The sequence below is a fragment of the Hibiscus syriacus genome, unplaced genomic scaffold (assembly GCF_006381635.1).
Source record: "Hibiscus syriacus cultivar Baekdansim isolate YM2019G1 unplaced genomic scaffold, ASM638163v2 tig00110940_pilon, whole genome shotgun sequence".
NCBI lineage: Eukaryota > Viridiplantae > Streptophyta > Magnoliopsida > Malvales > Malvaceae > Hibiscus > Hibiscus syriacus.
This window is the reverse complement of record NW_024062923.1, coordinates 3,049,347-3,110,425: the sequence shown is the minus strand read 5'-3', so window position 1 is coordinate 3,110,425 and position 61,079 is coordinate 3,049,347. Positions and strand designations below refer to the sequence as shown.

The window sequence follows — 61,079 nt, the reverse complement described above, 5'->3', positions numbered from 1 at the left end:
AGTCAAAAAATAGATGATATCATGTTTCATTATGAAATATATTTTATTCACATGTGTTTTGAATTTTAATTTAGATAACAGATTGGAGATCTAATTTTAAATATTTATTTATAAAAGAAAAACAAATTAGGAGAATAAATATGCAGACCTATATTATATGTAAAACTAAAAAATATATGAATAATTTGTGCATCCACTTAAATTCTGTTAAAAATTATAATTAAAAATTAAGTACTAAATATCCAGGAATATTAATATTAGATGTAGTAACCAAGAAGACAGAGAGGAGGTTGAAATGATACGGTGGCTCATCCCGTGGTGGCACCCATAAGTCACAATGACATATTCCTTCACATATTTTTGCGAACGCCACCCACTTGGTCGTTTAATTAAATCCCCTCTATATAAAAATAAGGCTCTAAAATTTTAATTTTCTTTTTTTAATATTTAAACTTTTTATTTATTTCTTCTCCTTAATACATTAAATTAAATTAAATATATTTCTAAAAATTAACGAGTATACAATTATTCCCAATGAAACTCTATACATCTGCCCCTGTATGTCTCACATTATTCTTCGAAAAGTTAATTTAAAATTTTGATTCTAATAATAATTATGTTAACAAATTCGATGATGCAGTTTTTGAGCTAATAAATTTAGATAAATATATTTTATAAAAATGAGATAAACCGGAAATACTAACGATTAGACACAATAAAAATGATATAATTGTTTATTTAAGTTTTCTCTTTTTCTTTACTATCCTTCGTTTCTTTCTTTTTTTTATTTATCATTGTGATCGATAGTAATATTATTCTAGGTATTGATCGTCATCCACCGATATTCATGGCTTTTCTTTTATTTTATTAAATTGTATCTTATTTTTGTTTGTGGATAGTATTTTTTCGTCGTTCGACTCTGGTTTACAGTTAGTCTGTAATCTTTTAATAGTTTGATCTATTTTTGTGGCTCGTTTGTCAATGCGGTCATATATGTTCAAATCTATCTTTTGCTCGAGTTTATTTGGTTAAAATTTTCAACTTTTTCCTTGTACGATCCTCATGTGATCTTAAGTGTCTAGTTTCTTTATTGTTGATTATAAGAAAATGTCCTTATTATGTGTTTAGTTTACAGTTGTTGTCGTAACTCTTTATTGTAATTTTTTTATTTTTAATAAAACTAATGATTTATGTAAAAAAAATGATATAAACATAATAAACACATTTGTATGAATATGTGAGATATTAACAATAATATGTATATATATATTGACAATCTATAAATTATTACGTACATTTCAATTGAGTTTTAGGTATGTCCTGGTCTTGGACTGGGGAACCACTCTTGACCTAATTTTTTTTTATAAAAATAATACTTTTATTAGAATTAACACTAATATTAGATGTTATTAATGCTAGTTAAAATAAAACTTCCAATCTCAAATTGATGATTAAATATTTGTCTAACAACAAATATTTAATTTTAATCGGAATAAACTTTTGTATGTATCAAATTGTATAATTAATTTTAACTGTTCAAACAATCTAAATTAAAATAAGAATTAAAAACACAGATAAAACTTAGATATAATAAACTCTAATCAAAATAGTCAAAGAGATGAGACTTTAAACTTATTGAGTGACCTTACTAGTAATCTTGAATATTGAGCTTCCTATAGAATTCAATTTCAAGCAATTATTTACGTAGGGTATGTATACATTATCAATAATTAAGAAATATTATAAATAACTAATACGAGACTTTAACCTTTACTGATTTTATTAAAAGTTTATTGACATTATATTAATTTTTTTTAAATATATAAAAATATATAAAAATATATAATTAATTCTAAAAGCTAAACCAATTTAAATTAGAACAATAACTAGAAATTCTAAAATTATATAATTAATTCTAAATTTTTTAACGATTTACATAATTTTTTTAAATAACACTTAATATAGTAACCATATTATTTATAACATCCTTAATACCGGGTTAGTGACTAAATTGGAAAGTTTCAGATTTTGGTGATTAAAATATAATGAATGAATAATATAAAGATTTATATGTAAATGATTGTGTAGGATTGAATTGAAAGGAAGAAGGAATGGAAGGGCAAAAGAGTCATTTGCAAGGAAAATTAATTAAAGAAGGGCTAAGGATATATATGAGTACAAGTGGGATGAAAAGAAGAGAACACCAAAGCCTTCCAGAGTTATCTTCTTCTTCTTTCTTCCTTGTACGTGTGAACCAAAGCAAAGGTAAGATTTCTGATTATTGAGTTTCTTGTTAAATTTAATATTAGGTTTTGATTATTAGATGATAACTAAGCTTAAGGAAAGCTTAAGTTATCTTAACATCAAAAGATGATTGAGTTAGGAGAGATTTAAGATTTGAAGTTCTTAAATGAAATATTGGAATAGAGTTCATAACTAGAATTAAAACTTAAATTTGACTTGTCATCAATCTAGTTAAGATATACGAAGTGTTAAAAACGGAATTCAAACATGTTGATTTATTAATGTAATTCTTGAATTACATATGAAGGATAGGATTTGAAGGTTTAAGATGAAATAAATGAGTATAAATTGGTTTAAGGATGTGTACTAGAGTTAAGAGTGAAAGAGGGGATTAAACATGAAGGATTTAATCCAAAATGAATGGATTTTCGGGTTCAAAAAGAGGTTCTGGGCAGAGTGCATCGATGCACATTCATAGTGCATCGATGCATCAAGGTTAAAACCCAGAAATTGTATGAATGTGCATCGATGTATAAGTAGTGCATCGATGCATCCCATTAATAGTAAAACATCGAATGCAATTGGTGCATCGATGCATAAGGAGTGCATCGATGCATCCCAGCAATAATACTACATCGAATACCTTTTATGCACCGATGCATCAGTATTGCATCGATGCATACCTTCATTAAAAGATGAAATTGACTTTTCTCTTAGTCTAATGAGTGAATCATTAGAGTATATTAGTTATAATACTGATATAAATCCATGTGCGATTATGTAGATACTAAAAGTAAGCTTATTCCGGAACGATCAAAGGATTAGAATCTAATCAAAGCAAAGCTAAGGTAAGTGCATACTATATGTATATTATAATGGAATAAGACTTGTGATAAGTCTAATCCCTATGTTGATTTTTATAATACAGTAGTTGTGAACATGCATACATGATAATTATTGTGATACATGCATAAGATATATATATGTTCATGTGATATGCTATGTGATATGATATGTGATATGACCTGTGATATGAGAACATGATATGAAATGACATGAGCTACATGATCACAAGAGAAATGACATGAGCTACATGATCACAAGAGAAATGACATGAGTACATGAACATATGAAATATAAGAATAATGCCCATAGTATACGATATAAGAATTATAGGTGTAATTGGCATGCCAAGAGTCGAGGGTATAATAGTCCTTCAGGACGTAGTCCTTCGGGATGTAGTCATTCGGGACGTAGTCCTTCGGGATGTAGGAGTCCTACGGGACGAATACTGAACTAAGGTTCGGTGCCCCATGAGGGAATAAATACGAGCTGTGGTGACAGCATTAGTGCACAACCTCAATGCACTCACATACCTCTAATCTCAATAAGATACATGGGCTATGCAATTTAAATACCGATTTACAGTGAAAGTGATACAAGAAGGTAAGTTTTGTATGTGCATTATATGTTATCGTGCGATAGGTACTTGCATATTGAAATGTCATGATCCAATTGTAAGTATGAACATTCATAAGTTTATTGTTGCACATTCATTTATTGCCTCACTAAGTCTATGACTTAGCGTGTAAAGTGATTTACACGTAGGTACCAAGAATCAGGAAAAGTGGAAATAGAAGTAGCACGGACAGCAATACTACTAAGAGATCAGATCAGAAGTAAATGACAAAGTATGTACTTGGTTATGTATAGAATGTTGGCATGTAATAAGTGTTAATTACGAATACTCTGATCGATTTTGTATTTTATGGTTTTATGTAAATTGATGTGTTTCGTTTTAATGAAAGTTTTAAAAATTCCTGGGATTTTCTATAAGAGTCAAGGTTTTGAAAAGTCAATGTGACACCTCAGACTTGTATTCGGGTCGGATATGAGTTAAGGGTGTTACATTTAATGGTATCAGAGCTACGGTTTAGTCGATTCTCGGCATAAACCGAATTCTAGAGTGTCTTATAAGGAATACATGCCAACAAGTCAAAGCTGAACATCAAGTTCCGTCAGGATTCTTACAACCAATTTCAATTCCTCAATGGAAATGGGAAAACATAACGATGGATTTTGTGACGGGTTTGCCTTTAACTCTGAACAAAAAGGATTCAATCTGGATAATCGTGGATAGATTGACTAAATCAGCCCATTTTATTCCGGTACGAACTGATTTCTCCATGGATAAGTATGCGGAACTGTATATTAGAGAGATTATACGTTTGCATGGTGTACCTATTTCCATAATTTCTGATCGAGATCCTAGATTCACATCACGATTTTGGAAGTCATTACATGAAGCACTGGGAACTCGGTTAAACTTCAGTACAACGTTTCATCCTCAAACTGATGGTCAATCCTAGCGAACTATTCAAATTCTGGAGGATATGCTAAGAGCTTGTGTCATTGAATTCAAAGGATCGTGAGAAAGGTATTTACCACTTGCTGAATTTGCGTACAACAATAGTTATCAGTCAAGCATCAAAATGGCTCCCTATGAAGCTCTTTACGGAAGAAGATGTCGTACGCCCTTGAACTGGTATGAACTTAAGGATCGAGAAGTTATTGGTCCTGAGTTGATTCAGAATACATAAGAGAAAGTTCAAGTTATTCAAAATAATCTGAAAGCTGCAGCTGATAGACAGAAATCGTATACTGATTTAAAAAGGAAAGAAATTGAATTTCAAGTCGGAGATAAAGTGTTCTTGAAAGTGTCTCCGTGGAAGAAAGTATTGAGGTTTGGACGTAAAGGAAAGTTGAGTCCTCGGTTCATTGGACCTTATGAGATTACTAAGAGGGTAGGATCAGTAACATATCAATTATTTTTTCCACCTAAAATGGAAAAGATACACAATGTTTTTCATGTCTCAATGCTTAGGAAATATAGATCTGATCCATCTCACATTGTGACTCCTGAAGAAATTGAAGTCCGACCAGATTTAACTTATGAGGAAGAACCTGTTCAAATATTAGCTCACGAAGTTAAACAACTAAGGAACAAGACTATTCCATTGGTTAAGGTCTTGTGGAGGAATCACAAAGTAGAAGAAGCAACATGGGAACGTGAAGAGGACATGAGGATTAAGTACCCCTATCTCTTTGCATAATGAAAATTCGAGGATGAATTTTCTTAAGGGGGGAGAGTTGTAACATCCTCAATACCGGGTTAGTGACTAAATTGGAAAGTTTCAGATTTGGGTGATTAAAATAGAATGAATGAATAGTATAAAGATTTATATGTAAATGATTGTGTAGGATTGAATTGAAAGGAAGAAGGAATGGAAGGGAAAAAGAGTCATTTGCAAGGAAAATTAATTAAAGAAGGGATAAGGATATATATGAGTACAAGTGGGATGAAAAGAAGAGAACACCAAAGCCTTCCAGAGTTATCTTCTTCTTCTTTCTTCCTTGTACGTGTGAACCAAAGCAAAGGTAAGATTTCTGATTATTGAGTTTCTTGTTAAATTTAATATTAGGTTTTGATTATTAGATGATAGCTAAGCTTAAGGAAAGCTTAAGTTATCTTAACATCAAAAGATGATTGAGTTAGAAGAGATTTAAGATTTGAAGTTCTTAAATGAAATATTGGAATAGAGTTCATAACTATAATTGAAACTTAAATTTGACTTGTCATCAATCTAGTTAAGATATACGAAGTGTTAAAAACGGAATTCAAACATGTTGATTTATTAATGTAATTCTTGAATTACATATGAAGGATAGGATTTGAAGGTTTAAGATGAAATAAATGAGTATAAATTGGTTTAAGGATGTGTACTAGAGTTAAGAGTGAAAGAGGGGATTAAACATGAAGGATTTAATCCAAAATGAATGGATTTTCGGGTTCAAAAAGAGGTTCTGGGCAGAGTGCATCGATGCACATTCATAGTGCATCGATGCATCAAGGTTAAAACCCATAAATTGTATGAATGTGCATCGATGTATAAGTAGTGCATCGATGCATCCCATTAATAGTAAAACATCGAATGCAATTGGTGCATCGATGCATAAGGAGTGCATCGATGCATCCCAGCAATAATACTACATCGAATACCTTTTATGCACCGATGCATCAGTAGTGCATTGATGCATACCTTCATTAAAAGATGAAATTAACTTTTCTCTTAGTCTAATGAGTGAATCATTAGAGTATATTAGTTATAATACTGATATAAATCCATGTGCGATTATGTAGATACTAAAAGTAAGCTTATTCCGGAACGATCAAATGATTAGAATCGAATCAAAGCAAAGCTAAGATAAGTGCATACTATATGTATATTATAATGGAATAAGACTTGTGATAAGTCTAATCCCTATGTTAATTTTTATAATACAGTAGTTGTGAACATGCATACATGATAATTATTGTGATACATGCATAAGATATATATATGTTCATGTGATATGCTATGTGATATGATATGTGATATGACATGTGATATGAGAACATGATATGAAATGACATGAGCTACATGATCACAAGAGAAATGACATGAGCTACATGATCACAAGAGAAATGACATGAGTACATGGACATATGAAATATAAGAATAATGCTCATAGTATACGATATGAGAATTATAGGTGTAATTGGCATGCCAAGAGTCGAGGGTATAATATTCCTTCGGGATGTAGTTCTTCGGGACGTAGTCCTTCGGGATGTAGGAGTCCTACGGGACGAATACTGAACTAAGGTTCGGTGCCCCATGAGGGAATAGATACGAGCTGTGGTGACAGCATTAGTGCACAACCTCAATGCACTCACATACCTCTAATCTCAATAAGATACATGGGCTATGCAATTGAAATACCGATTTACAGTGAAAGTGATACAAGAAGGTAAGTTTTGTATGTGCATTATATGTTATCGTGCGATAGGTACTTGCATATTGAAATGTCATGATCCAATTGTAAGTATGAACATTCATAAGTTTATTGTTGCATATTCATTTATTGCCTCACTAAGTCTATGACTTAGCGTGTAAGTGATTTACACGTAGGTACCAAGAATCAGGAAAGTGGAAATATAAGTAGCACGGACATCAATACTACTAAGAGATCAGATCAGAAGTAATTGACAAAGTATGTACTTGGTTATGTATAAAATGTTGGCATGTAATAAGTGTTAATTACGAATACTCTGATCGATTTTGTATTTTATGGTTTTATGTAAATTGATGTGTTTCGTTTTAATGAAAGTTTTAAAAATTCCCGGGATTTTCTATAAGAATCAAGGTTTTGAAAAGTCAATGTGACACCTCAGACTTGTATTCGGGTCGGATATGAGTTAAGGGTGTTACATTATTAATATGTTAAAATCAAATAGTATAACATAAATAATTTTATGATTTTTATATAAATATTTTAATTTAATATCAAAATTTTAATTTATTAAAAAGAAAATATATCATTATGACAATTTAATAAAATATATTTTCAAGTAATCTTATATCGGTTGAATCAAATACTATAATCTTATATTCCTATCAAATAAACGAACCAATATAACTTAAGAAGAAAATAATATTATCCTCAAAAAATTATATTTTAAAAACAATATACATCGTTACATTATTTTTCACTAAAATAGTTATTGTATGGTGAAATAAAAAAATTATATAATGCATATTTGAAATATTTTTGTCATTCTTTGAGGTATTAGTTCAAGTACAGTAAACATATATTATTAAAAGATTAAAATTTTTTAAACAGATATTATTTTATATTAATTCATATATTAATTCATATATTATAAAGAAAAAGTCAAAAATTGGAGTGGTCTAAGCCTAAATATTCGGATTTGGGTAGTATATATATAAAAAACAGATTTGTCATATCATCACCCTTCTAAATTTGAAAGAGTCAGATGTAAGCGCTATTTACAGGGTGCATAGAGCGAGGGGATAGTGACTTGAACAATATTTGATTCGTATTCGTTAAAGTTTTTTATTGTTTAATTCGATTTGTTATTTGTTAAGCTCGTTAAAATTGTGCTCGACTCGTGTTCGTTAAAAAAATTATTACTCAACTCGAATCGTTGCTCGTTAAGCTCGACTTATTGCTCGTAGAGCTTACTAAAATCTTTACCTTATTTTTTAACTAAAAATAAAATTTACTAATACTATACGAGGGTGTTTTTATCGAAAAATCACCGGTGACTGATATATTTATCGATCTAACACCCGTAACAGTAAAACACACCCCTTAAACCACGTTATATGTTGATTTGGCGCCACATGAGGTAAGGAGCGCCCCCTGCACCGTGTTATATGCTGACATGGGATACACGTGGGTATAGCGCGGCCCCTGGAGCGCGCCTTACGCCATATAGAGGTATAGCACGGGGTAGGGGTCGCGCCTTACCTTTAATTCTGAATTATATATAGCGCGGGATAGGGGTTGCGCCATACCTTTATATAATTATATAAGGAGCGGTGCAGGTACAACGCCTTGTGTAGCGACTTCGGCTATAAATACCCTTATCCCCTGTTAAGTTCATCACATCTCCTCATATCTCTCCTCTCAACTTATAAATTAATACAACAATTCCGTCAACGAGTCAATAATTATGGCAATCTTCTCATATTTGATTTAGAAGTTCGTGTGATTTTTCGTTATAAGGTAATTTTGTTATAATTTTTTTATTATACTTATTGTTTATTATGATTATTTGAAAACATATTATACTAATTATTTTCAATTAATTTTTGTGTTTGTAAAATTAGAAAGAGGGAGCATACGTCGAAATAGTTTTGCGGTGCAGGTAATAATATAAAATTATATTATTTAAATTATTTACGTTGATGTGTAAAAATTTTATTGTGTTATATTTTCGTTCATATATTTTTTATTTAATCAGGTTTGTTTCAGTTATTGTTTTTGCAGATATAATATTATCGCACTTTTAAACTCAAAGAATGACGCGACTTTTAGCTATTGTTTATTATGATAGTGAAATTCGTGAAGATGAAACCGACGTTTTTTTCGTATCAAATGAACGTATTAAAATATCATTTAAGATAAACATAACTCTTGAGGACCTGATAACGAAGATTTCGAGGAAGATTCATGTTGGAAGTAGTAGAAGAATGTCGTCGTTGCAGTATATATTTCCTAATAAAAGGATCTAATACACGGTCCTTCTCCTAAAATTAAATAATTACAAAAATTAATTCTTAATTTAATAATCATGCATTAAAAAAATCAACAAATTATTACTAATAATTTAAATTAAATTAAAACGTTAAAATGTTATCGTATTAGCAAAGTGTCGAGATATATAATTTGCATCCAAGCGAAGTAGACCGTTTTTCATTTTATATCTGTAAAAAAATTAAATAAGTAAAATATTAAATAAATTAAATACAAAATATTAAAAATATAATAAAATATACCTTAGAAGAGATTATAAGAGTATTTGAGAGAAGTTAAGAGAAATTGAGAGAATTTGGTGTGATGAAAGTGATTGAGGATGGGGATATTTATAGGGAAGATTGTGGTGTGAAGCGTCGAGGGTATGGGAGTAATTATATGTATAGCGCGGGGCAGGGTGCGCGCCTTCCTAACGCGTGTCAGATTTACAGGTAAGGCGCGGCCCCTGTCCCGCGCCTTATGTGTAATTACACACCTATCTCGCGCTTTACACACGTGTATCCATGTCAACATAAGGCGCGCTTCAGGGGCGCACCTTACCCCACGTGGCGCCAAATCAGTATATAGCGCTGTACAGAGGGCGCGCTTTACTGCTAAGGGTGTTAGATCGGGAAATATAGTATGACCGGTGTTAGATCGATAAATATATTAGTCACCGATAATTTTTCGGGAAAAATGTCTTATACGAGGATATTAGGGTTGGGTTTGTTTTATTAAAATAATATTATTAATTAATAATATTTATTATTTATTAAAAAATAATAGATTAGTTAACTTATTATTATTTTTTTATTTTTTTTATTTTTTTATTAATAAATTATTAATTAGATTCATTTTTTGAATAAAATAAGTTTAAAGTAATTACTAAAAATATATTTTAAAAAATTAACGAGTTGCTCGTGAACTTATCGAGTTGAGTTAGACTTTACTAAGTTCAACTCGTTAAGATATCGAGTCCAGTTCGAATTTAAGTTGAGTCAATTCGAATAGAACATTTATGGACCAGTTCAAGCACCCTATGTATATTACTTGAGAGTGAGGGATTGGGAGAATCAGAGAATTTATTTACCCATATTAATATCAATAGAATGCGTTTGAAATTGAAAAAGGAATCCCAATCTCACCCTTTTAAGAAGCCACGCAATTCAAGAAACAATCACCGCTTTCATTCCAATTTTCTTCTCTTTTCTTTTTAAACCCAACAGCCATTTATAGATAAATCCTCTGGGTTCGATGGAGATCACTGCAACATCTTCTTCTTCTTCTTCTTTGCCTGCAACTGCAATCCCACAGCAATCCCAGTGGCTTCAAATTACTCTATCAGGTCAGCAAAAATCATGCATATTGTCTCTCTCTCTCCCCCATTTCTCTATGGTAGAATGATAACAACTGCTAGTTATAGATATGTGCATAAGCTTTGATCAAACAGAGATATAATTAAAACACCCAAAAGTATATTTTTTCTTTTTTAAAATCTTCAAATCAAATAGAATATACATCCGTAAAACAAAAATTTGGTCGATTGGAAAAACAAAGAATGTCATCCTGCCTGAGCTGTTGCCATGCCAGTAGTACTTCACTCCCACTCGCAAATTATTGTCTGTTAGCCGAAAGTTTCATGATTGTCTCACGAATGTTTACTGGAGAGTCCATCACGGATGCTCAAATTTCATTATGATTTTTTTATTGTGATTCATATCTGTTCTACTTTTCATGTTCAGGGTTCATAACCGTCCTTTTAATAATGTGATCTCCAAGATCGAACTTGAGTCGCCCTTGGGAGTGCAATGTGCCTTGCCAAGTGTTGTTCTAAATTTCATAATATAGTATTGGGTGGGGTTACATTCAAATCCTCTATGCATAGGTGACTTGCTTTCCTTATTTGATCACCTTTACCAATCATTTTGCAGATTTGGACAAGAAAATGAAAGCTATCATGACCCTACTTCAGGAATCTGATGAATCTGAACCTTCATGCCAAAAGGTCGATGTTTCTAACGACTGGAAACAAGAACTCGTGAAAATGTTGTCAGAGTTAAACAGATCATACTGTTCTTTAGCACGTAAGCATGATCAGATGAGGCCGAAATCTCAAAATCTCCCTCATTCTGGGTCTTCATCATTGTCCTCTAACTCAACGGAAATCCAACAGGCCATCGATCAAAGAAGGGCCCTGCAGGCCTCTTATGGTCCTACATGGGAAGCTTCTTCTGATACTTGCCACGAATCCGTCCTTGATGATTCTTGTCATAACCATTTTTTTTTAAAAAACTATTAAATATATAAAAAAACGATTACGACTTTAATTTGGAAAGATTGGGTGATTTTGAGTTGATTTGAATTAAATTGAAAAGAGTCGCCATCAACCTTTGGGTTAGGTAGGTCGAATACCTAAAAACGTCTTTTAAAACAATTTTAAGAAAAATCATTTTTTAAGACAAGATTCGGTCTGCGTTACCAAAGATTCATTTAAATAGATTCGGGAGTCGGTTACGTGCGGGGAAGGGTAAGCACCCCCACAGCGCCCAAAAACGGTACTGTGTCGCGTACACATTGTCGTAAATGATGGAAATGATAAATCGAATATAAAATTAACCTATGATCCATTTATTGAGATTTATTTAATTTGCCTCGAATTATTTAAAGAAAATCCTTTAACTCAATCTGAAATCTTGAAATTTGCAATCCTCCGTCGGGAAAGCTATTTCAACCATTTCTCATTCGTAAAAGAATATTCTACCATTGATTATGTTAAAAATACAAATCGAGTATAACTAAAAACAATGTTTACATACGAATAAATTGATTAACTGAAAACGTGAATTGAATACAAATTAAAAATTTTGAAATTTACATTCACATAAAATAAAGTAAATTGCCATTTAAAATAACACACATTGCATCGTTTGAATTAATTAGTAAAATATACTCGACTTGTTACAAGTTCCTATGTCGTTAAAATGCCGTATCGGATCGTATCACTTCGACCAAGTGGTACTTTCTACGCCCATTCTACGCATGCGTGTTCTTGAAAATATAATCGAATATTTCTTACATAGATAAAGATATAATGAAAATAAATGTAATTGGAAATACAAAAATATTTACATTAAATGAAATTGAAAACATTATTTACATAATCCAAATAATTAAGTAATGAGTAAAATACACATCCATACATAAATGTCTAAAAATGAATTAGTAAATATTACAAACCAAAATAAATATAAAACATTTAAGGGGCTAAAATAATATAAACAGAAACTTAGGAGGCTAAACAGCAAAAAACAGAAAGTTAATGGACCAAAATAGCACTAACCGAAATTTAAAGGACTAAATATAAAACCAAAAATAATTTAGAGCCCATATCACAAACATTAAACAGTCAAATACTAGAAGTGAAAATAACCCAAAAGTAAAGCTTATGACTAAATTGAAATTTCACAGAAACATGGAGGATCAAAAAGTAATTAAATAAAATGTCAGACAGTGACCAAAATAGAACATTTGCAAGTATGATGGCTGAATTCAAACATCCACAAATATCACAACACAAGAACTTAGGACTAGAATGAAACTGTTACAAACATAATGTCTAAAAGTCAAATATTCACAAAAATGACATAATATACATTAAAAGGACTAAAATAAAATATTTAAAGATGGGATGGCCAGATTCGAATATCAAAGAAACATACATGAAATATTAAATCAGTGGCTAAGATGTAACATTTATAAATATTGGACCCAGAACCAAATATACACAAAAATGATGTAACCTAGGATAGTGACTAAAATATAAAAATGAAAAGATAAAGGCTCAAATTGAAATAATGTAAACTTCATTCCATGGCTAAATAACACGGTTACAAAGCATCAGGGACCAAAAGAGTAGTTACCCCTTTATATGAAAACACAGAAACCCTTTGGCTTAAACGACGCCGTTTTGGGTCCATCATAACCCAAAATAAGGGTTTTGAAACCCTTTTTTCTCATTCTCAGCCGTTCTCATCTCTTAAAACAGAGAGGAAAAAAAACTCTCAAGGTTCTCTCCCTCTCCGCCTCTGTCTCCGCCGTGGAGAGAAAATAGAGAGGCCACGGCCGGCGCAGCCGGCGGCGATGGCATAAGAACAAGACCCAAACTCCAACCTTTAACATTCCCCTCTCTTTTATACTCTAAAACAGCCTCTCCATCACCCTAAAATCAAACGAAAACCCTTATTCAAACCCTAGATCTAAAATGGGAAGGGTTTACCTTCGGTGGAGCTCGGACAACACCGTTAACGACCGGGTTTTGGATCCAAGGTAAGATTTCTCCATTCTTTTCCTTCTCTACTTTGTTTTTTTTTTTTTTCTGGGCTTCCTCCCTCCAACCCGAATCTCCCTTTTTTTTTCTCTCCCCCCCTTTTTGTTGCTGCATGTACTTTTATCTTGTTTGTTGGGTGAGATGATGATGATATCTAGAATAGGGGTATGAGTCTCACTGATTTTGCAGGATTAAATCCCGTAAATATCGGGATTTAGGTTATATTTTATTTGGGGTTTTTAAATTTGGGGAGTTGGTGCACTGTAGATGATAACTTGGGGTTGATTTGTTTTCTGATTTTTTCACTGTAGATGACGATGGTGGCGCGGGAACGGCGGCTGGACCATCGGAGTGGGCCGGAACAGTGACGGCGGCGCGGCTGGCAGTCCAACAGAAGCGGCGGCGGCGGCTGAATGATGATAGGTTTAGGGTTTAAAACCCTAAGCTTTGTGTGATCTGGACCGTTGGATGGGTCCAGATCCAACGGCCAGAAAGGAGGCGGCTGGACCATTGAGATGAAACCCTAGCTGGGTTGTCAAGTGGGCCTGGGATTGGTATTGGGCCTGAACCGGGTCTGCTCCAGCTTGTTGGGTATGCTGTTGGGCTTAGGGACTAGGCCTGCAAAATTTGTAAATGTAAATTAAATAATAATAATAATAATAATAATAATAATAATAATAATAATAACGATAATAATATACAAACAAGACCCGGACAAAAACGGGTGTCTACAGCTGCCCCTCTTTGCACATTCTTGTGTTAACAAGAATAGGGCAAAGACGACAATACAACACGTTTTTGTCTGGTTCTCTTTCATTTTCCTATAAATTGGATAATGTTAGTTGTTGGGGACGCCACTGCTCATACGTGATGAAGAGTTCGGGTCATCTAAGGGTGACATGGTTCCTACGTGATGAGGAAATCTAGTCGAGGGATGACACTGCTCATACGTGATGAAGAGTTCTGGCCATCTAAAGGTGATAACACGGTTCCTACGTGATGAGGACGGCTGGTTATCTATGATTGACACGGCTCCTACGTGATGAGGAGATCTGGTCGAGGAATGACACGGCTCATACGTGATGAAGAGATCTGGCCATCTAAAGGTGATAACACGGTTCCTACGTGATGAGGACGGCTGGTTATCTATGGTGACAAACTCAAAGATGTGTTTCAATAGAAACAAACTCAAAAATTGGATTTTGATAAACATTGTCTCGATGGAGACAAAATTCGTTTCAAGAGAAACGATCTCAAAGATATTTGCTTTGTTTCAAGTGAAATAAACTCAAAGATAAGTTTTTCAAAAGCAACTGTCTCGAAAGAGACAAAATTCGTTTCAAAAGAAACAACCCAAAGATGGCATTTAAAGGGAATTGTCTCAAGTGAGACAAAATTTGTTTTTAAGGGAAATGTTCTCAAAGATCGGTGTTTCATGGGAAATTGTCTCAAATGAGACAAAATTCATTTCAAGAAAAACGATCTACAAGATGTTTATTTTGTTTCAAGGGAAACAGATTCAAAGATGGTAAATTTTGTTTCCAAAGAAACAAACTCAAAGATTTTTCTCAAAGAAACTGTCTCGAGAGACACAAAATTTTGTTTCCAATGAAAGAGATTCAATGATTTCTTCTTGAAAATATTGTCATAAGGGACAAAACTTTGTTTTTCAGAAAATTGTATCTTAGTGAGACAATTTTGTTTCCGAAGAAACAGAATCAGATTTTTCTTCAAAAGAAACTGTTTTAAGGGATAAAACCTTGTTTTCAGAGAAACAAACTCAAAGATGATCTTGTTTTAAGAGAAAATGTTTCAAGAGACAAAATTCGTTTGAAGGGAAACGACTCAAAGATGTCATTGAAAGGAAACTGTCTCATGCGAGACAAAATTTGTTTTAATAGAAACGATCTCAAAGGTGGGCATTTTCAAAAAAAGTTGTCTCGAGAGACAAAATTTTGTTTCAATAGAAACGATATCAAATGTGGGTATCTTCAAAAGAAGTTGTCTCGAGAGACAAAATTTTGTTTCAAAGGAAACAAACTCATAGATTTTTCAAAAGAAATTGTCTTTAAGAGATAAAATTTTGTTTCAAAAGAAACATACTCAAAAATGAATCACATCTTAAGTGAGACCAAATTTGTTTCAAATGAAACAATCTCAAAAGTTAGTTTTTCATTAGAAACTGTCTCAAGAGAGACAACATTTGTTTTTAAAGAAATAGACTCAAAGATGATTTTGTTAAGAGAAACAAACTCAAAGATTTTCAAAATGAACATATTCAAAGATTTACTTCCAGAGAAACGGTCTCAAGAGATACAAAATTCATTTTAAGAGAAACAGATTCAAAGATTTTTGTTTCAAAAGAAATTATCTTAAGAGAGACAAAATTTTGTTTCCAAAGAAACAAACTCAAAGATTTTTGTTTCAAAGGAAACTATCTCAAAGATTTTTTTCACAAAATTGTATCAAGAGAGACAAAACTTCGTTTCAGACTCAAAGATTTTTCACGAAATTGTCTCAAGAGAGACAAAACTTTGTTTCAAAATAAATAGACTCAAAGATTTTTCAAAAGAAACAACTCAAAAATATTTATTCAAAAGGAACAAACTCAAAGATTTTTTTAAGAGAAACTGTCTCAAAGATTTTTTTTCCAAAGAAACAAACTCAAAGATTTTTTTCCAAGAGAAACTGTCTCAAGAGAGACAAAAAAAATCATTTTAAAAGATTCAAATATTGTCGATTTTGTTTATATGGAAATAACCTCAAAGGTGTTTTCAAACGTGTTTATTTTGTTTCAAATGAAACAATTTCAGGATTTGTTTAAAGGGGAAACTGTCTCGTGCGAGACAAATCAGCTTTGAAAATCTCAAGTGATATTAATTTTGCTTTAAGTACAACAACCTTGAAATTTGTATTATGAGAGAAAACGATGTCTCAAGCGAGACAAAATTTGCTTTAAGATATAGTCTCAAATGAGACAAAATTTGTTTTTAGAGAAATTGTCTCAAGCGAGACAAAGTTTGTTTTTGAGAACACGATCTCAAGTGAGATCAACTTTGTTTAATGTGAAACAAATTCGAAATTTGGATCTCAAAGGGAAAAGGTCTCAAGCGAGACAAAATTTGTTTTGAAAGAAACAACAATCTAAGGTGAGATTAATTTTGTTTTAAGTGAATCAAATTCACAATTTGTATCTCAAAGGAAAAATGTCTCAAGCGAGACGCAATTTGTTTTAATATTCTCAAAATTTGTGGAAAAATGTCTCAAGCGAGACGTAATTTGTTTTAAAGAGAATGTTGTCTCAAGCGAGACAAAATAAAATTTGTTTTTAAGAAAACTATCTCAAGTGAGACGACACTTTATTTTTTAAAAGAAAATAATCTCAATAGCTCAAAGTTTATCTATTGATTCCTGCATGTTGAGGAAACATCTTCAGAAGATCTGATTGTTGACTTCAGGAAGCCAAATATGTGGATTGCATTGTTCTTTCAGGTTGAAAACACCTGGTTATTTCCGAGCTCCAATTTCCTGAAAAGATCAGAATGATGCAATTTTGACTAACTATTTTGGAAGTTATGATAGATGTCAAGATGAAATTTATTTGATCTTATTTTATTGAATTTGTCCTCCAGCGAGGAGAAAAATGTCTTTAATACACATGATGATAAATGTTTGATGCAAATTTATGTATCATGTATGTATGTGTGTGTATGTATGTATGTATGTATGTGTATACTTTTCTCGATCTAGAAGGAGAATGATCGCGAGAGCAGTCTTCACTCTATCATTGATTCCACTTGTCCGTATTTCCACCAATGTGTACTCCTACAAACCTTGACCTGAGACCATTTGTTTATTCCATCAAATTTTGCCCTAAAATTCAGCTTCTCTTGCCCCAGCTTCGATCTTGAGCTTCAGATAGATATTTTTTTGAATTCCAAGAATTGCCTCCAGAGAGAGATTATCTTGTTTGAAAATGTTTTTCTTCTTCTTTTATTTTCAAAAGTCTGAAAATATCAATAGTTTTGAAAAATGTTTAATCAAAAGTTTTGAAAATATTACTCCTTTCAAAGTTTCACAATTGACAAATCATAAAACAAGAGTTCATTGGATATCAAATAATTAATTACTCTTTTAATCCTTCAATAAATTATAGCTATTTGACAAGTGTCAAGATCAATGCTATCTTTGAGAGACGGTTAAGTAAGGAAGGATAAAAAAGTCTCAAGTGGTTATCTTTGATCAAAAGTATAGTGTTCTCATTTATTTGATGTTCTCTGATCTGATGGAGTAGCTTCTGTACTCAGTTATTGGAAGTGTTCTCTGACTCCCAACTCTCATGTTCTCATTCATGTTGTGTGATGCCTCATCAAGGGATTTGAGCAATCGTCTCCTATGTAATAATCTTCATATTCGAGCCGCCCTTTCAGGTTTTCAACTCGAATCCTCCTTTGGTTTCAAGACGTTACTCAGAAATTTACGTCTTTAACCCCCCTTTGTTATTTTTCTCTATCATGCATTAAAGATTTTAGAAAATCTTTATAAGTAAAATATTAATCCTGATAGGCGGGATGAAATATGAGGATAGTCTCTTCCGCTTAGAAATCCATGTATGATTAGAAGGGACTTGTAAGGCACGTAATGTAGGTCATGGTTCAGGGTTATGAAAGAAATGGATAAAAGGCCCAAACAAGTGTTTACGGGTAATTGAAACCAAGGATCAATTCATTCTGATGCCTTCGATTTTGTCTTGCTCAATTTGAATCTGCTCACATGTGTTTTTCTCTTAATGTTCTATGATCTTCAAATGAAGTGATTCTGAAATGATTGTGCTTGATCCATCTCATAGTTTACAGCTTGATGCGTCATTTAAGTCAGGAGACTCTTTGTCTCTGTTCTTTGTCCTCTTTTGTTCTTTGCTTTTTCTTTGATTTTTGCTTTGATTTTTCTCTTTGCTCTTTGTTTTTTCTTTGGTTTGATCTTTGCACTCTGCGTCTGGTTCACCTTTCGGTATCTCATTTGGATCAATTTTCTTCACTCAGATTTCCTTCACATTGCCCCCCCAGTGTGGAGGGTGATCCTTGGTTAGGGTTGAATCAAAAGAAAAGATCATTCAGGCTCAAAGGGGACACAAGGGATATATTTTCTCCTTTTGTGAAGGGATAAAGAAAGAAAGCCGTTCATCATCTCATACACAGAAGTCCTTGCAGAAGAGGTATCCCCAGGGGATTAATTTTCAAGATTAATTTTTATTTAAATGAAAACAGTAATTAATGCATGATAGAATTATTTTGAGTGAATTCTATTTTTTCTTCGCTTCTTGCTCTCAACATGTCTCAATTGCTCATACTCGTCTTCAGAAAATTGATGCGAAATGCCCCACACTGTGTCTCTTTTGTAGGAAGGTTTATGTTCAAGTGAACATCTTGTACTCAATGTCTGTAGGTTTTATTGGTAGAAAATGTTGGTTTTACGTCTAAGAAGACAATGATGACTTTATTGGCTCAAAGAAAGGTATGGGTATGACTTTTGTGTCTTAAAAAATAAATGCAGTGTTTCAAGGTGGAAAGGATGTTTCAAGGCCTTAAAGAGAGGGAATGTTTCAAGGTCGAAAAGAATATTTCAAGGTCTCAAAGAGATAGAATGTCAAAATTTGGTTCCTTGGTAGTGACCAGGAATTATTTCGGGTAAAAATCGAGATTTTATTTTAGGGTTTTAGACAGGATAAAATAGGTCTAATCTAGCCATATGTCAAAAATCTATAATTCTTGAAGAATTAAAAGAATATGTAATTCATTCGATATTCAAAGAACTAAAGATTAAAATTTGTTCAATTATTTAACCTTAGAAGGTAGCATCATTTCAGTCATCAAAGATTAAAAATATTTAAGCAAATATTGAAGAAAGAACAAAAACGAGTTCAAACAAAATAATCTCTATGGATGCAAGTGGTTGATGCAATGACTTCTCTGGCTTAGTATTAGGATACCACTGAATAAATCATATTATGGATTTTGTGCTTTAGTGTCTTGCAGTTGTCAGTGGTATGCCCCGAGCTCCCAACATGATAGCTGCATATGGCGTTAATATCATGGCCTTCAGGATATGGGGTCTCTCTTGGTTTGGATTGAACTGGAGTCACAATGTTCCTCTCAACTAGCATTGGGAGCAATTCTTTATATGTCATTGGGAGTGGATTGATGCGACCGAATGCCTTATGAGGTTTGGTCCCCAGATTAGCTAGATAAGATCCTTCAACGTTAATATCATCTCTTTCCTCATTGTCGGAATGACTAGTGCCTCCTATCTGGCCATTATTGACTGCTCTTTCGATCATTTCTCCACACATGACAATGTCAGAAAAAACTCTTAGTGGCAACCCCTATCATGTAGTCGATATATGGAGACTTCAATGTATCGATGAATAGAGTGATGAACTCTCTTTCAGTCATTGGTGGATGCACTTGAGATGCGACATCCCTCCATCATTGAGCATATTGTCGGAAACTCTCATAATTCTTCATCTTCATATTCTGAAGCATTGTTCGATCGGGGCCATATCAATCATGTGCTTGTATTGGCCCAGAAAAGCACTAGCCAAATCCCTCCAGGAGCGGACTTGAGAACGACTCAGTTGGTGGTACCACCTTGAAGCGGGTCCAATCAAACTGTCTTGAAAGCAGTGGATCAACATCTGATCATTGTTAATGTATCCAGTCATTCTTCGAATAAACATCGTGAGGTGGGCCTTGGGGCAACTGGTTCCCCTGTACTTTTCAAACTCGGGCATCTTGAATTTGGGCGGGAGCACCAAGTCGAGAACTAGTACTAGTTCTGTTGCATCCATCCCGTTGTGAGAGGTTTGTCCTCTCATTCCATGGAATGTCTCTCTGCACCACTGTTTCAAATTCTCTGGGATCTCGTTCTTGGCTCTTCTCGTCGCTTGGTGACTAGGAATCCTGTTGGACGAGATAAGTGGTTGTGAATTAGCCTGTGCCTTCACACATTCAACTGTTTCACGGGTCAATGAAATCTTTTCTTTGCCTTTTTCTTGGTTGAGCTCAGCCATCTTTGCTACCATTTGGTCAACTAGGTCTTTTTGGTTTTGCAAGATACGATCCACGGTGGTCTTTTGCATCTGCTCCATTTTAACCTCCCACTCTGCTTGCAACTTTTGCAAACTCTCGTTCAGCTCTTTCTTTAATTCCTCAAATTTTGCATCCATTCTCAGTACTGTGTGAATGCAATTGCACAGTTAGAAGTGCTTCCTCAAAGTTTCCAGCAAGGTATGATTAATGCATGTAAACATGCTTAAATGAATGTTATGCAAAATGCAATGATGCAAATGCAAATGCAGAAATGTGGATCCCACAATGAATATTTTAGAACAATTTTCACCAGAAATAAAAGTTTTCACATTACAAGACAGTCCACTTTACAGACTTGACTTCTCTTAGATGTTGAATCTGAAATGGGTCGCTGCTTCATCTTGGATCTTCATCCTTGAAAATGATGCCCCTCAAGCGTGTTGTAAATAGACTCCGTTAATGCCTCGGTGGTGCTGAAGTTTGTGCTTCACTCCTTGATGGTTAACGATGGAATAATTGTGGATGAGAATCTACTGCTGGATTACTCCTTAGATCAGTGGATTATCATATCAGTCTCGAATGATGCACGATATTCGAGAAAATCTCATTCTTATACTCTGGACTTCTTTTTAGCCCTCGATGCATGTCTGTGTATGCGATCGCTTGATTGAAAACTTTTATCTCTTCTTGTGAAAATTTTTCTCTCGAATATCCCCTTACGGATCAACACTTTTGCATTATGATGATGCAACGCAATGCAATGCAAATGACAAAATGACACAAACAAAAGAGAAGAAATAAGTTAGTATACACAAACAAAAGAGAAAAATAAGTTAGTACATGTAAAATAATTGATACAAATAAAAATGTAATTCAGAGATGGATATATCACCTACCCCGTCATGATATCTACCCAAACATGCTTTCAATTAAATAACAATCCTACCCGGACATGCTATCTACCCAAAATGATCTATTTTCAAGAAATTGGTCCTAACTACATGGTATCTAGTTCGCATGCTTTATTCGAAAAAAAAATATATTCTACAAATTTAAATGGTTAAGGTTTAGAATCGTTCCTCCTTCGTGTACACCTATTTTGGGTACCTACTGACGGACAGAGGTTCGATACAACTATACCTAGGGTGATCGTTCGACGGTTCACTATATGCTTGGTTTCGGCTCTAACGGAAAAAGGGACTCGAATTGTCCTTGATGTCGGTGCCCCCTTGGGCTGCCAAACCCTCAACCCTCACCCATTACAGGTTTCAAACGGAACGAGTTCAATTCGAGGGGATTCACTGTCTTATACCCATACGAGGAATAAATTCCTACGAAGGTATAAGGTATGTATCCCATGAGTTATTTGCTAACACTCATACGAAGAATAAATTCTTACGAGAGTAAAGCATTCACCCCAACTAATTTGGATCGAAGCTCGTGTCTAGAGCTTATGTTATGCCAATGCGAGTGATGTGTGTGAGGAGGAACATACCTACCTTCGACCCAAAAGGAAAACAAAACAAGGAAAAAAAAGATAAAATCCTGACAAAGCTGAAAGCCAAAAATAAAATGTTAGTACGACAAAAAAAAAAAACGAAGCAATTAAAAATTTCAATAAACGGATCATAAATTAACTAAAGACTCGAACTCATAATTTCGACCATAACGACAATGTGTAAGCGACATACAGCTTGACCCTCTAAAAAAAAGTCCCCAGCAGAGTCGCCAAGCTGTCATAACCATTTTTTTTTAAAAAACTATTAAATATATAAAAAAACGATTACGACTTTAATTTGGAAAGATTGGGTGATTTTGAGTTGATTTGAATTAAATTGAAAAGAGTCGCCATCAACCTTTGGGTTAGGTAGGTCGAATACCTAAAAACGTCTTTTAAAACAATTTTAAGAAAAATCATTTTTTAAGACAAGATTCGGTCTGCGTTACCAAAGATTCATTTAAATGGATTCGGGAGTCGGTTACGTGCGGGGAAGGGTAAGCACCCCCACAGCGCCCAAAAACGGTACTGTGTCGCGTACACATTGTCGTAAATGATGGAAATGATAAATCGAATATAAAATTAACCTATGATCCTTTATTGAGATTTATTTAATTTGCCTCGAATTATTTAAAGAAAATCCTTTAACTCAATCTGAAATCTTGAAATTTGCAATCCTCCGTCGGGAAAGCTATTTCAACCATTTCTCATTCGTAAAAGAATATTCTACCATTGATTATGTTAAAAATACAAATCGAGTATAACTAAAAACAATGTTTACATACGAATAAATTGATTAACTGAAAACGTGAATTGAATACAAATTAAAAATTTTGAAATTTACATTCACATAAAATAAAGTAAATTGCCATTTAAAATAACACACATTGCATCGTTTGAATTAATTAGTAAAATATACTCGACTTGTTACAAGTTCCTATGTCGTTAAAATGCCGTATCGGATCGTATCACTTCGACCAAGTGGTACTTTCTACGCCCATTCTACGCATGCGTGTTCTTGAAAATATAATCGAATATTTCTTACATAGATAAAGATATAATGAAAATAAATGTAATTGGAAATACAAAAATAAAATATTTACATTAAATGAAATTGAAAACATTATTTACATAATCCAAATAATTAAGTAATGAGTAAAATACACATCCATACATAAATGTCTAAAAATGAATTAGTAAATATTACAAACCAAAATAAATATAAAACATTTAAGGGGCTAAAATAATATAAACAGAAACTTAGGAGGCTAAACAGCAAAAAACAGAAAGTTAATGGACCAAAATAGCACTAACCGAAATTTAAAGGACTAAATATAAAAACAAAAATAATTTAGAGCCCATATCACAAACATTAAACAGTCAAATACTAGAAGTGAAAATAACCCAAAAGTAAAGCTTATGACTAAATTGAAATTTCACAGAAACATGGAGGATCAAAAAGTAATTAAATAAAATGTCAGACAGTGACCAAAATAGAACATTTGCAAGTATGATGGCTGAATTCAAACATCCACAAAATATCACAACACAAGAACTTAGGACTAGAATGAAACTGTTACAAACATAATGTCTAAAAGTCAAATATTCACAAAAATGACATAATATACATTAAAAGGACTAAAATAAAATATTTAAAGATGGGATGGCCAGATTCGAATATCAAAGAAACATACATGAAATATTAAATCAGTGGCTAAGATGTAACATTTATAAATATTGGACCCAGAACCAAATATACACAAAAATGATGTAACCTAGGATAGTGACTAAAATATAAAAATGAAAAGATAAAGGCTCAAATTGAAATAATGTAAACTTCATTCCATGGCTAAATAACACGGTTACAAAGCATCAGGGACCAAAAGAGTAGTTACCCCTTTATATGAAAACACAGAAACCCTTTGGCTTAAACGACGCCGTTTTGGGTCCATCATAACCCAAAATAAGGGTTTTGAAACCCTTATTTTTCTCATTCTCAGCCGTTCTCATCTCTTAAAACAGAGAGGAAAAAAAACTCTCAAGGTTCTCTCCCTCTCCGCCTCTGTCTCCGCCGTGGAGAGAAAATAGAGAGGCCACGGCCGGCGCAGCCGGCGGCGATGGCATAAGAACAAGACCCAAACTCCAACCTTTAACATTCCCCTCTCTTTTATACTCTAAAACAGCCTCTCCATCACCCTAAAATCAAACGAAAACCCTTATTCAAACCCTAGATCTAAAATGGGAAGGGTTTACCTTCGGTGGAGCTCGGACAACACCGTTAACGACCGGGTTTTGGATCCAAGGTAAGATTTCTCCATTCCTTTCCTTCTCTACTTTGTTTTTTTTTTTTTTCTGGGCTTCCTCCCTCCAACCCGAATCTCCCTTTTTTTTTCTCTCCCCCCCTTTTTGTTGCTGCATGTACTTTTATCTTGTTTGTTGGGTGAGATGATGATGATATCTAGAATAGGGGTATGAGTCTCACTGATTTTGCAGGATTAAATCCCGTAAATATCGGGATTTAGGTTATATTTTATTTGGGGTTTTTAAATTTGGGGAGTTGGTGCACTGTAGATGATAACTTGGGGTTGATTTGTTTTCTGATTTTTTCACTGTAGATGACGATGGTGGCGCGGGAACGGCGGCTGGACCATCGGAGTGGGCCGGAACAGTGACGGCGGCGCGGCTGGCAGTCCAACAGAAGCGGCGGCGGCGGCTGAATGATGATAGGTTTAGGGTTTAAAACCCTAAGCTTTGTGTGATCTGGACCGTTGGATGGGTCCAGATCCAACGGCCAGAAAGGAGGCGGCTGGACCATTGAGATGAAACCCTAGCTGGGTTGTCAAGTGGGCCTGGGATTGGTATTGGGCCTGAACCGGGTCTGCTCCAGCTTGTTGGGTATGCTGTTGGGCTTAGGGACTAGGCCTGCAAAATTTGTAAATGTAAATAATAATAATAATAATAATAATAATAATAATAATAATAACGATAATAATATACAAACAAGACCCGGACAAAAACGGGTGTCTACAATTCTGATTATGAACATTATAGATCCGACTTTGAACATCTGAAGAAAATAGCAGATGATATGGTATTAACAGAACAGTGCAATACGGCTTTCATGAGAAAACCTGAAGAAAAAAGTAATCGAGAAGTTTCGGATGAATTTGTGGAGTTCCAAAAGGGTGGTTTTGGAAAGGTGAATACATGGTTTCGAGTTACAAAGCTTATGGAAGAGACTCTGCGGCAGCAAGCAGAACTATTAAGAAGGAATGAGGAAAAGCGAGAAACCATCAATCGGTTACGGCTGAAACTCGAGCACTTAAAGAGTGAGAACAAGATCCTGCACCTGCAGAAATGCCTGTACTGCTCAAACATTGGTTTAAAGCGGAATCATTCTCAGAGATCAAGATCAACAGGACTATTTCTAGGCAGATTTTTCAATGGAGGTTGTTCATAGTTTTTTTTCTTTTTCAATTCCCGTCTGTCGGTCGACCTTTTGTTAGCATCGGTACATTGGTAACTCCATGAATGATCTATAAGTTTTCTTCTGTTGATTCAATAATCAATCTACCTAGCATTTAAATCTGCTGAAGTCACACAGTTAGAAGGTGATGTATCTCTTCAATAAGAAATAGGAAAACCAGTTTTTATCAATTCTTAGAATTCTTGATTCTAAGAAGAAACTCGACATGAATGACAATAAATTTGAATGTTTAATTTCAAGAACAAATCTATAGACTCCCCCATCCAGACCTAGGGAAGAAGAAAACCATTAAGTTTTCCTTGCATCATATTGGACCATAACCCTGTACCAGCATGGCGGGGTCTCTCCAAATTACCACTCACCATTGTCCAACTGGTCCTACTGGAGCCCACTAAATCTTCAATCCTTTGGTGAAACCCTGCTGAAATAGACACCCCTTGCTGCGAAACTAAGCCTCTTATCGATGGTTCAGCTTGTTGTAACAGCCATTGTATTGTCCCCCCCCCCTGGATTTGAGATCCAATTCCCTGGTCAACTGGGAATTCTAGCTACACGTAAAGCAGGCATCCTTATCTTTCTACCTCTCCCTTCAACTTTAGTACGCCTGTCCTTAAAACTTCTCTTTTAACTGCCAATTTCACCTCAAAACACATAATCACACATCCCCATATGGCACATATTCCCAGATATTGATGATTCCTTACTTTTCTATCTTCATTACATCTTTTAAACCTTTACATGCTACCCCAATATTATTGCAGCAGCAACATATTGGTGCCATCTCTTGTAAGATCTGATTCTAGGTTATGTTTCAGGATAGTTAGACTCAATGGTGGACGTGGATGAATGGCTTTTTGACAACTGGTAGCATAGGTCTGGATAAAGAGATCGTTTGCTTCTAATCCATTCCGAAAACAAGTGCTTTTAGAGGAAATTTAATCATCGAATCACTACCCTCAAAAAGTGCAAGACTGTAGGAAGTTTGTTCTTTGGTTTCAGTTACATTATCTGCCAAAAATATCAGCTGCAGTTACAATTGAAGGATTTGATGATACTTCCATCTGTTCAATTTTGGATATAATCCACCATAGGAGTGGGACCTTTGAGTTCTGAAAACTTTTTTCCTCAGTTTATACTTCATGGAGTACCACCAACAAATAATAGACGTGGTAAGACACATCGTATTCTTAAAAGAGAGATCTCAAATTTGAATTTTAGAGACAATATTATTAGGAATGATAATCACATACCCGAATATGATAATAAAATTTATCATACAACACATCTTTAAAAGTTGGCTCTTGATTCTTGAAGACAACTTGTTCACATATAAGATGAAGCACACTCGTTTACAAACGAACTTGTTCACACATATGATCAAGGACAATCGTATACAAACTTGGCACTTCCATTGATAATATATCAATTGTTACAGTGTAATTTTTTTAAAAAAAGGTATTTAATCAGATATGTAGCACCACCAGTTCTATTGGTTTATTTTATTATTGTCCTTAAATCATAAACAGAAACGCCAACAAACTGAGGGATTTAGGACAAATTTTTCCTAACCATTGGGCCTAAATTTGATGTAAGAGGTCCATATCTCTACCATTTGCAAATGAATCAAAATATCTTGAAGTAGTTGGACGATCTACATGATCTCATTCCCAATTATTTGAAAATGGAAAAAGAAACTATCCCATTATTATTAACCAGAAATATTAACAAATTATGAATCAAGCGACCTTAATGATTAAAGTAATTATTATTATCTCTTAAACTCTCATGCTCGAGCACTGCAAATGTCAAAAATATAAGTGTTCATTATTTAATGGTCGAAAGTATTTAAGCAAATACTATTTTATATTTATCCTAAATTTATCAAAAATAAAATAAAATAAAATAAATCTTAAAAAAAATAAATATATATGTACACATTATATTATGTGAAATTGGAAGCTCAATATTGTCCTTTACCTTGTACGGGTTCTTCCATTTACCACTCCCAATATGCACACAGTGTGTTTCTCCAATTCACAGCAAATGAATAAATAAAAGAAGAGCAAATATTCAGCATGTCCGGATTCCGGATTCCTTTTATATATAAAATATAATATTTGAATATTGATATTTATCTTGAAATATTATATATATTTTACTTAATCGAAAGAAAATACTTCAAATCTAAAATAATTTAAACCCGGAAAACAATTGGATCTGAACTAGTCCGTTTCCAGATGTGTTGAATGTAGAAAATGAATTGACTTCTTCATCCACATTCATCTAATCTAATTGAATAAGGGGAAATTACTTTTTCAGTCTACAATCCAATGCGTCATTGAACCCTTTCTTGTTTTTAGCAGACGGGGTTCTCTTGGAACAACGGGAGGAATCTCTCGAAAAGAAAGTCAAAATTACAATATGTTTTGAGCTAGCGTCAAATCGATTTATTTATTCATATATAAGAAGTATACATTATATTATGTAGCCACAAACCGTATCTTTCCAGAAATAAATACCGATTCAATCACTTATCAAATCGACAAATTTAACTTTTTTTACTTGATTCAATCAAAATATTCCCCCGGAAGTAGGGGTTTGGGTTCTACCATGCGGAACTCTGACAATTAGAGATGATTAATGAGTTGAGTCGATCGTTAACTATTTGAACTTGACTCAGTTAAAACTTGATTAAAAATATTTTTTTATCACTTTTAAAATCATCTTTCAAAATCAATATCAAACTTACACTTAGCCATCATCCGATCTTTGCCCTAATAAGCAAACCATTCCAACTGCCATCGTCAATTTGTTTTTGGCCATCATCTCCAATTGAATCATTATAACCCAACTATCACCAAATAAATATTTAATTAAACCACCACTGCTTACATCTTCTTGTTTAAATGTTTAAGTTTGAATATTTCCGTTTTTCTTAATGTCAAACCCAATTAATTGAAGTAGTGAACGACGATATTTTGCTTAGTATTTATTAGCTCTAGCTTCTAGTACCATCGTTAATCACAGTCAAAACACGTGGTATTCTGTATACCGTTGTAATAGATAAATATGATTAAAAACAATTAAAATGTAATCCATTATAAAAATAAGTATAATGTTACTACTGTATAATATGCATTATTAAGGTGTTAAAATTTATAATATAAAATAGGGTAAACTAAATGTTTAGTACCTCAACTATCACTTTTATTTCATTTTAACCACCTAACTATTTCCTTAAAAAAATATACCAAACGTTAAGATTTGGTCAACTAACTATTTTTTTCAAAGTCAAACCAAATGTTATGTTTTAGTTTTATTTTTATCACCCACTGTTAAAAAATTAACAGAATTGCTGATGTGATATATTTTTAAAATTTTTTCAAATATGACGTGACATTATCTTATCAGCATCATGGTTAATTTTTAACGGCAAGTGACCAAAACAAAACCAAAACTAAACGTTAAGTATGTTTTGGAAAAAATCATTGGGTGATCAAAATAAAATAAAAGTGATAATTGAGGTACTAAACATGTAATTTATCCTTTAAAATATTGTAAACACTACTATAATACATAAAAATACACCAACTATAGGTGGAACAAGAAATAGATCAAACACGTGATCTAAACTAAAGTTATACCAAAACATGTGGATGATGTTGGGAGTTAATAAGTTTAGGCATTGCAGACAAAGCAGGTAAAGCACTTGAAAAAGGAATTAATTAATTGTTAGGTGCCGTAGCATTCACATCTCTTTACAATTTTTTTTCTTAACAAAGGTTGGTAATGTAAAATGAGTGTATGTGTATGAATACTGAAATTTATGTAAGTCTATCCTACGATTACACCGATCAAGTCAAAATCATAATATAATAATTTTATTCAATACAATAATCTCTTTGATTATTTTCGTTATATTTTTTTACTTGTCAATGTTAACAACCTGTTTTGGAGCAGAACATGAAGGAACCTCGGTATATTTCATTTCACAAATTTACAATGTAAGTTGCTTATATAGCTAGCTGCCTAAACTAATTAATCAGCTAACAAACTCAAACTAACTAGCTAACCATCTAACTATATAGATTCTTTTGGAGCATTCGCAACATTGCACTACCGTTAGAAACCTCTCTAAAGCTGAAGTCTCAAGCTTGTTCATTTCACCACCACAACAACAATATTGGTAAATGATTAATGAACATTTTCCCCTTCTGTGTTTTTTTTTCAGGGTTCTGTTTGATTTTGTTGTTGTTTGATGTTTTATGGGACTTTGGTTGATTGGCAGCTTGCTTTGGATAATGGAGAATCAATCAAAAAAAGTTCTGCTTGCATCTAATGGAGATGAGGTTTCAGTGAACATTGCCTTGCATTTAGCCAAACGTGGTTGCAGGTTCAAGTTTCCTATGTTCTGCATAAGTTTCGTTTCTCAGAAGAAGAAAATCTCGTTAGATTTTTCTAAAGTTTTTTATAATCTTTTAATCCTTCACTATTTGTTTCACTTTATCGTTTATTTTCCAGATTTTATCCGATCCATTACATTATGCACACGCTTCATATTAATCAAAAAGTTTAACGTGAGAATGGTCTTGTGGACTAGGTTGGTTTTGATGGGAAATGAATGCTGCCTGAAGAGTGCGAGAAAGAAGATAATGAATTCAACAAATAATATGGTCCCAGTAGAGGTGGTTGGATTGGATATGGAAGAGGAAAGAGAAGAAGCTTTTGATGAGGCAGTAGATAAGGCTTGGAAAGCGTTCGGATTTGTTGATGCATTTGTCAATTGTTTTGCTTATGAAGGTATGTATGTGATTATGTCTGCTATAAGTATTGTTCGGATTCCTTTTTGCTGTTTGGTGCCCGAGAAAATGTTCAAGCACCAGGATAATAAGGAAACATGGGATTCTGCATGTGATGGACTGATGGGCAGTAGGGGGCATTCATCCCTTAAAAAATTTAAATTGTCATATAATTTAAATATTTTTCTTGTATTCTTTTATTTATAATCTATTTCCATTCCTAAAATTTTATAAATTCGTCCAAGTAACATAAAATATTGTGTTCGTCCTATATTATCTTATCTTCAAAAGCCTTTTATCTTATCTACCAAGGCCTTTGATTAATTCTAAACCAGATTTTATGCAGAAAGAGTGTTGGTGGGATATTATGCTTAATTAATACGATCTTATGAAAGGATTCGAGGGTGTTAGAAGAACGCTTTACCTTCGATACACTGTGAAGTGGGTTGATATGTTTAGCTCCGACTTGCCTGTTTCTTGAAACCTCTTCTTCCCCGTCGGCTTCCCCATTTTCTTGGATTGAGGGAGTCCCCAAACGGAAAGATAAACAAAAAGAAACGATCTGACACTGAGAATAATGAAAGTAATCTTTCGGAACTAGTAGGGAATATTCTATATTCCGCAATTCAGACAACTAGTAAAAATAAAAAAGAATAATTGAATCCTTGAACGCCCCCACAACATAAGGTGCTCGGAAATGGTTGAAGTAGTTGAATAAAAGGATTGTTATGACTATAGCCCTTGGTAAATTTACCAAACATGAAAATGATTTATTTGATATTATAGATGACCGGTTACGAAGGGACTGTTTTGTTTTCGTAAGTTGGTCCGGCCTATTGCTCTTTCCTTGTGCCTATTTCGCTGTGAAAGAATTGAACAATATGTAACTTACATGCGGCTATATTGAGGAAGAATATGAGGACCCTTCAACAGAAATCGAAGTAGAATGTACAAATAAACCGATTAAGATTTAGTCCAATTGGTTCGTGCAAGAGGTTCGAGAAAGGCTAACCGTGTCTAACTATATGAAACAGGAAAGATGCAAGACCATCTGCAATTAGCCGAAGAAGAGTTGAGAAAAATCGTAAAAATAAACTTCATGGCTGCATGGTTTCTACTCAAAGCTGTTGGTGGGAGAATGCGGGACCGTAAATCAGGCGGTTCCATCATCTTCATGACTACGTTCCTCGGTGCCGAAAGAGGACTCTATCAAGGAGCTGCCGCATATGGTTCATGCCTGGCAGGAGTCCAGCAATTAGTTAGAGTAAGTAAATGCATTAACTTATCCCTTGCCGATTAGTTTTTTTCTTTCTTTCTTTTGATGGGTGTTATTAGGCATCGGCTTTGGAGATTGGGAAACACAAGATCAGGGTAAATGCAATAGCTCGTGGTTTACACTTAGACGACGAGTTTCCTCGGTGGGTTGGGAAGGACAGGGCGGAGGAGTTGGTGGAAAGAGCAGCGCCATTGCAGAGATGGTTGGATGTTGAAAAGGATTTAGCTTCCACTGTCATCTATTTAATCAGTGATGGTTCTCGCTTTATGACTGGGACAACTATATTCGTCGATGGCGCACAATCCATGGCCAGACCTCGTATGAGATCATATATGTAAGTTCCTTGGGTAGAAAATCATACCATCATTGTTGCTGATTCTGAAGAAAGTAGATTAAAGTTGAATGAAGAAAACAAACTGAGAAATCCGAATTTCTATTGATTAATGATCTGATCTTTCAAGTATAAGTCAAGAAGTGTATTTATACAGTATCAACTGTACACTTAGCAAACTAGCCGAGCTACAGAAATATGTACCGGACTAATCGATCGTATCAATCTTAATTTTATTTAATCTTAGTTATAAAATTTATTTAAAAATACAAATAACTTTTTGATATATGAAAAATTCAAAAGCGTTAAGATTTAAAGGTTAGATCGAACTTAGTACAATCCAAATTATTTTGTTGTCCAAGCTAGCTAACAACAAATAATTTAATTTGTAAATATTTAATTTTTGAATGTTTAAATTTAAATAACAATATATGGTTTTCTTCTAATTAAACTTAAATATATTATTAATGTTGCATATGTAAGATTAAATTATTAATTAAGTTTTTAAAAGCAGTGTAAAATTATTTCGTACGACAAAATAAAAACATTATATTAAATGCATTAACAAAAATTAAATAAATTATAATATGGTAATGAGTTAATTGTTTATTTTATTTTATAAATAATTAATGTAAAAGTAATAAATATAATTAAATTAAGAGTTAATTATATCATATGTCCCCAATCTATAACCTTAATTTTCGTTTGGTCCTTAAACGTTTGAATATTCTAATTTCATCCCCAAACTATGATTCTCATTCTAAATTAGTCCTTAAACTTTTGAACATTCCAATTTCACCCCCAAACTATGAACCTCTTTCTAAATTGGTCCCTAAACTTTTGAATCTTCCAATTTTATTCCCAAATTCATCCAAATATGCAATTAATTTCAACCATAGTTTAACCTAATTTTTTTTCAAACATATAATAATATAACTTGGTCTAACGGTTTTATTAACAAGGGATGCGATTAGTATATACATATAGTTGGGATAAAATTGGAATGTTCAAAAAGTTTGGGGATCAATTTAGAATGAAGATCATAGTTTGGGGATGACATTGAAATGTTCAAAAGTTTGAGGACTAATTTAGAATGATAGCCATAGTTTAGAGATGAAAGTGAAATATGTAAAACTTTAGGGACCAGTTCAAAATGTGAGTCATAACAGTACAATAGGGTGCGTTTATGTGTTGCGGTTTGCTCCTTATGATCATAAATTGGGGGCAATTCAATCAGGACTAAACTGGGCCGAGCTGACTTAAGCTTTAAGAAACTTGAGTCCAATAAGATAAACATCTAATTAAGCTAACCAGCTATTTGAGATAAATATTAAGATACATAAATGCAACTTATCCAATAACTTAAAGTAGTTCGAACTCAATAATACTCCAACTAAATTTGAGTTCTTTTAGGTTTGCGTTTGGTTCACGGAATGTAAATTTACCAATGTAAATAAAAGATTACCAGAGAATAGGATTACTAGAATGTTGTATTTTGTGTTTGGTTGATTTAGCAGGAATGTAAGATTACCGTGTTTGGTTAAAAGAATAAAAGTTTATTGGAATGTATATTTGACCAAATTGTCATTATTCTATATTTGTTTTTTTAACAAGTTGAATTCTATTATAATATTACTATAAGATATTTATATATTTTCTTTAAAAAATTTAAATTCATAAAATTTATATAATTTTTTTTACAAAATTGAAAATATAAAAAGGTTTAATGAAATGGTAAAATTTTATTTTAACTCCTGAACGTCATATAAAATTTTAATTATAGTTTTTTTTTGTAAATCTAAAATAGTTTAAGGATAAATTTGTAATTTAACATTCGTAGAATTTTTATTATTCAATGAAAGAAGAATGATATTTTTGGAAAAAAAATTAAGGACATTTTAGTCCAAAACGCCGATAATCCAACAATACCTAAGGGAAGGGGTAATGACATTCCCGATAATATACTCAAAAAATCTACTGTTAGTAATAAAAACATTAGGGAGAATAAGATTACCAGCCAACCAATTGGGGAATTAGGATTTCATTCCCGGGAAATCTCACGTTCCCCGAATCAAACAGCACCTTAAGAGTTAGAAAACAAGTGATTCGTTTACTAAACATGAAAATACTCATTTGGCCATTGGAGTGGTTGGAAAGTTCATGGACTCCGGTGTTTTTTTATTTATAAAATATACAAATAGTAATTAAATTATAAGGTAAATTATATATTTAATACTTAAATTATTATTTTGTCATATTTTGATGCTCAAACTTTATTTTTTTTAAATCATACATAACATTTAGTTTAGGTTTCAGTTTGGAACCATGTTGTTAAAAAATTAACAAAACTACTGACATGACACTTTTTTTATTTTTTTTCGATGATGACATGTCAACATCACCGTTAATTTTTTAACGATAAGGTGTTAAAATAAAAACTTAGACTAAACGTTATGTAAGTTTTTTTAAAAATAAAGTTTAGTTCTGTTTTGGTCCTTCGCTGTTAAAAAATAAATAGAATTGATGACATGACATCATAAGATAACGCTACATCATTATTAAAATAATAAAAAAATTATCACTTCATTAGTTTTGTTTACTTTTAACAGCGAGTGACCAAAACATAAAAGTTAGATATGATTTAAAAAAAATTAACATAATCATGTGAATATGTTGGTGACTAAATACGTAGCTTACCCTATTGTTAACATGACCCACCCCATGCTAAAAAGAGTAAATTACTTATTTAGTCACCTACTTATTATTTAGTTTCTATTTTGGTCATCTAACTATTATTTATATTAAATCACACACATAATGTTACGTTTTGGTTTTGTTTTGGTCAGCCATCTTTAAAAAAATTAGCGGTGCTCTTAATGTGTTATCATAAGATAATGCCACATCAAGATTAAAAAATAATTAAAAAAATGTCATGTTAATATCATTGTTAATTTTTTAACAGTAGGTGATCAAAATAGAATCAAAACTTAAGGTTGTGTATGGTTTAAAAAAATAATAGTTAAGTAACCAAAACATAAATTAAGTAAAAAGTGGGAGACCAAATAGCTAGTTTACCCTAAATTAAAAATATGTATGAAATAGGTTAAGAAAATTATATTGATTCAATTAATAAGTTTTTCTAGATTTAATCCATATATGTATATAATTGTCATTATACTTTTAAATTAAAAATATATATGAATTATTTTAGATAAAATTTTATTATTTTTATATTGACTCAATCTATAGAACTTTTCTAGATTCGCAGTTGGCTATGTTTAAACTCATTCAACAATGACAGCCGCTTCATGGAATTCAAGACCAACAAAAACCACAATCATTCAAAAGAATGTTCACTGGTTTCCCAAAACTCATGACATTGAACATAGCCTAAGGCCACCCATATTTTCCATACCCACTCATCATTGACTTTAAAAATGAGCAAGCATGTCACATTTTAACAACAAATTTAACTTGTAATGTTACCAGTTTAAGATTCGTAAGAGAGCTTGAAAAATCAAGAAATACTTTCATTCTTAACAGATTATATATATACAGTGAATACTTTAGGTATTGTTACAGTGAATCTCACTCATTTCCAAATTTCAAAGGTGATCAGGGAAAGAACCTTTGACTTGATGATATATATACATCAGAAAAAATTTTCAATCTTGAGGATGATTACAAGTATATTGTAGTTTTATTGTTAGCAGACTGTGAAGTCAAAAATCTGATTTTCAAGCAAGTGGTTTGGCAAAAACAAGCTAATGATCCATTTAACCAAGCCAAGATCAGTCATCTACTCATCATCTATATTGAATATGATCAACTAATTAACAACTAAGTCACTGTCTTTCTGAACAAATTCATTCGTGGGAACTAACATCATCATTATAAACTAGCAAATATCATGGCGATGATCTCGTCCCATATGATTTCTGCATTTTTAAATGATTTGCAGTCTTTTTTATTTGTTTAGTAAGGCATGCGAGCGCCATTAATTAATATTAGTTGCCATTCAACAATGGAAGCTGCAATTTGGAATTCAAGCAGCCTAACTCAACAATGAAACCATATAATATTATAAAGTTTGCAACAAAATTTACCAAGCAGGACAGTGGCTTGCCACACCTTCCTAGCACCTTCTTCAACCTGAGTCACGCTGCTTTGAGGCACATAAGATCGGAGATTTAAATTGTGTTTTTAGTTGATCACGTCTATCACAGTCATTGATATAATGAATATTAGTGTGATCATGGTAAGTATTATGGTAGTGATTTAATTTTTTTTTTGCACAATTTATTATAAGACATAATGATTTTAATTATCACAACATACTATTAGATTTTTTTGTTTTAATTTTATCGTAATAAAATAATAACGAGAACAATGATCCGTTATTGTTACAATTAACTGGTACGCGTTAAATTGCAATTGTAATTCATTACTATTAGTGTGATTCTTTACATCACTACTTTTATTAATAATAATTTCAGTCATCGCCATTATTACTTATATAAAGGCAGTTATTCTATGACTATTGTATTATAGGTTTTACTGAGAGTGGTCAATGATTACTCTATTTATACACTCTTAGCTGGTGATTGAAAGAATATATACAATTGAAAAAGAAAAACTGCTGTTAGAAAAGAAAGAAGAATAGAACAAAATATATGAATATATATTATTAGCATTAGATAAATTTGATAATTTAAAAGTTTAATCCAAATGAAAACACAATATATTTTTTACTTTTAATAAAAAAACAATTTAACATTAAATGAACAAAGAAGAAGAAAGTTAAGTTTGATTTTATATTAAACATGTGTTCGCCATTTACTGCAATACAAGTAAAGAAACACATAATATTAAGTATTCCTGAACGTATATGAACGGTAATTATGACCTTCTAGAGCTAGTCAAGGACTTTGTATAATATAATTATGCATGCAAATTGTAAATATGGAAAATAATCGATCTATATGTTAGATAATTTTTTATATATTTTATAAACACAGTTGTTTTGAATTTGAAATTTTTGAAAAGAAAAATATTAAATATTATTAAATTTAAATTAATCCATTTATGAAATAAATACAAGTGATTATAGGGAATGTTATTAAACGGACAGTTATTATTTGATGTTTGGCAACCACCATATTGTGGGAATATAGGAGTAATTGACGATTAGAACTTGGGTCGAATATTCTAAAATGGCACATTTTCCATATTTGACTGGATAAGCTTGTTTGCCGCTGCGCATGCCTAATCTCAAATATATATGCATACATAATGATTACTTATAAATTCTTCATTTTTACATGCCCATTTTCTTTCCAACTTCAAAGTTCAAACTCTCGTGTTTCATGACATTTCTTTCCTTCTTTTTTTCTCTTTTTTGTTGTATGGAGTATGAGTTTAGTTCATACAAAACTTAGGGCACTCGATTGAAGTAATGGAGATAGGAGATATGGAAAAGTGGGAAAGAGTTGGCCCCTAATTAGTTTCCATAACTTTTACCAAATTCTAAGTATATAGTCAGTGATGATTCCATAAAAACAGGACCATTGATTTGAGTGGACAAACCCTACAATTGGATATTCCATTAGTTTATTTCAAAATTTGACGCCTATAGTAATTTGAGGAAGTTCCTGGAAGCTGAGGCGGAGGCGCAGTCTGACATGGCACCCCCACCGAAATAAATAAAATGCTCAATAAAACGAGTTTTACTATATCTTTAATAAATGAGCACGTGTGATATGAGACTAGTCCAACGGAAGCTACTCTCATAACTACAATATCCACCAACATTCACAAAAATTACTTATATGTATCCATGAGTTATCATACTTCCAAATTAAAATTTTATAATACCATTACGTACATTTAAATTTAGAGAAATATCAACTAAACTGAAATCCGTTGTAATTATGGATACTCTTTGCTTGCTAATTTCTCGACCAAAATTTCTGATATCGTGAAAAATATAATGTCTTTGTCCGAATGACGAAGCCGCCACAATATTTTCAATCTTTTAACAGAAAACGTGCCGCCTACGACGCCTTTAACCGCTATATATATTGCTTTGTATGTTTTCTTCTTCACACATATATAAGCAGTGCTGGCTTTTACTACATATGGAGAATTATCAAATGTTCTTTCCTATGTCAGCCCCAGCCCCAGCAGCAGCAGATCAGTCTTTACCTTTAAACATGGCGCCTAATTCTCAAGTTCTCAACAATTTTCATGGGAATTCCGTCGATGGGTTATTAGGGTTTAGACCGAAGACTTGATAAAGAAACCAGAAGATCATAGGGAATTTGTAAAATCAGGTAAAAAAATGGAAAAGAAGATAAAGAAGCCCAGATATGCTTTTCAAACAAGGAGTCAAGTTGATATACTCGACGATGGATATCGTTGGAGGAAATATGGCCAAAAAGCTGTTAAGAACAACAAATTCCCAAGGTTTGTGTCTTGCCTTGTTTATATCATTAGCTTAATCACCTCTTTCTTTCTTAATTTGTTCCATTTCATGCATGCTACCGCAAATTCTAAGAGTAACTAAGATCTTAAGATCTTTTGATGTATATGATACAGTAGTTTATCATGTTTTGGTGAACAGTATTGCCTACGGTTTTCTGAATTTGTTTGCATATGTATATACAATTTCTTGTCTAGGTTTTTTCTTCCTTCTTTTTGAGGCATTTAAATGGTCAAACGTGCTTATATAATCACTTAAAAGCAAAAAGATGTTACAAATTAAGGTAAGAGCTTACAGAACGATGTTACAAATTAAGCTAAGAGCTTATAAAACCCAATAGGAAATGAAGAATGGTGTCTAATGGAATATATATGTGTATATGTCACCAATATTATTTATATTTTGAGTGATATGATCAAATCTCTTTGATCTGAACTAATATAAAAATGATGTTGATGAAGAGTATAAAAACTCAATTTGAGTGTATTTCTCTTAATGCAAGTTTCTTTTGTAAATAAGAAACTTATTCCTATAAATAAATATATACTATGAATTAGAGTTTAGATCTTAGTTGTTTAAACCCTAAATCATATTTAAACACAAATATTTTGGTACTTTTAGTTACAGTAAATTTCCTCATCTTTTATATGTGCTTTTTTTTATTGAAAGGATTTTTTCGCGTAAAATATTGATATTCTTTATTTTTTAATTATGTTACATTCATTATTATCGTGTTTACATTATTACATATTCTTTATGAGATTTTTAGATAAACGAAATGCAAGGGTTTGAACTCAACTAATGGTATTAGTAAATTTGCATGTACAGGAGCTATTACCGATGCACACATGAAGGATGCAATGTAAAGAAGCAAGTCCAACGTCTAACGAAAGATGAAAATGTGGTAGTGACCACTTATGAAGGAATGCACACTCATCCTGTACAGAAGCCAACCGACAATTTTGAACATATCTTGAGCCAAATGCAAATTTACACACCCCCTTTTGAAATCCATCATCATCATCACTATCATCATCCATATACATTGGTAGATGAAACTGTTATATGCATATCAGTTAAGGGACATACCGATGTTCTTGAATTTAACCCTCCGTATAATATAGGTAGTTTTTTTGTTCATCAATGTTTGTTAGGGTTTAGTCTGTAAATTAATAAGGATGAGATATAATCCTTATAAGATACAATATATACTTTTATTCAAATAAAAATTATCAGTTTAATGGTCTTTAGACTTTGATCCTTTTAGCATTATAATTGTAAATTTGAATTACATTAAATATTATCTCTTATTATGGCTTGGGGGAGTTTTTAAGGAGGCCTATGATAGTATCCCTTCTTTACCACCCAAAAAAAAGCATTATACTATATTCCACCTTCCATCCTTTTTGGAATTGGACTGAAGCAAATGAAAGTATGTATTGGACAACAATTTTATTACTATTAAAAACGATGATCATAAATAACTAAATTCATCCAAAGAAATTCAGATAGCAATCAATAAATGAAGAGAGTGGGGATTGAACATTACTAGGTGAAGAGATTGATTGAATTACATGGCTGCTTTCCTATTATTCCACCTCATGCCCTTTTCTACTTTTCCTTTAAAAAAATCAATCTTTAAATTCAAAGAATTTGGACAAATGCAGAAAAATCGAAAGCAGAAAACAATTCTCACCTAGTCTGGATGTCTCCATCTTTTTTAAAGTCATTGGAAGGTCCTTTTCGAAGTCACTTTGACAATTCAGTACAATAGTGAGCTGGACTTATATATTGCACCTCATGTTCCTTACACCTTCATGTTTTCATCCCTTATATCTTTTGTGCTACATCAATTACAATCTTGGTGTTTTCTGTATATGGCGAAAGCTTCATTGGAGACACATTTGTGGAGTTTGCATAGCTGTTTCCCGTTCAAGTTCATTGGAATATAGGAGGAGAGTAATAATATACACCGTAGAAGTTTGAAAGGATATTTTATATGAATTATTATATATTTATATATATAATATAAAACTTTGATGGTAAGTTCTATCATTTTTTTCTGTATATATACATATCAATATATATTAATTATATGTTGGTCTAGCGGATCAGGTGTTAGATTTCTTAAAATGTTCAATGTTTGAATTTTAACGTTGTGGATAGAGCAAACAAGTTCGAGATCAAGTGCTAGATCTCTTAAACAAATGTACAAAATTTGAATCATAGCATTTTAGATTATGCAAACAAGGTTCAGAGAGCTATCCCATAATAAACCTCTACAATATCCGATCCAAAATTAATCAGCCAAGAAGTCATATATCAATAGTTGTACCAAATACATATATATATATATATATATATATATATATTAATTAGAAAAATAAAAAGAAAAAGAAAATAATTAGAAAATTCCAAATATTCAAGGGGGCTAAATGATAATTATAATTTTTTTAAAGGATCAATATGTATTCAACCCTTGGAACAATTTATAATTTCAGAGTACTTGGATCTCATCGATTGGAAACGTTGTAAAGGTTTAAATGAGATATGTACCCACAAATTATTCAAATTCAACTAAAAAAAAGAAATTTTAATTGAACCAGTGTTGGACCGAACTCATGCTGAAACCAAATTCAAGTATTTTATAACTCGATTGGAATAACTCATCAGCCTAACCATTTTTTATTTATTCATAAAGTATTTATAAAATTAAATTACTGTTTTATCCTAAATATATGTGTATCTTTTTATTTATAAGCTATTTATAAAACTAAATTGCTGCTTTGTCCTAATATATGTATATCCTTAAACGTAAGCTCCAAAATCTATAATTTGCTATTTAAATAAAAGAAATGTGTATGAAGCACATTAAAAATTCATGTAAATTATAGAAATAAACTTGATCAAGCCAACCTCAAGTAGTTCAATTTCACTTCAAGTAGAGCTTAAGATTTATAACAATGTTCAATCAAGCTTAGTCAAGTTTCGAACAATGAATTACAAATCAAGTTTGAGCTTCTAAACTGTTCAAAGTTCATTACAACCCTATAAAAATGCACCTCAACTGAATATTTCTACCCTTTGTGCACCATTTTCTTAGCTGTATTATATGCTAATCAAAATAAGAGCGACATTTCTAAGAAGTATTAACTCTCAGGTAAACAAATCTGTCTATTAACAAACCGAAAAACGTTAAAGACAACAAAATTAAGTAGTTATGAAGTGCATATAAACCCAGACATTAATCAACATTTATTCTGAATAAAAATCCCAGATATTCAAAAAAATTAACTGCATGTTATAATAGATAAATCTAAACTCCATACAAAGAAACTAGTCCTTCTCCTTAGGGGGTACCTTGGACTCCAATTTCTTGGGCTTTGCCTTCTCCGCTGCCCTGAAAGAAGAGGATCAATGTGAGAACTAAGCCTTGTGTTAAGAAAAGAACCGTCTGCAACCAATGTTAGAACAGACACTGGCGACATAAACAAAAAAAAAATAATGAAGAGTGGGAAGCATGATTGAGAAAGAAATAAGTTCCCAGGATAAGTGATTCATGGGCAATCACATTGTTCAACAACCTTAACCACAGAACCAGAATTGATGGTGATGTGTAATTTTCTTACAAACATGCAGGTACACGTTTTATGGAACAACTACTTTTTCCAAACTTTCTCGAGGAATCTAATCATGAAAGGTAACAGGTATGTGCCACTAAGTTTTAGCTACAAGTTTCCAGTTCAATCCACGTGCAAGAACAATCAAACTTACAAAAATCAGACATGGTAAAATTAAAGGAAGAGAGAAGAACCGGTGGGAGCTGGGATAATGTTGTGATTACGTTTAAACCAAATTCATGACAAGACTGTCGGCCATTATACATGCTACGCATAGTCGCATATTACCTCAAAACTATCAGATAGATGTGAAATCAAAGCAGAAAACACCCCTACTGGCCTTATGAAAGAAATTTTACAAAACTTACTCTTTCTATTTAGAAAAAAGAAAAAAAACTGAAGCAGAACTAAGTCCCATTAAATTTGGTTTGTCATAAGTGCAATTCAGCTTAGCTTCAAAAACATAATCAGAATATAAGCTAAGTGAAACAAAACCAGACTAATGTGAAGTAGATTCTAAAGATACAATGAATTCCAAAAGATTCCTTAGCCAATCAGGCAATATAATTCCAATACTAATTGTTTCTTTCTCATGCTATATCCTCTGCAACACACATAAGACAAAACCACAGTTCCAATACCAAATAACTTGTTATATCTTACTATTTTCCTTGCAACATCAAGGATTTAATTATTTATAATAAAACCCCTTCGATTTGACTCACTTTTGGGAGCTTACTCTTTCTGTTTCCTTTCTGGGTTTTCATTCCAGAATATCACAAAGCTTAAAACTCAATAATTCCAGATACCCATAAAATTTGTAATGGAACGCCTCTTTCTTTTTTATCATATATATCCAACACAGTTCAGATTAAACCAACAAAAAAAACCTACCGTGAGTACTAACAGAAGTTGAAACAAAATAATTAAAAGCCAATACAAATACGTAAAGCAGAGAAAGTAAAGAAAAACGGTTACTTGGAAGCAGAAGAAGATTCTTCTTCAAGCCAATTCCTTATATGTTTAACGTTGCGCCTAAAGATCGCAGCCGATTGTTTAACGTCGCTTCGCAATAGAAGAACCACCGCGCTAACGCCTGCAACTGTTAATATGAAGTTTGTCAGTGCCATTTTCTAACCCCTAGACTCGGAAAATAGTGGATTTTTAGTGATGAATTCAAATGGAAGGGCTTTATAATTGGGGATTTTTTTTTTTGTACTTGCTCTTGGGGGCTGGAGTAAGCTGGACCTTTTGAATTAGGTTTGAGTCTTGGCCCTTTTATTATTTTATTGGGCATTTTAATCCTTTTAATAATTGAGGATCCATTACTCTAGGAGAAAATCAAGGTTCATAGCTTATTATAAACAAATTAAAGATTATAAAATGTGATTAATTAAAATTGATTTGTTTCCCCTAAATCAAAGGTCTTATTCAGAGGGATATCGGTGGTATAGTTTGGGGTTTAATAAAAAAAATTCAAGCATGAAGTTGCTGAAAGAAAACAAATGCATGTGATGGGAAACGGAACTCAACATTGCTTGGTGTAAAGCATGAACCCGTCCCTCTATCTTGGACTTTGAAGAAAGGACTGTTTTGATCGGAACTCAACATTGCTTCAAGCTGATTGATAAAAAGGTACTGCCATCAGACAATTTCATCTTAAATAGACAGAGACCATGATCATCAATGAGGATGTTGTTAAATTCTTCTGTTCAAGCTTATTCTCTATTCCATCAGTGAAATCAGTTAGTATAATCGGCCAAAATATTTTATTTTATGACTTTATTTTTTAATCTGTACAAAAATAATTTTAAAAAAGTACGAGATAAAAGTAAAAACAGGTTAAGTTTTGCAATAAACTCTTCATCAGTGAAATTGTAAAACCCGTGATCTCTTCATTTCGACGTTCAGCCTTGTCACCAGGTTGTCTCAACGTTGCTTCATGCCGAAGCAGTAGTCCCACAACGAGGAAACAAATGGAATGAGCACAAGCGAGATTGTATAAATAAAAAGCAGCTGGCCACATTGCAACATACTTACCTGGACGGGGTCAATGGGTAATCATGAAGGCCCATGGCCTAGGTAAGAGACTTCCATTGCACTTTGGAAGGGCTCTTGCCTAAGGTCTCCTCAAAGTAGGAGAGCCTACGTCATAATTTGTGGCAGTGGGGGCCTGCGTTCGCGCGGCCACCCGATCAATTCAATAATAAATTTGTTAAAATTGTTTATGTCGAGTGAAGAATTTCAATTGATTATACACTTGAGTCTTAAGCAGGATCAAAATTCTAAGCTTCTCAGACGGCGACAATGGGACAGAGGTAAATCATACATGCTTTGCTTGTTTCATCAGTCAAATTCTTCTGTTCTAGTAGCAGTGGTATGCTTACATCCTTATTGATGGTCATGATGTCTATGCTTGAAGCAATGTTGACTATAGTGTACTAATTTCCTAATTCTGATAAAGAAAAATGAGCAACTTAATGTTCATGGATGCACGTAGATAAAGCTAATGAGAACTCCGACAACGAACACTGTTTAATGCCATGCAAAGCAATGAGCTGTTTTAGTGTTGTTTAAAGCCACTAACAAACAACAGAAGAAACAAAAACAGGGTGTTCAGTAGCAAATTGCTAGTTGGCTTTGCCTTGTTGCCCAATACTGCATATGAAAAGTTATTGGATCATGAGGTTTTTCAACTTGCAAGATCTGAATTTGGTTTAGATCATTTTTTGACAGAAACATAAGACAGTGTGGTTGCGGACATAACAATCTCAAGTTACTCAAGGATGTAGCTTCGACTTGTATATAATTAAATATACTAAAAATAAATTGATTACTAAAGCTCATGAATATAGTTTAAATAAAATATTCTCTGAGGTTATAGATTGAAGAAAAAATAAATAATTTCATTCTAAAAATTTTGAATTTTTTTCTCTAATAGAATACTGATATATCTAGTAAGTTTAATGAAAATTTTCAAGGATAGTGTCCATATATGACACAATAGGGATATAAGCGAACCGTTTTCGGTGCTGAATTTCATCGGTGAACATTTTCCCAAGTTTGCTTGTGAATTTATAAATCCCATGAATGATTTCCTCGGATGTTTTAACGGTTCTTCATGCTGAAGCACTAATCCCACACCGAAGAAACAAATGGGAGGAGCGCAAGCGTGATCGTATAAATAAAAAGCAGCTGGCCGCATTGCGACATACTTACCTGGACGGGGTCGATGGGTGATCGTTAAGACTCATGGCCTAGGTAAGAGACTTCCATTGCACTTGGGAAGGGCCCCTGCCTAAGGTCTCCTCAAAGTAGGAGAGCCTACGTCATAATTTGTGGCAGTGGGGGCCTGCGTTCGCGCGGCCCCCGTCCAATTCCAGTAAGAGGTTTTTATCAATTATCAATTCATTTGTCCAAATAAATTTACTTTCCTCGGTTGTTTCATCTGCAAATTTCTTCTGTTCTGGCTGCAGCCTCATTGATGATGAAAATTAAGAAGTTATCTGATGGCACTACGTATGTTACCAGCTTGAAGCAATGTTGGGTGTTGAGTTCAATCAAAACAGTGCCTTGGGGATCATGCTTGACACCATGCCGTATGAAAATACACATTAGTCGTGAAAAATGAGACTATTTGATCCGTTTCCCATCACATGCATTTGTTTTCTTTTTGTATCAACATTTCTCTAGTGTACCGAAAAATATTGGTCCGCACAAATTAACTTCAAATAGCTCAAAGAGTTTCGAATAAGACAAACTGAATGGTAATTTGTTGCTTTTGCCGGTACAAGAAGCAGAACATAATAAAGTAGTGTTTTTATTTATAAAAATCTTGTTAAAAGATTATATTGCATTGCGTTGAATTTGAACTGAATGATGACCAAGACGCCGATGCCATAACTGAAAATCATAGTCAATAGAACTCGAGATACCAAAATTTAAAACAAACTGATATTCACATGGTTTTGATGCCGTGTAGAAACCATAATCTGAAGTGCCATATATAGTAGTGTGAGTTTCATCATCAGTGGCTGCAATAAGCTTCATATAAGAACAGTCGAGATACTGGAAAGTCTTCTTTGGCATTAGAATCCTCCTTTTGCTTTCTGAAAGATGAGCCAAAATTACCGCAATAAAGAACGATATAAGAATCAATGGCATGGATCTGTTTTGATATAATATGAATACAAAAGGAAAGAGAAAAAAATGGAAATCATAGGATGCTTTATACTGAAAAAAGTATCCGAACTTGGTGATATCAGATATGTAACAAAATGTGATATTGGCACGGCTCAATCAGAATAAACATCTCAGCCACTGCTGAGAGATTTGATTTGAGTGAACCGTGCCAACATCGAATTTTCAACTCAATTCTCAAGCAGATTGCAGCCGGAAGTACACTGTCTGGCCATTGACGATCAATGAAGCAGAAAATGCAGAAAAATAGAGAGGAACAAACAGTATCATATCAGAAAGCGGTATGTTAGTATGATAAAATTTAGAATGGGTGGGAATCCCAAATCTTTGCTTTATATAGGAAAAAAGAAGGAGGTATTTGTAAAGAAAATTTCAAAATTTGATGCAAATAGAGAAAGTTGGATTTGCTTCTATTACACCTAATTTGTTAAAAGAACATTAGGTGGAGGACCCTCGTTTGATAGAGCTAATTATAAGTTGCTTCGTAATCATCAAAGCATGCATCATCATTGCTGCTGATGATCTTCGCACGTTAGAAAAACTAAAGCTAATTCACCTTGCAATTTTCAGGCAGAAATTTAGGTTTCTCTTTTCGATAAAATCAACCATATTTTGTATCCATATTAACGTATTTTATCAATGAACTTTGCTGCTTTTTTTCTCTCTTTGTAATAAAGATATGATAAAAGGACGTTTCTTTCACCAATATAGACGGAATCTAACCTAACTAATTTGTCTGGTTTTCCTTTACAGATCGGCTATGTTTCGGATTCTTCAAAAAAACATTATATCCATGTTTTGCTCTCTTTTTCTTCACTTTTTATATGAATATCTGATGAATGAATCATTGTCCTGGGTTTGCACTTTGGACCATAAACCCCTTTCTTGTTTTGCACAAGCCTAGCCATTTGTGTTTCATCCTCAAAATTAATCCAATACTCATTGCACCACTTAAGAATTCATGACAAATTTTTTTATTCAATTTTTCTTCTTATAAATTTTATATTCTAATAATTGCGTCTGTAAATGTGTGTCGTCAATAGAGTACGAAAACTCTGAATGTTTCCTTAGACTATTTAAAATATATATATATTCCTATTGGCCTAAATGATTATAAAATAAACTGCTTTGAATATGGTAATGATAGTTTTTTAGATTGGTACGGAGTCATGTTATTTGTTCAAACTCAAAGATTCATCCATATTTGAAAGACTATTAAAATATTAAAATGAGCTGACTAAACTGTTAGCGGGGCTTGGGACCAAGCTTGTCATTTTTCAATTTTATAGTACATTTCTTTTGTTTTCATATTTATAAATTTATTTCATATGATCATGCAATACTATAATGCATATTAAAAAATGTGTAATGTTTTTGTGTTTAAATTTTTAATAAAATAAAACTATAAACTTATTCCATGTTAAATTACACCTTCAAACCAAATTTAAGTACTAAATTACACCGTTAAACCGAGTTTAAGTACCAAAATGTATATTTACTTTGTATGTAATGCAGGCTGCTTACGAATTACCATATTGTTGACGGTTGATCAGTGCATATCTGAGCCTGCCTTGCTAAGTAATTTGTGAAGAGCCTATAAGTTTGGGCCTCCTTTTGTGTTGGGTAATAAATGTTGGGTTCATGAGGCTAATGCCATCTTTTATATTAATCTGACAATTACATGCATATCACGATGTTATAAATTATACGTTTCAGATTCTTTATTTTAATTTTAATATTTGTATTCAACATATCTTTGAATGTATATTGTTATATATTCTACTAGGTAGGTTCCACTGTTTTTGCCTAACCGATAAGCCCATTCACTTTGCCATTTGGTTCTGATTCCCCTAACAACTTGTTGAGGCCAGCGGTTCATGCATAAAATCATACAAATCACCAATCCTATACTAATATCTATAAAGCATGAAATTTATTTCAATGTGTCCAACTTCTTTATATACTTATATTCCAACAAAGCATAATCTGCTTTACAAGTTTCCACAAATAATTGGAATATGGGTAAATTTATGCATAACCTTGTACATAAAGAAGATTATTCTCTTAATTATTTAGTTACGGACAACAAACTATCTTGAATCCGCATGTTTACCTGAAATCTCTTAATTAACACACAATAAAACAGTGCACTTTAAGTATTATATAAAGCCACTTACTCTTTTCTTCCTACTCAGTACTTGCCATTTGATTTAGTGATCCGATATCGAACAGCAACGCAGGTTTAAAGATGGAGTCCAACAGCAAAGGCAGAGGGTTCATCAAGGCGAAGCTGACGCCGCTGTACCGAGCGGTCAAGCCGGCTGCAGCAGCCATGCAATACATCGCCAAGGTTAAGCCAAACCAGGGTTCTTCTACAACAGCTTCGGTCGACTTTCGACTTTCCAGGGAGGACTACATGATTTCACAACCGAAGCGGATCTCGTTCGTTGTACCTGCTGACAAGAACCGTAAAAATTTAAGCCATATCGACAATTTATTCGGCGTTGTCGGCGACGAGTGTGTTGATATTAAGGCTGCAGCTTACATCTCTTCTGTTCAAGAACGTTTCAAGCTTGAAAAACAACTCTAAAACTAATTGAAGTCCCGAGAAATTAGTGACTGAAACACTGATAGATAGAGTTCCGAATTGTGCTGAACTTGGTTAATAAATTCCTTTGACAGTTCAACCATCTGTAATTGTTTCATAGTTGAAGTGCTTTTGACTTAAGATTCAGCAAGGGTCTGATTTCGTAATTTAATTAGATGCATAAATCATGGTCTAATTATTGAGTAAATATAATTGGTCTTTTCAAAGTCACTTTATCTTGCAAGCATACAACTACTACTTTATCAATCATTGGCGATTTAGTCCTAATTATTGTACCATGTGGTAGATTATTTGGACAAGGTCTATAGGTGTCAGACACGCTTAGCGATTCAAGTGTCCAACACGTGGAGTCTTAGAATTGAAGACTTCTCGTGTTCAATTTAATCACTATCAATCTTCTATAATTTTCAAAAATAAACTATATCTAAATTATATTAATTTATTATTTAGATTATTTTTTTACTTTTAACCTAAAAACGAAATAATTTTGTGGTGGTTTGATATTGTTAAATCCTTGAAATGCTTGTAAAAGTGGAATCATCATTGATTGTTCTGAGCTAGGTACAATCCAATACATTTTAGTGCGTTTTGTGTCTAACACCAAAATCATGCTAAAAGGGTATGATTGAAATATATACAAAGCATAATGACCAAAACTAAAATTAGCCCAAACTGTAATAATCTTCGAGTCACTAATCCTTTATGTATATGCTATTGTTCTTTACTTGTTCTTGAATATTGCTACAACAATAGCTACATGCTCAACAACCTACAAACCAGATTTTTATTTGTTTATTACAGTTCATCACTTTAACATCCATTATCCATTATGTCTATAATCATGATATGACAATAAAACGAATCCATCAACCCATTTTAATGGTAGAAAGAAATATTATTCTCTTTGGAGATCTCGAGTTTAAACATTTATGTGTGCATTATCAATGACTACTAAAATTCTGAATAGATACTACCTAATCAAATTCTCTCCATAAATGTTCTCCCAGCATTTGAAATTTCTAAACACGTATTTACCAGGGTACATAGGACCTACAGAAATTACGCAAAAATCACAAGGAAACAATATTTCAAAGTAAAGTCTCAACTTTACACATGCAGACGCAGCTGCTTTACAATTCATTACCTTCTTTTGAATCTTTAATAAAAAGCAATAAAGCAATCTAAAAGAAACCTAGAATTAAAACAATATATCAAAAGCAAATGAAAGAAAATGGCGTTCTCCATAAAGCAAACCCACTAACGTTTCCATTCCTTACCTCCCCATTAAGCTTAAACCCTTCTTTCTCACTAAGTTTAGCATACATTTGTTCCATTGCCCACCCCTACATAATAGAATGCACAACTCTCCATTCTCCCATTTGTAACAGAAGACAAGTTCTCAAACATTCATAAGTTTCCCTTCGAACTAGAGAAAGCAAAAGCAATAAAGAAAGAGAAGAAATGAGTGCAGATTGGGGACCGGTGATCGTTTCGGTAGTTTTGTTCATACTCTTGTCACCGGGGTTGTTGTTTCAACTGCCGTCGAGGACAAGGGTGATACAGTTTGGTAATATGTGCACAAGTGGGATAGCTATCCTGGTTCATGCAGTCATATACTTCTGCATAATCACTATCTTGATCGTTGCTATTGGTGTTCACATACATATTAACTGATTCATACTCTCAACCAAAAAGGGTACTTTGTTTTTCTTTCTTTCTTTTTCATTGGCTCTAATTTTTTTTTTTACTTGGATGAAACTCATGTTCTAGTTTCTTTCATGTTGGCAAGAGAATTCATGACCAGATGTAATAATGAATGATATTTCATGACAAGGTGGTTCAATTTGTACTACGAAATTTACTCAGGCCAAAGATCGTTGATCATTTCAACTTTAACTATGTCCAGTATTTTTGTTTTACTTTACAATTCTTAGCAAAACTAAAGCTCAATTGTCTATGAATTATCATACTATCAAGCAAAATAAAACATGGCGAGGGCTGAATTCCAGCATCCAAAAAACAAAGCTTAACATAATATACCAAAACGAGACGATGTAGCAACGAAATACAAAAAAACAAAGTTTCTTTTTTGTTGTTGTGGTGGGTTTCTTAATTGTAAAAAGGTAAACTTTGGTCATTAAAGATATGTTTGACAAACACTTAATTGGTCCAAAACTGAAAGAAGCTAATACACAGATTGATAAAGAAAATAAAACCCAACACAGATCTTGAATCTCACCGGCACCGGGGGGACTCAGCCAGTGTAGATATGGAGGTGGAGGGCCATGATCAAAACAGCATAGATGGCGAAGAAAAGAAGAGTGTGGATAGCAATGGCCACCGATCTATATTTTAGTATAAAAAAAAATTTTCCGGCCACCGAAGACGGTGGCCGGCGGTGGAAGAACGCCGACGGACGGCTGTCGGCCGGCTAGCTTCTCTCTGTTTTAGAGAGAAGCGAGAGAAAATTCTCTCTCTCAGAGAAGAGAGAGAGAGAGGAAAAAAACGAGAAATGAAGCTGGCCCTTCGGGCCAGCCGGGTTTGGCTTTAAATAGTCCTTTCCGAACGATGTCGTTTCGGGGAGGGCTATTTGTGTAATTTTTTTATTGTTAAATCCCGTCCACCATCCTCAAATTTGTAAACTTTACATTTTAGTCACTAAATCAATTTATAATCCTTTTAATTCGGTTCTTTAATTTTAATTTTATTTATTTTAGTTCTTTATATTAAAATAATATATTTAGGGTAAATAACATATTTAATCCCTTAATTTTAATAATTAATATTTTAATCCCGAGTTTATATTTTTAATTTATTTTAATCTGATATTCAAATTTTAGATAAGTTTTATTTTAGTCACTGAATTAATAAATAAGAAAATAGCATGTTTAATCCCTATAATTTTGATTAATTATGAATTGGATATTTAATTTTAATTTTACTATAATCTAGTCACCAATTTTAAATATTTTCATATAGTTCTAATTGTATTTTTATTGTTTTAATTTTATTTGTTTATATATTTAAATATTTTTATTATTATTATGTAGTCATAAATATATATATAACAAATAATAATTTATTTTTTTCAATAAATTATTTTAATATTTATTTTTCAATATCGAAGAAAAGGGCAGTCTTAATACAACTGGATGTCCTATTCTGGTATTTTAAAATTAAATATTATAAAAAATTATTATTTAATTTTATTCTAATTAATATTTATTAATATCAAAGAAAAGAGCTGTCTTAAGGCACCTAGAAATACTTTTCCGATATTTTTAAATATTTTTTATATAATTTTGAAATAATAAGATTATAAATTAAATATATTTTGAATTTTTAATAATAGAGACAATTTATAATTAAAAAGTACCAATTTTGGGCGTTGTAGGGGTGCTAATCCTTCCCTAAACGTAACCGACCACGAATTCCTTTTTATTATTAAAAAGAACGAATTTTTGGTTATAAACGCAGATCAGTTCATTTTTTAATTGATGTTTTCTTAAAACTCTTTTAAAAAATAATTTTTAGGTATTCGACCTACCTGACCCAAAAGGCCGATGGCGACTCCCAAATTATTTTCAAAAATCATTTATTCACATCAATTTTTCCGCCAAATAAATTTTTCGTATCCGGACGAAAACCGGTTACGACATTATGAAATGAAGAGTCGAAGACCTTCACATACAATTGCAGATCCACAATTCAGTAAATTGTGCCATTTTATTTGGATTGGACACTGGTACGTGGGTTTATACTTCATATAAAAATGGACAAAAAAGCAATAATTGAGTCATCGGAGAAAGAAGCAAAAGCTGGAGTTGGAGTAGCATCAGCGGAGTGGGAATAGGGAAAATTCTAATGCCCATACCCTGTTCATTCTTTAGTTGAGTATTTTCGATGCCAACTTACAAGATGTAATTCATTTTAATTCGGAAATCTCTCGATTTTATCTGTCAAAAATTATCTTATACGAATGGGATGTTACCCATTATACGCTAGAAAATCATAAGAGAAAGTGGATAGTTGGAATGAGAAAAGTAGCCAATGTGAACCTTGATCCGAATAATTAACAAGGAAAGTGCGAAGTAAATAATGGAACGCACCGGAATGGAGGCTCCACTGGTTTGATAGTTACCAAACTCAACAAAACGGGATTGCCGGAATCTGAAAAAGCAGCCCCGGCGATAGCGCTATGAAGAGCAGCACCGCCGCAAAAACTGGATCCCAATCCGACATCTTCTCCAATGCACAAACATGAGAAGGATTTAAGGATTCCCAAAGCTTCATCATGTGACTTCGAGGTGAAACTTCCCGGAACCGTTTGGTGGGGTAGGAAATTTTTGCATTCAATGTTCTTTTTTTGTGTGCATCAAATTAGTTTTTCTTCTTGATTTTTGGTAATATCAGACCTAATTTTCCTACCTTTCATGTCTTATTAAGTAATAAAAAAATAGAAAATTCTGGTGAATGCTTTACCTACACTTTAGTTCCAAGCTGAAGTTTCACTAATTTAGAATTTAATCTAGATTTATTTTGATAATTAATTCAAATATACTAAACACATCATTGTATGCATGTGAATGATGTTCATTTTTATAATGTAACATTTGATTTTTTTTAATAAAATTATTATTTTTAAATAAAATTAATTTAAAATTACATGACCAAATAAGGACAGTAAAACTGGTGGATTAAATGCATAATTTACTGTACGGGTTAGTTCAAGCTGTAAACAGCTTGATATCGTTTAAGTAGGTTTCGAGTTCGAGTCTTTATGTATGTAGAAAAACCTTGCTAGGAGACTCACGCACCAAAACTAAGTGAATAACACGGGTCAATCCTATTTAGTTAGGACAAAGGAGAACAGGGAGGACAACCAAAGAAAAATGCACAGTGTACTTTTTTTAAAGTAAACTTATGAGTATGAGTATTCACTATTCGGTTTTAATTGAATTAATCGATCGAATTAAAATACAGTTCAATTAATTTGATGTTAAATCGATTAACGATTAATAAAATTTTCAAAGTTCAATTAACGGTCAATTTGGTTTGAAATTGATTAATTAACCGAAAATTTAATTATTTAATATATTATATATTATATATATTAAGCTCAAACCCATTAAGAATTTAAATCTAACTATTTTTAACCACATTAGACACATTAAACTTTCAAGACCCAACAAATTTTAATAAAAAATATCTATTAAATTCAAAATAATATAACGAAAAAAATCGATTAATTTGGTCACTGATAAAATTAATCGAACTTTGTTCGGTTCGGTTAATAATTGAAAATTTTCATTCAATTTAATTTTAACTAATTTGATTTGATCGATGATTGAATTAACCGTTTGAACATTCCTACTTATGAACCTATATTGAGAGAGAGGGAGAGAGGGAGAGGGAGAGGGAGAGAGAGAGAGAGAGAAATTGGGTCCAATAGAGAAACTGTAGTTGGCACAGCCCATAGGCCATAACTGTAGGGTCACTTAAGCTAAAATATAGGCTCACAACTATAATACCAAAACTCTGGCTCATAAGGTTTCATTCAAGACCTTGTCTTTGCTAATTATTTAACATAGATTTACACTATCCTAAAAACGAAGTTACATCACGACCCATTGAGTGATTTTAGTGGTTAAAAATGTGTTTTTCTTCTTTATGATATTACGTTTGAGTTGTTACGTCTGCAGGATATGTGCGTTGTCAATGGTTAAAAAAAGATTATGAACATATACTATCTTATAATTATCTCAGACTATTAGAAAAAATGATGTGTCAGAAAACTTATTTAACTAATGTTTAAATAAAAAAAAACAATGGGAACAATATGTAACAACTCAAATAGCATATTTGGATGAATTTGTGGATAAAATTAGAATATTTAAGTGAAGGGACTAATTTAGAACGAAGATCATAATTTGAGGACATGTGATGCAACTAACTCTTATATAAATCTATATTTTTTTAATAAATTTTAAATATAATCCCAATCCTATCTAGACGAGAGAGAGAGAAGGGAATTCCAAGAAAGAATAAAAGAATAAAAGTGCTCTTAATATGTTTATACTTAAATGATATGTAACAACTCAAGTTAAATAAAAGGGGAAAACAAATAAACAATGTATTTTAGGCATCAAGTTGGGGTGTGGTGAGCCTCAGGTTGCGTGCTTTCCCAAACATGTTCTATAACTTTGCTTAAATTCGCTTTTGAATCATTAAAGGACAATGATCCACGTTGTTTACCAACGGCCATCTTAATTATTGCCATTATTTAAACCCCAAATACAAAGTCTTTTGACAGATTAAAAGTCAGTAAACAAACATAATTATGTACAGCACATCGCTCCATAGGATACCTTTAAGCTTTTACATGTGCAACATTATATTAAATGTTTTTCAGATTTTTCATCAATATTCGATATTAGAGGATCCCATTTCCCACAATCAAATCGTCAGAATTTTTAATATAATCCACCATATAAGCAAATTTGATTCTATTATTGTGATTTTATTTCATGTCTATTACATGGCTTCCAAGCACGCCTCAAGTGGGTCATGGAAGATGTTGATGCCGAGAGGGATTGACGACGCTAGTTTTGCCAAGATATCGACCACTCTGTTACACTCACGAGGCACGTGTAGAAGTGATAGAGACCAATCACGGTTACAGAGGTCCATAATATGTGGCAGCAACGATGATACACTCCCTAAACCCGAGTATAATAGACTTTAATTTATTATTAATGAAGACACTGAATTTCGATCGATTAATATTATATTTTATAATATTGTTTTTATTATTATAAATTTATATTTTCATTTATTCATTATTTATGCTACATTTTACAGGTGGTCCAAGATCCATTACAGATACACGTGGCCCAGGAACCCAGATGGTCCAACAGAAGACTCGTTTGGTAATCAAACCAAACCCTAACGCCACATCCCTTGTTTCCAGCCGCGCAAAGACCCCATGCCTCACGAGTCTTCACTGTTCACGCCTCTCCCCCGTACTTCTCGGCAGTAAACCACCTTCGTGGATATACGGGACTCCAACCCCGAAACGTACGACGAACGATACAACCATCATCAACAAACAACAACGCATTAGAGTTATATTTTAAATAGGAGTCTAAAAAATAGTTAGTTTTTCAGTATAAATAGATCCATTTGTAACACTACGAGGGATGATTTTTTTTTTCCAGAAGATAATACCAGAGAGCTTTAGACACAAAATACTCAAAAAAAAAAAATCCACGAAGCAAATCAGAGTTATTGTAATCGTTTCGAAAGGAAATAAAAAGGTAGCAGTGTTTTTACCTTTGTCCATCCGTTTTTTTTGCCTTTGCATGTTGATTTCTAGGCCTTGTACTGCGTTTTGATTCGAAAGACGACCCAGAAAAAAGAAAAAAAACGTTTTCAGCCGATGAACAAGGGGAGAGTTTCAAAACTTTGAAGCTAGATCTACTCCCTGAGGCTCGTTATTTGTTGGATTTTTTTTCATTTTTGAGAAGCGTGGGTAAAGGGCTTTCGAACTGTAAAAAAATAAATTTTTTTTGCCGAAGATGAACGGCGGCGGCGAGGCGGCGCTCGGAGGCCAAAGGCCGGATTCTGGAAAACTTGGCCCATGTTCTTCATGTCTGAAGAACAATGGCGATAGAGAAATGAGAGAAGGAGACGAGGGTTTTTTTTTATTTCTGAAGAAAGGAATGAAACTAAATTTTTTTTTGTTTGAGTCATATATTAAGCCCATTCGACCTGCTTGGACCGTGACCCGACCCGTGTGTTTTTAAAACGCAAATGGAGCAATCTCATTTTTGGTCCCTCGCAGATTTAATGCATTTATTTTGACCCTAAATCCTAATTTAAGCCCTGGTCCTCTCTTAATTTGGTCATGTAATTCGATTTTCCTTTCAATTCAATCCCCCACATTTGACTGTAAATCTCAAACTATCTTTAAATTGGCCCACAATTTTCTTTCTTTTTACATTTTAGTCCTTGTTATATGTATTTAACTATACCGCTTATTATTTATTATTTTGTTTCCTTTTCATCCTTTCCGTTTTTTGTATTTATTATACTTTTTTAGTATCTTATTATACTTTTTTATATAAATATACTGTTTATTTTTATTTATTGTCACTAACGTATATATATATATCTTACTTAGTTTCCTCTCTATTATTATTGTCTATGTACATATTTAGTTATCTTTTTCTATTATATATATTTTTTATTATTACTTAATTATTTTTATTTATTAATCTTATGTATATGTATATTTTTCATTTTATTGATTTTCCTATTATCTTTACCTTTGTTGTTATTTATATTATATTTTATTATATATTTCATGTCATTATTTATATATAGGTATGTAGATGTATTATTATTTTTTATTTACTATGCTTTTTATTATTATATTTTGTTCTATACGTTTTTAACTTTATTTTAATTTCCTACTATTATCTTACTAATATTATATCTTTATATATATCTATTTATATTTTATTATCCCCTAGGTCTTTCTTTTGTCTGCATGTACTCTTTGTCTTTTCTTTTTGACTATTTTTTTTCCTTTTGTTTGTTTCGGTAAGGTGGTAGTTTAAGTCAGTAGGTTAGGTTTTTTTCTCTTCTCCTATTTGATCTTTGAATTTATATGTTTAATTCTGTGCATGTTGTACGCTTTAATTTACTCCCCATTTGCATGTGATTATTTTTGGAATGCTTGACTTTGTCTTCATTATTATTTTAAAATCTTGTGGATGTTTAAGGTCCCATTTAGGATTTGGTTTGAATGTTAGAGTTGTGATTTACTTTATTCATTTTTTCCCTCTCTCATATTTTCTTGGATTTATTATTTTTTTTTAAAAATATATTTTATTTATGTTTTTTTTCCTCTTGATTTATTTAATGTTCATTTACTATTATTATTTTTATCTAACATTTTCGACCTTTTTAATAAGAGTTTCAACCAATCAGAGGTAAGTTTAGGGATCGCTATTTTACCTTTTAATTTAAAGTTACAATTTTTCTTAATTAAGACAACTGGAAATTATGTAGTACCGAAAGGGCGGTTCAAGGGTGCTAATCCTTCCTTGCCCGTAACCGACTCCCGAGCCCGACATATTTCTGGTAAGATGCAGATCAGGTAAGAAATAGGGTATCCGATCAGCCTGTTTATTTTTAAATAAATGATCGGTGGCGACTCCAATCCATATTTTTCAAGTCGAAGCCCAATTTCGGGGCCCAACCCAAAGACGGTTCCGACAGCTTGGCGACTCTACTGGGAACAGGTAAGTGAGTCAGGCTAAGGTAATTTCTAGTTGTCTTTTTAACGAAAATGGTAAGTTTAAATTTTAAGGTAATATTTCGATCCTTTTTACTTACTTTTGATTATATTTTCGAGTAAATAGTTGGACTAATCGTTTTTCTCATGATTTCAGACTTCAAAGTTTTTTTTATCTAAGGCTCTATACCCGAGCTCCAATTCCTATTTTAAGTGGGGGTGAAAGCGACGCCTTCGTGTGAATTTATTCACCGTGCGGGCCTAGCAAGTAGCCTTCGGGATTCATATATCTTATGTCTTCGTGTGAATTTATTCACCGTACGGGCATAAGGGAATGTGTCCCCTCGAGTTTAACTTAGTCCACACAAGCCTGTGATGGGTTTAGGACTAAGGGTCTGGCAAGCCCAAGGGGGCACCGACAGGGAGAACTCGGGTACCGTTTTCTTAAACCTAAACCGGGAAACCATGAAGAATTAGAGCCTACCCCGAAACCACGTTCCAAAACTTAGGATATTTTTACCCTAACCATGTTTTTTTGCGCTTTTTCCTTCCATCATTTTTTTTATTTTGTATTTTTATTTTACTAACGTTTTTGCCTTTGTGTTTGTTTTCTAGCATTTGCATCATTACAAGAGGCTATTGATCCCTAAAAAGCATTTGTTATACACAAAATAATTCGAATTAATGGACAAAGGTGTTGTAATACAAGAGATTGAAAACGCTGAGGCACGACTATGGTCCGAGAAGGCTCAGAAAGAGAAGGGAGACAGTCTTCAGGGAAACTATGTGTCAGAACTGGTTAGTTATGCCGCTGTCAGCCTGAAACAGAATAATGTCCAAGAGCTGCGAAACATTTGGGACAGTTGGAAGAATGAAAGAAAGCAGAAGTTCAGCCAACGATATGGTGATATCGCCCTCTTGCTCCATGTCAAGACTGATGAGCCCTTACTCCGAGCATTAATTCAATTCTGGAACCCTGGATATAGTTGTTTCACCTTTAACCAGGAAGACATGGTGCCTACTATCGAAGAGTATACTACTCTACTGCACTGCGAAAGCATCAAACTAGAGAGGGCATATATTAAACATATCAAGAGTCAGCCCTTCAAGAACGGACTGGCCAAGATTACAGGGGTTGATGAAAAGTGGGTGACTGATCGACTCCGGCACAAAGGTAGCGGGGAAGGAATCGAGTGGATCCATATAAAGCAACTAATGAAAAACCACCCTGATGAGTGGAAGACTATAGACCTTTTTGCACTGGGTCTGTACGGTTTGATCATATTTCCGAAGGCTTTGGGGTGCATTGACGCTGCCGTGGTGGAACTATTTGAGCAACTTTCTAAACGAGTTAACCCAGCACCAGCCATCTTGGCCGAGACCTTTCGATCGCTCAACCATTGCCGAAGAACTGGCGGAGGAAGATTCACCGGGTGCATTCAGCTCCTTCAGGTCTGGATTCACAGCCACTTCTGGAAGACTGACGGGGTTGCCTACCGCCGTTTCAGCACCACCTATTCACCTCTAGGTGAATTTATTACCTTAAAATGGCATGAAGGCGCTTCGAAAGAAAAATGGATGAAGGTCTTTACGCATCTTCAAGACCGAGATATTGTCTGGAGAGCCCCTTGGTTTTTCCTCAGTGATGTTCTTTTTCGATGTGGTGACTCCGACACGGTGACCTTACTTGGACTTTGGGGAGCAGTCGGGTATGCTCCGCTATTAGCACTTAGACAATATGGAGCACGTCAGTTTGTCCCAGCAACGTGCGGGTTAGCTAGGTCAGAGTTTGAGTATCACGGCGACAGCTATAAGAAGATGATCAAAGAAGCAGCCGATTCTTGGAGAAAAGTATTCCGGATGGATGTTGTAGCTGCCAGAAGCATGCTCACTCCGGATTATGTGGAGTGGCGAAGATTGAGAAAGAATGAAAACATCCATGTGCCAAACTGTGATGACACCCGAACCATGGAAGAACATCTCAGGCATGTCCCTTCTGAACTCGAGATAGCCAAGACCGAGTTTGAAGCCGTAAATAATGAGCTGAAGCAAAGGATAAAGGAACTTGAAGCTGAACGTTATCAGTGGAAGCTTGATGCTGACTCCCAAAAAGATCGGGCAGAAAAATTGGAAAAAGAACAAAAAAGAGTCCGTTTTGAGCTCGAAGACTTGAGAAAGGGGTATCAAGATAAGGTCAAGGATAACTCCAAGTTGAAGGTAACCTCTGAATACTGGAAAGACGAAGCTCATAGCCTGAAAAGGAAGTTCGAGGGGCCTGATGAGAGAGCTTGGAAGAACAACGAAGACTGCCCAAAGACGCTTGGCAGATAGTCAATATCAGAACCAGCGCTTGAGAGTTCGGGTAGCTGACTTAGAAAAACAACATGAGAAAGATGGCAAGACAATAGCTGAGTTAGAAGCTATTGTAGATGGGTTCAAGAGGCAAGCAGACGAGCTTCAGATGGTGCCTTTCGACGGAGGATTACAATGGCGTTTCCGTTGGGAACAAGCACAGCGAAGGGTGAGGGCCCGAGACGCAACCATCCGAGATTTCCTGGATCAAGTGCAAAAAGCAGCCCGTCATCTTCACAGCCTAGCAAGGGAAGCGGGTGTGGTTCGACAAGGCATTCAACCAGTGACAGATGAAGGCAGAAGACTTGTCAACCTACTGGAAGCTGT

General features: G+C 33.2%; 5 protein-coding genes, 2 non-coding genes and 2 pseudogenes across 7 annotated transcripts; 7 read left to right on the top strand and 2 right to left on the bottom strand.

Annotated features, from left to right (window-relative positions):
* Nucleotides 1-10,597: 10,597 nt before the first annotated feature.
* LOC120147524 lies at nt 10,598-13,533 on the top strand. The gene is made up of 3 exons (XM_039160875.1): nt 10,598-10,729; nt 11,316-11,635; nt 13,408-13,533. The coding sequence occupies exons 1-3, from the start codon at nt 10,639-10,641 to the stop codon at nt 13,531-13,533; spliced, it is 537 nt and encodes a 178-aa protein (XP_039016806.1). The 5' UTR covers nt 10,598-10,638.
* A 16,386-nt stretch (nt 13,534-29,919) lies between these two features.
* Nucleotides 29,920-32,310, top strand: LOC120147606 (carbonyl reductase [NADPH] 2-like). Its single transcript, XM_039160936.1, has 5 exons — nt 29,920-29,970; nt 30,073-30,177; nt 30,385-30,584; nt 31,618-31,847; nt 31,919-32,310. Exons 2-5 carry the CDS (start codon nt 30,086-30,088, stop codon nt 32,195-32,197), a joined length of 801 nt encoding a protein of 266 aa, XP_039016867.1. The 5' UTR covers nt 29,920-29,970; nt 30,073-30,085; the 3' UTR covers nt 32,198-32,310.
* Nucleotides 32,311-38,290: 5,980 nt separating this feature from the next.
* LOC120147523 lies at nt 38,291-39,839 on the top strand (annotated as a pseudogene).
* Nucleotides 39,840-41,783: 1,944 nt separating this feature from the next.
* On the bottom strand, nt 41,784-56,283 carry LOC120147395. Its single transcript, XM_039160769.1, has 4 exons — nt 56,255-56,283; nt 56,168-56,176; nt 43,270-43,429; nt 41,784-42,071 (listed from the first exon to the last, which is right to left on the bottom strand). Exons 3-4 carry the CDS (start codon nt 43,419-43,421, stop codon nt 42,008-42,010), a joined length of 216 nt encoding a protein of 71 aa, XP_039016700.1. The 5' UTR covers nt 43,422-43,429; nt 56,168-56,176; nt 56,255-56,283; the 3' UTR covers nt 41,784-42,007.
* LOC120147775 lies at nt 44,324-44,485 on the top strand. Its single transcript, XR_005518309.1, has one exon. It is a non-coding gene; the product is annotated as a U1 spliceosomal RNA (small nuclear RNA).
* Nucleotides 45,503-45,664, top strand: LOC120147779. Its single transcript, XR_005518313.1, has one exon. It is a non-coding gene; the product is annotated as a U1 spliceosomal RNA (small nuclear RNA).
* LOC120147522 lies at nt 48,740-49,081 on the top strand. The gene has a single exon (XM_039160874.1). It carries the CDS (start codon nt 48,740-48,742, stop codon nt 49,079-49,081), a length of 342 nt encoding a protein of 113 aa, XP_039016805.1.
* On the top strand, nt 50,337-50,774 carry LOC120147396. Its single transcript, XM_039160770.1, has one exon. It carries the CDS (start codon nt 50,561-50,563, stop codon nt 50,771-50,773), a length of 213 nt encoding a protein of 70 aa, XP_039016701.1. The 5' UTR covers nt 50,337-50,560; the 3' UTR covers nt 50,774.
* On the bottom strand, nt 53,101-53,395 carry LOC120147521 (annotated as a pseudogene).
* Nucleotides 56,284-61,079: the final 4,796 nt, after the last annotated feature.

Excerpts from the sequence above, each read along its gene's own strand:
- LOC120147522 (XM_039160874.1), top strand. The coding sequence starts at position 48,740 with ATGGAGTCCAACAGCAAAGGCAGAGGGTTCATCAAGGCGAAGCTGACG.
- LOC120147395 (XM_039160769.1), bottom strand. The coding sequence starts at position 43,421 with ATGGCACTGACAAACTTCATATTAACAGTTGCAGGCGTTAGCGCGGTG. Across the intron at positions 42,072-43,269 it reads GAATCTTCTTCTGCTTCCAA|GGCAGCGGAGAAGGCAAAGC; the intron begins GTAACCGTTTTT and ends CTCTTCTTTCAG.
- LOC120147524 (XM_039160875.1), top strand. The coding sequence starts at position 10,639 with ATGGAGATCACTGCAACATCTTCTTCTTCTTCTTCTTTGCCTGCAACT. Across the intron at positions 10,730-11,315 it reads GCTTCAAATTACTCTATCAG|ATTTGGACAAGAAAATGAAA; the intron begins GTCAGCAAAAAT and ends ATCATTTTGCAG. Across the intron at positions 11,636-13,407 it reads CTGATACTTGCCACGAATCC|CCGTTCTCATCTCTTAAAAC; the intron begins GTCCTTGATGAT and ends TCTCATTCTCAG.
- LOC120147606 (XM_039160936.1), top strand. The coding sequence starts at position 30,086 with ATGGAGAATCAATCAAAAAAAGTTCTGCTTGCATCTAATGGAGATGAG. Across the intron at positions 30,178-30,384 it reads TTAGCCAAACGTGGTTGCAG|GTTGGTTTTGATGGGAAATG; the intron begins GTTCAAGTTTCC and ends CTTGTGGACTAG. Across the intron at positions 30,585-31,617 it reads CAATTGTTTTGCTTATGAAG|GAAAGATGCAAGACCATCTG; the intron begins GTATGTATGTGA and ends TATATGAAACAG.
- LOC120147396 (XM_039160770.1), top strand. The coding sequence starts at position 50,561 with ATGAGTGCAGATTGGGGACCGGTGATCGTTTCGGTAGTTTTGTTCATA.